The sequence below is a fragment of the Andrena cerasifolii genome, chromosome 1 (assembly GCF_050908995.1).
Source record: "Andrena cerasifolii isolate SP2316 chromosome 1, iyAndCera1_principal, whole genome shotgun sequence".
NCBI classification, from domain to species: domain Eukaryota; kingdom Metazoa; phylum Arthropoda; class Insecta; order Hymenoptera; family Andrenidae; genus Andrena; species Andrena cerasifolii.
Window position 1 is genome coordinate 9,296,607 of NC_135118.1, and position 72,089 is coordinate 9,368,695.

At 44.2% G+C, this 72,089-nt stretch overlaps 1 protein-coding gene across 1 annotated transcript; it reads left to right on the top strand.

Moving 5' to 3' along the window:
• The first annotated feature begins 27,810 nt into the window (after positions 1-27,810).
• Positions 27,811-31,918, top strand: LOC143367974 (uncharacterized). The gene is made up of 4 exons (XM_076810268.1): positions 27,811-28,082; positions 28,951-29,272; positions 29,851-29,979; positions 31,185-31,918. Exons 2-4 carry the CDS (start codon positions 28,997-28,999, stop codon positions 31,869-31,871), a joined length of 1,092 nt encoding a protein of 363 aa, XP_076666383.1. The 5' UTR covers positions 27,811-28,082; positions 28,951-28,996; the 3' UTR covers positions 31,872-31,918.
• Positions 31,919-72,089: the final 40,171 nt, after the last annotated feature.

Here is a 72,089-nt window from a genome sequence, read left to right on the forward strand (position 1 = left end):
AGGCACTGTGACGTCTCTCGCACGTTCGATATCCTCCGTGTGCACGCGCGACATCCGGTGCACGCTCGACGAGGCGTCCCGCCGACAGTATTACGTATTAAAAGCTGCAGCGAACGTGAATTTTTCACAAAGGGAAAAGTATTCGTCGCTGGGCTCGTATCTTCTATATTAAAATCTAATATGCGAGCTGGTAGACACGTAATATCTATTACGGGGTAATATCGCCCTCGAAAACCTTCCGTGAGTACTTTGTCACATTTACCGCGCATATTCGAGGGGCTGGCGGTGTATTAAAGGGACTAACGCTTGTCTCTCGCTCGGTGGGCGTAAGATTAGCAAAGTGAAGCCAGATGTTTCTTCTGAAGGCAACTGTCTGCTGGATATTTGCCGTGTTTTCTTGGAATGGAGTGAGAGTAGCCAATAATTGAGAAGCAATCAGTTCAGAATTACTCGGTAATGGAGAATCAGTCAGCAATAGGGATGTAATAATTCCAGAGGGAAGCAGTTGAAAAGTAATCAGTAACAGACGTTCATAAAGTTGCCTGTAGGGTTACTGGTACGGTAGAAATAATGACACGCTTGGCGATAAATACTATATCTACTTATTTCGAATAACATTGTGGTATCGTAGCTTGCTCTCGTGAGACTACATAACTGCCTAGGCCACGCTTGGCCCCTCCACGTCGATCTCGAATGGTTGTCCGCTAGGGCGAGTAGAGGTCGCGATTCGCGACCGTTTGTTTTGACGCGCTACGTTTCCTGGATCTTGCTGCGACGCGTCCCGCTCGCCACATCTCCAATAAAGCCGAGAATCCACCGGGAAGCTAAGCTAATGCGATGCTATGTTTTAACGTAGCTTTTGGTGGAAACGGTTTCATAAGAATGTATTGAAGCTAATTCTTTTAAAACGTAGCATGGCATAAGTAGCATAGCATCGCATAACGTAGCTTAGCTTCCAGGTGGATTCCCGGCTTAAAGAAGAGCGCTAACCCGGGGAGCCTGTGCGAAGTTCTTAGATACCCAATCACGATTCCTGTTTCCTTGAGATTATTGTATCTCGCAATCAGAAATTTATCTAGCCCGACTCTCAAGCGGACAGTTCAGAGAATTCCAGCGTAATTACGTGTGCTCCGTGCAATGAAAACGTTCGGAATCGGTGGAGACAAAGATTATAAACGACAAGTCGTGGGAGTAAAAGACTGTCGTAAAAGAGGAACAGGAAGTGCAGTGAGCGGAACCCCGCGGTGAGCGATAAAAATTTATATCGGGGTATTCGCCTCGGTCGGATAGTGAATTCAAACGGGCGTGTAATTGGCAGTATCGTAAAAAAAGGCTCGCGAATCCGGGAAGGGAGAGGGATGGGATGGCTGGTCCAAGAAGATGAAGAAAAATACGAGGAGAGCCGAAGGAAAGGAAAGGAACTCGAGGGGTTCGCCTGTCCCCATAATTTTTTATCCTGAACGCCGCTCCTCGTCTCTTCCGAACGGCGATATTGTTAATATGCAAAGGAGCTTCGGAAAAATAGGGTGGCGAGAAATAAGGAGATAACCGGGAGGAGGCGGGCCTTGCCTCTCTTCCGCAAGATTATCATGTTAGTGGAATATTACGAGCCTGCTTATGACACACTTCGATCCTAACGATTTTGTTTTCACAGTCCGCGACAAGTGTTTGCGACGATTCTCGGGAAATAATCTAAAACATCTGTCAGAAAGATCGAATAACCATCATAGGATTAAGGTCCGCAGACTCACCGCTTCACCACTTGGATAAGTGATGTAAAACAATACAAATAAGGAGAAGGCCCCAATTTCTGCTCAAGTCCCCATTTCTGCTCCTTTCGTATTTTTCTTATTAGTATAAGCGTCACGTTTGTACTATAGTTACAACAAAATAATTCTAAATTATTCGAACATTTACGCGAGTGTTGCACGAGCTTGGGGCTAATCAAAGTGCAGCATAAGCAGCGAAAAACTTTAAAATGAGAGACTCATGATTTTTCGACTGTGTTTTAGCTGGTTGTGGTTAGGAACAGGGTCACTGTTATTCGATAATTGGGCAGAGAATAGTTTTTCCAGTAAAAGTTCTTAATTAATAGCAAAAACAGATACTGTATTGTACTCTGGATGTAGGTTTTTTACTATTTTGATTATTTTAAGTAGAAAACAGGTGATTAGGTTTAGGGTCAAGTGAATCACCGCCGTGTCCGCATTTCTACTCACCACAATTTTAGCACCATAACCTCACAATTCAATATATGCTGTAACCTCTATTTCTATTCAAAGGTATTTTATTTTTTGTTTATCATTATTTTATGCTTTACTGTTGTGTTATAAAACATCTCTATAAAAGATGTAACTTATTTTAACCTGAGAAGGTAACATATTATGTGAGCAGAAATTGGGACATTCACCGTACTGCTCCATTTTCGTGTCACCCTTATAATAACATCCTTTAAAAGGTGAAATTATTAAGAACATCGATTCGTGTATTAAAATCAATCCCTCGATCCGTGGGCAGGGCATTTCAGTCTCTAACACCCGCAGTCAGTAAAATAAGCGAGTAGCTGAAAAATGTTGCGAAGTTCAGTTTCGGTAAGTCTCGACTGGGACGGTCTAAGAAAGATGTACACCTAGAGAGGCCTACAGACTGAAGCTTTTTTAGAATTATTTTTAAGGAAGGAAGTATTAACATTATTGCACCCGTATTTTTTTTATTAATTACATAACCTTTTAGGCATAATACTTCATTTTTTTATGGAATAAAATTAGTCCTATAATGCAGTTATAGAGGCTAGTTCCTAATAAGCAGATTCTACCTGAGTGCAAAAAGCAAACGCTGCTTTTGACAGTGCGGATTTTTTATTTTATACATAGTTTCTTTTTTATTGCATAAGAAAGGAAGACACTTCATGCCCAGCAATTGTTACGTGTCACTTAGAGTGCTGCCATTTCTTAACATATTCGTTAATATATTTAAGAAACTAACCCATTTGGAATCAGCTCCTGCAACTGTGCCATACGACTAATATTTTTACATACAAAAATGGAGTAGGTATTATAGCCAATGATGTGACATAATTAATAAAGAAAATTGCTGGTGCAGTAATGTCAATGCCTTTCTTAAAACAAAAAATTCTAAAAGAACGTCAGTCTTTAGGCTCCTCCGGGTGTATGTCGTCCCTTAATCAGCGACAAAGCAATGTTCCACGGCGGCAGAGGGCACGGAACAGTAGTTCAACGAATTGTTTTGATAAGTCGCGGAGACAATACGTCGTTAAGGAGCCGAGGATTTCTCGCGCGGAAGGGAGAAAGTAGACGACGAAGGTAGCTGCAGGAAGATGACTCGCGCCCTCGAAAGAGGGGTGGCAGAACGGTGCCGGCGGTGTCCGGGAGGAGGGCGGGGGGTGGGGGGGGGCGGGGGAAGACGACGAGGACTCTCCAAGTTTAGATTAAACTCACCGCGGATAAATATTCGTAATGGAGCGCCAGGGTGCCATAAATTAGCATGCTGCCCTCTCCTGTCCTTTCCCGATTCGACAATCTGTACACCGGGGCCCGTTACCGTCTACTATAAACTTCCTCTTTTCTCCGTCACCGTGCTGCCCGTCGATATACGGAGGAACTTGGCCGACGAACTTCGACGGAGACGGTCGTTTCGCTCACCAAACTTCGCGTCGACACGATAAGAAAGACTACAGAGAATATTCTGATTGCTGGCGAACCTACGATCACGGCGTTTTATCGTGCGCGATATATTTTTTTCGTCACTCGATGACAGGAAATATTGGGACTCCACTTAGGTGTTCTTTGTCATAGGCACTGGCCGGTCTTCGAGTTTTGGCAGAGGTCGAAATATGCATTCCTTACGCTGAAAGAAACATCAAAGTGCCTTACCATGTTGCGTTATGAGTATTCGTTATCGAGACACAGGCAATTGAAGTATCCGGGGCTGACTTTCGCGGGAGCTGTTTGAATATTAGCCGGCACTGTGCACTCATAAGAAAGAAATGCGAATAGACGCGCCTCTGTAAACAGTTTGTTGTTGACAATAAGGGTTTTAATATATTAAGGAGTGTCACGGAAATTCTGCATTTCTACGCCATCTCCCAGGCCCACCGATCATTGGGCAAAGACAACGGCCCGCTGACTCATGTGGAGCGTCGATCACTGCCCCTTCCATCAGGTTGCGATCGATGGAAGGGGTCCAATCTTACTTCCAGGAAATAAATGCCGATTTCCTGGAACCGCGCTTCTTGTTCGCGACACGGATACGAGTACACGCGCCTTTTGCTTACGCTACGCTTCTCTTGCTTCGCGCCTTGCTTCTCGCTGAAGATTATCCATCTGCTGGATACTCTTGCTTTCGCGCTTGCCTGCGTGCTATAGCTTTTGCTAAAATAACTGTGCCTTATAGTTGCTTGAACATTCAAACAAACATTTGTGTAAATAGTTGTTTATTTAACTGCGTGCGACCTTTGTAGATAAGTTTGACTTATAACTGTAATATTGCTTGCTTAACGTTTTTAAAATGTAACTTCCTAGCGCCTTTAAACGTCTCAAGCTTATTAGTTCGCCTGACTGCTTGCCGCTTCTTTAGCACCGCTCCGTTTGTAACAAGGAGGTTTGCAGCTCATGTATTCACTATTTCTAACCATATCTCGTGCGTTAAACTTGCATACTGATATGCTTGAGTCTTTTGTGTACAGAATATGTGACGGAAAAAAGGTAGAAAAGTGTCGTAGACCTTGCATCGTTAATATTTTTAAACTTTCCCTCTGCTGATATTTTTCCAAGGGTTATCCGAACCGTGTCTAATGCAAATAAAGTTTAAAAGCAGCAACAACTAGGATACTCAGCATGTAACGCGAAATCTGATTATATTCTCTAGTGCTTCCTGATTAAATGGAATTAATTTTCTAACTGTACATCTTCCAGCAATTGTAAATTATACAACAATGTTCTGGATTTTCAAATAACATTCTACATTTTAACAACGCAGAAATGGAGCCCTTGTTTCTTAACCTTTAGAGGGCCGGGCTGGCCACTATAGTGGCCGCATAAGCATTTGGATACTTTTCCGGCCATTTTGGTAGTATATATGCATAAATTTTAAGTAAATAAAATTTACAATTTCAATGAAAACATCTCAGCCCTCTATAGGCTAAGCCCCGCACAGTGGGGAAATTTCGCGATTTTATGGCCAAAACCACAGATATAAATTTTTGAATTCGACAAAATAAATGCAAATGTTTCGGTTTTTAATACGTAATTTATACAATTTTTAAAGTAGTGTTTTAGAAATAACCTTTTCATATAAGAATCAATTTTCAGTACATAAAATAGTTATCAATCCCATAATATCCTGCCATGATTTTCATTCCTATTTTACGTTGGATTATTTTGATTCTATAAATGCAATTATTAATTGCTAATATTGTAATTATATGCATTTTTTTAAACACGATCCAGTGTCTTGTCTTACATACGACATAACTGTGACCGAGACTGGTTCACATGTTATACATTACAAACCTTCTTATTCTTTTTTAAACGATTTTATTCAGCTTAAGATCCTCTGTTTGATTGTTTGTATTATGTATGTGTGTTTGTCATCAGAAGCGATAATCTATGCCCTGCTACACTGTAGCAGAGGCATGCTGTAACAAGGAAAAAAGTGTATAAATGTAAATAATAAAAAAATCTTTATCGTTCGTAATTTTTGTAAGTGCTGTTTTTCGGATAATTTAGTTTCTCACATATTAGAACGTAAAAGTGCCGAATTGTATATATCAAAAATAAGTTTTCAGGTTCTGACCACGAAAATGGATATAGTTCTTCAATTGACATTTGTATTAAATTTGTAAAATTCAAAAATTCCATTTCTGCAGTTCTGGCCATAAAATCGCAAACTTTCCCCACTGTGCCCCGGTGCACACTAGCGACATGCGTCATTTTGCAACCGTGCCAATGTAACGTTGCATGCCAGCAGTACATGTATGTATATGGAGAGAAATATAAAGTATATGTATATTTCGCGACTGCAAAATGACGCACGCCGCTCGTGTGCGCCCGGCCTAATAGGTTCTATCATGAAAACGGCACTTCGGATTGGTCATTTTTGGGTTAGATATCAGCCGACGGAGTACCTTAGTGGCCAACTGATTTGTTAAGACTATAATCCCAATTACCTTATGATCATTAGCGCATGCGAACGCAGAAAGGCTTATACAAGAAAAACAAAGTGATCCCTGAGAGTACCTACAGCTGTGATCAACACAAACGTAGACAAAGCGACTACGTAATTCCCACAAACACCCCCCGAAGTGTTTAACATTGTTTTGTAAATATTCTGACACACCTGCGGTAAGTCTTCTTAATATTCCTATTCGAGGCGTGAGTGGTTCCATTTGCGGGTTGCATTTTGCGCGCGTCCAAGTCCAACGAACGCACGACTTAATTACGTCACAGTGATAGGGCTCAAGGACTTTAGGATCCGCGTCACAGATCGTATGAGAAGACACTTTCGGTCGCGTCGCAGAAGGGGATGGGGAGTAAACCGACGGATTAATCCACCGACGGAATTGAGTATTATTAGGGGATACACGGGGAGGATTTGCGGCGGGTCGGGTTTGAAATCTCTTTCCGCCGTATCTCAGGAATATCTGGTAATCGTTACTTTATGTACTGGCGAGAAAACTCTTTCCCCCTCCCCCAATGCCTCTCTATCTACGAGATTAGACCAGACGTGGATTTACTTTGTTTTATTGGCCGGGTCATCCCTCCCCCACCAGCGCTCTGGCTTGAAAAGGGACTTAATTGGTGTTGCGGGATTGCTTTGATACCGCAGAAGCGGCTGGCCCGTCGAATTCCTACTCAGGATTTCCAATCCGGGACGATAGACCGCTGACCACGCGTGCGCCAACGATTCTATAAACGATATTCGCCCCTAATTGGCGTGCTTGCGATTCCAGCTTCTGCTGCTGCGGACACGTCGAGCGGAATACGTAAAATTTTCTAATATCTCCGACAACTGAACAGGCGAAACGTCGGCAGACACCGGGAAAGGGATTAAGATCAATGGAAATGCGAGGGAGGAAAGAAGGAAGAACCGGCCGTAAGGACATTTCGAATCCCAAAGGTGTCTCTTTCGATCTCAATACATCTTGGCGGTGTCTGCGACGTAATAGAGAAAAAAAAAGGCTCCTTCCTCGATGCTCACGGGGCTGCTTTCTGGATTGAAGTGGATTAATTGGTTGAACACTCACGGGGGTTGGAGCGAGACCACCCCACCTGCCCTCCCCCATTCAATTACTTGTGATCTTTGCCGCCAACCCTTCGAGACCTCCGGATATATCTCGCCGCTGTGAAAATTGGTCCCCGTGCCACCCCCTCGCGTCGAGGGAAAGGTGCACCGCCGCAGTTATCCCTTCGAATAAGAAATCCTCGCTGGGGTGGATCTTTCGGCGCGTTCTCGACGTGACTACCATATCGATCGCTATATCTTTGAACGCGAACCACCCCATCCTCCAACACAGCTTCCATTGCATTTAATACTGGAATTAATTGATACTGCAATAAAATTAATAACACGGACTTTATTACATTGGAAACAAAATAGTTTCTATCAAGTGGAAATAGCTATACAGTAAAGAAAGGTCTGTAGTGTCGTATATATTAGCAGCGTTTGGTGAAATTAATTTATCGTTCGTATACAGACTTCTTCGATTTCCTCCTCGAATCTCAAATTTCCCCGCGGCAAATCTGGGTGTGAATTTTTTTTTAATTCACATCCAGTCTTCAACTGTTAGAGAGAGTGCGATTCAACCCCCTGTTTCGTCCAACAGCCCTCGCATATACACCCAGTTCCGCTATATTTCTTAATTAAATATAGCCTAAAGTTAAAAATGAAATTAAACAGAAGCCAGTATTTTTCGTCGCCGCCTGCCCCTTCGACTAACTCCTACGGTCCTCGACAATGGCGAATAAGGCCGCACGACCGTCGTGCACCCGTTCCCCAACTCCTTACTCTTCTCGTGAACTATACATATTTCACGTCGAAATAATTAAACGCCGCTGGACCGCGAGTCGGCTCGACTCGACCCGACCTTCAGCCCCGCCTCAGTGATTATTAATTAGATCGTGCCTCACCGGCCTGAACTCTCGATTTCTCGATAAGCTGCCCATTGATACACCGCTTAGGGTGTGCTGGTAATAATGGAAATAGGTAAAGCACATAGCAACTTGATATCCAGTGTGAAAATTAGGGATGCTGTTGAGCCGGGTGGCTAAGTTTCTTTGTAGAAATTATACACATACTTGGGATGTTTAGTGCGGACGGTGCTGGGTTAAAAGCTAGCTAAGAATCTCTGTGGCGAAAAGATGAGAGTAAGAAGGACATGTACGAGGTTTTGAAAACCAAATTAGTTTATATCTCGCGCAATATCCTGTTAAAGGATTCTCATAACTCGCCGAAGGTTTCTTCAAAGACGTGGTCTGAATAGTTGAATAATACTGTTATGACCTTGTGGTTATTCTGATAACTTCGTTAGTTGCACGGGAGCAATGCTTATAATAATTGAAAAATGTTCCATTTTCATAAGAGAGGCTTTCTTTATCTGACCATCGTCTTAATAGCTTCCCCTTCAATCTGCCATGTTCGCGTGGCGCTAATTCCCGGAGATACTGTCGACTAGATGGCGATTATCAATTGCCTTGTCAATTACACCCCCGTCCAGGAGCGACGTGCACATGCCGCCGAACCCTTCTGCAACCTAACCCCGGTACCTCCCTCTCTGCGACCGAATCTCGAGCCTGGCCTGATCGCAACGAGTTATTTAATTACCACGATCTATCACCGGCTGTCGGCTTCCAGTCTATAATGCATGATCGATCGTGGCTCGACTTTCCTACGGGTGAAACCCTTTGGCGCCCCTTTGTTCAGGTGACTGAAGAACAGAATCTTGCGACTCCCGAATTTCGCAGTCGAGCATGTTCATGCTTCTACATTCTCCCGCAGAGCCAAGGTTCTTCTATTCTTTATTGAACACATCAAGCGTCTGAGTACTTGGACGCAATCAGGCTTGGGCCCACCCCTGTCCAGGCCTCGAGCATTCGAAGCTTCAGGATTTTCGAACCAACAAGTCCGAGTCCTCGGACGTAGCAAGGTTCTTCTATTCCGAATTCTGTGACCCGGGGCAGCATTGGTTAATCCACGCTGAAGCCACTCGGAGCCCTACATTTATGAATATCCAACCAATCAGCAATCTTGCATCCTCTATCGCAGCCTGGCGCGCGCGACGAAAATTAAATCCAGTGGAAGGGAAATGAAATTCCTTTATTCCGACGGATGTTGTTCGCAGATCGCTTTGCCTCCGTCTCAAAGAGACGCGGCCAGGTATTTAGACATGAAATTTTTAAACTGAGGGATGCTGGGGATGCTAGGGAGGCCAGAGAATCGATTAAGATATAAGTTTCACGAGGCAGGGAGAACGAAACGAGCTCGCTCGGCTTTTTCATCGTCATTTTTATCGGCGCGGATAAGACAGCCGGGCTAATTCGCATTCCCCTTGATGTCTGCCGGAGTTAACAGTTTTAAGGGATGAAACGAGTATAGATCGAAGGATGGGAGCATCGTTGGCGGAGGCAGGCGACGGTCGAGAGGGGTTGCAGGGTCGAGGGGAGGGCAGCGACGCGACGGGGAAAGGAGGCGAAGCAAGAAATTGATATAGCATACGAAAATGAATTGCCCCTTTGCCGAAGAATGTTCCACGGCAATCTGCCTCGTGCCTCGCTTTCTTTTTTATACTTCTTACGCTCATTTTCAATTCCCCCCCTACTACCGATCCCCCCTGGGCCCCTAGGAAGGCTTGCGGTATCGCTGTAAGGCGTCGCTCCTTCATTTTTGTGTTTTCTACTTTTTTTTGCCTCCATGGGTGACAGGATGAATATGAAGTGACTCATTACTTGGATCACCTCTGTCCAAGTCTACGAAGAAAGTTCGCTACCCCGGACCTAACAGACAGTCTTCTCGATTGCTTGTACGTCTGTCTATAGGCACGCGAAGCTGCTGCGTCGCAATTACAATTAGAATATGGCGGATGGGCGAAGATAAGGATCCGATTCAAATTTAAAACGATGCCGGCCGGGGGTTGGGGTCGAAGGAGATAAATTTCAGTGAAGGGACATGGAATCAAGGATCCGGAGAGCTTGCAGAGGCGAGTGAACGGCGCGAGATAGGGCCGTGTTCGTTCTGTTGCTTATTTGTCGCCGGAGAAACGAAACGAGCCGGGGAAATGGTGAGTCGGCTCGAGGGGGTGGGCTTGAAGTCGGGGAGGGATTCTTCGATACGGTACAAATAACACTCGCAGACGACGATTTCTCCCCCCACCCCGCTTTCCCTCATTCCTCTCTGCATTCAAGCTTGATGTGGCAACCCTCGATTCCTCCATTCAACACGGGAATCTTCCATTCGGGGTACGATGGCTCCGTAGATGCTATCGGCTGCGAAGGAACTCGATACTTCGAGAACGCTAGTTCAGACACTGGAATTACGATGCCGTTTCCTAGATAGAGCGCTTTTTCCCTGGCCCAGCACAGCCTTTAGTCTCATTGCCACGTGTCCTGAATCTGAAGTCTTCTTAACAAACTTCAACGTGACAGCGTTTGCTTTTCGAGAAATAAGGGGTGTTCGCGATTTTATATTAGGCTGTGGAGATCTCGAATTATTGACATTTCGACAAAATTGGTACACTCTTCCTAACTGTGAACCTCTTCTTATGCCAGTTTACGGTCTCAAGTCGATCTAATATCGTTAAAATGCATATTCTATTAGCTGTTGTTGAGGGAAACTATGGTATAATCTAGCCGATGGTCAGGGTTTTTCCCTGAAGCTGCGTTCGTCATCTGGCGGACACTTGGCTTTCCATAAACTCGGGACTTTTATTAAAACTCAATTGTAAAGCCTACTGAGTGTGGCTATTAGCGCAGCCAATTTGGAAAGTTAAGAGGGATTAGGACAGCAAGCAGATTTAACTGAAGAAAATTTTGGAAAACTACTGTTTGACATTTTAGCAAATTTAATCCTCGACAAAACGAGCAGAAAAATGTAAAAAACAGTTAAGAATTCACGGAGATACGGAATTTTGTCCACAAAAAGGCACTTTGGAACCACTGTGCGGTCCCCGACACGTAGAAGGGACTTAGATTTTCTCCCGCTATTTTCACCCTCAGCACTGTTCTTCACGATACGCGTACGCCAATCAGTCGTTTTCAACCCTCCTCCTGGAACCACCACTATTTCGCCGAATTCCTTGGGGAGGGAAATTTTAGTTTTCCTGCGAGCGACCACACCAGAATGTCAGAATTCAATATCACTTAATCAGAGTCACACAATTGGAGAACTCAATCACGTGTAAGCAGAATCACACGATTCAAGAACTCAGCAAAACCTTAAGAATTGTACTCTTCAATAGTATTTACAGTACATTTGTAACTATTGACAATAAATCTATTACGCGTCAATAAAATTACAATAAAAATTCAGTGAGCTCTTGTGATTTTAACCCGTCACAAGAGGGTGGCAAATTCAGATTGGTCGTTGATCATATACGACTTGATCTTCCACGCCACAGCAGCTGTCGTTAAGAGACTCGTCCGTGGACGAAGAAATTGCGGCTCTTTAACGTAGCATTTATCGAGAGAATTCGAAAACACTGCCCAGTCAGATTGGTCCACCGCGCCAAGATGCTCGAACCGCTGAGGAAAACATTCGGCTATCCGGCGCGGCGTCGAGAGGGTCCCGTACGTCCCGCTTCTGTATTGCGGAGCCACCTTTCCTCTTTGTTTCTCTGCTGACAATGGACCGACTCGATTCCATCGTGGCACGATTGTGCAGTTACAGGAGTCGCCCCGGCGTCAGCGAGAAGGGAGGGACGAGAAGTCATCGATCCTGGGGCGGGGAAAAGCGACGCGAGTCCTGGCCACGTTCTAATTGATATTTTAATGGATTGCCCTGCGAAAAAAAGAAGGAGAGAAGAAGGAGGCCCTTGAAAATCACTTCCGCCCGCAAACGGAAGACAAAGGAATTAATGGGAGAACCGCGGAGAGATTTCCTCCCCCTTCCCCGTTTCCCTTCCGTTCCACGTTTTCACGGCTATCAATAGCACCGTGGAGAATTCGGGCCCGGTCAAACGCCGCCTGTTATAATTTATTCAAATTAGCCTCGGGATTATTCATGAAAAAGTTACGACGGAGGTGAACCGACACGTTCAACGGGGGACGTCGCTCGATAATATCGCTCTATCTTTCCCCGCCCCCCCCCCCCACCCCGGCGAGATTAATACGGCTTTATTAATGCATATTTGACCGAAGTGCCGGTATTGCGTTTAGACGAGTAAGAAGTTTCCCTGGCTGGCGCGTCGCCGGGGAGCTTTATGTCTTCTCCACCTCAAACCTTGCGATACCGTTCATTAACCGAAATTTGCTATTTCCTACAAAGGAGACCACCGTCGTCCTTAAGCGCGATATCCCGGGGAATCCCGTCGAAAGTTTTACTGTAACGGCCGCGCGTAAAAAGATTCTGAACGACAGCGAGGTGAACGCGTACAACGGTGGATTTGATAATCGGATACGCGAGGGTGGCGCACGGTAGATTTTTCTACTTACCGCGGGAACGGTGCTCAGAAGCACGTCCGTAACGAACAAACGTTTCTAGAATACCTGGTACCTACGGCACTGGAAAAAATATGGGAAACCCCATCCTTGGAGTCGGGGGCGGCCCGCGAAGGATGGGGTGGGTTACGCCGGGGTAAGTACGTCGATGCACACGCGCACACGCGCACACGGACACGTACGCGAGCTCCTATCTCCCTCTCCTTCTCCCTCCCCGTGCTCGTACGCGAGCCAAGCAAGCGCAAGGGTTGAATTTTAATTATTTTCTCTTTGGTAGGTATAATATTTCAATGCTCGCCGGAGCCTGTCCGGCCAGGGCTCGCCTCTCGCTGCCATCTCTGTCAAGTAATGTTATTATAATTATACTCGTGTGTGCTCGGTCGGTCATTTCTTGTACCACCCCCTCCACACCCATCGCACCCCTTTGTCCCTGTCTTTCTCTTCTTTCACCTTTTCCACCATCGCCGCGCAACGCCCGGCTCCTCTGTCGCTGCCCTCTCTTCTCCTTTTTACCTTGCCTTTCTCGTCCCTCCGCTCTGTTCGACGCCCTCTGTGTGCCGCGTATTGTGCAATTAAAATCTCGTAATTGTCCTTTGGAATTTATCTTGGAATTGGTAGCTCGCCAGGCTTTCATCTGGACCGCCCGTGGCGCGATGCTCAGGCGACACGGGGACCATCGGTGGCATCGACGCGGCGGAGAATTATAGGCGCCTCGTGGCGAGGCAACTTTCAGCAATTCACGGTCTCGTCCTGCGGGTGCGATAGATGCGCAGCTCAGTAGTAACCACGAAGGATCCTATCGATCGCATCCAGAATCTCGATAATCAGCAACAAATCCCGGGACGGTCGTTGCAGAAAACACTCGGGCGTTTCCCGCACCCCCGTCAGATTATCAGATTGGCCGTCCAGTGAAAAGTTTCCGAAGGACACGCAATAATCCTCGCCCCGCAGCACCGCAGCGTGCCGCGACGAAGAAAGAGGCGAGGGAGAAATGGAAGAACGCGAGCAGGTACCGTCCAGCCGCTGTATTAGATTTGCTTTCTAGGACACTTTAATCAAAATGTACCTATGTAAATTTTTGAATACACATCCCTCGTCTCCCGCGATGTTTGTATAGGTCAGGCGAAGGTATTTTCCTGGCGAGCCGACGTCGACGTCGCCACCGCGTCCCCGTGAATTAAAGAATTTGCAATTCTGAAATTCAGGTGATCGCACACACACGTACGCGGGAACGCGCCCGCACACACACACACACACACAGGCCGTCCGGTTTTATCTCTTTCGTCGGAGGGGTAAGTATCGACCGAGGCCGCCTCGAGCCTGGATGCAGGGGGGCTCGTTCTTTGCACCCAGTCGCGATTCTCGATTCCCCCACCGCCTTTGTGCATGTTAATTTTTTAATACGAACGTTTAGCGGACTGCCGCCCGACGTACACTGCGCGCCTTCGTACGCTCGCGGACCATCACGGGGAGTTCTCGGGCTGGACTTCGGATTCTAAAAGGAGCTTCCTTTCAATTCCTGTCAAATACATATATTGCACTAATTGTGGCTTCTTTGACATTACTAAGATGAAGATTATGCACGCGTGTGCAGATGCGTACGCTCGGCTGTGCATATTTAACGAGGACAAACCGGAGTCTGAGTGTTACGAAAGGTAAGGGAGGATAAAATTGTTGGTAGAGTGTTTAAATGAAATAATAGTGGCAGGCGCGTGTATCAGAAATAGAGAGGTAGTAGAAGCTTTACAGGACCCTCCCGCGACTACTCTAGCATTCACAGAATCCCTTGTAACTAGTAGCATTAAATAAATTGATAGATACACAGGAAAAGTTCTGACATTTGGATACGCATGTTTCGGAAACGTGTATCCTTAAGTCGACTCTGTACAGCTACATTGTCGGTAAATCTAAGTTGCTTTAATAATTTCGATTGAAAAATAGTTTTTCTATTATATAAATGCTAAAGTTTTTCTCTATGATGTTCTGTAATTCCACAAAGGCCGATAGCGTTAAGGGGCTCTTTTGTCTCATATCCTTTATTTTTTATAACAATTTGAAGTTTGTACGGTTCGCGTTCCGATGATGAGACAGTGAGTAGGTGGGTACCACAGCGCTCGCCACATTTCGTTCATTAAAGGCCTGGTGATGAACGATTACTCTTCCGTTCGCAAAAAAAAAAATATCTGCAAAGATTTATCTCGCGGCGGTCGGGACGCCGCGCCGGCCTGAAAGAATGATACTTATCGTTCGCGTCGGGACGAAACGGAAAAATCCATATGAATCATCTGATGCAACGCGCTCACCACGCACAGCACGGTATCTCTTACGTCTGGACGAACGACAGAAGAACACAAAGCTAATGCAATTTTGCAATTACACGGAATTCGCGGTGTTCTCTGTTCACGGTGAGCCGGCGAGGGCTCAGAGGAATGCCGGCAATACCGCGAGAATATTTAAATTTCGTTTCGTTTCCGCGTCGTTATTCTTTCATCCACGGTCCGCCGGCTTCACCCCTCCCCCTCCTCCCTCTTGTTGGCGATTAATTGGTAAATCCAATCGGCGAGGACGCAAAGGACGCTGCCTTTCATACCCCTGTCGACTTCCTGGGAGGATGAATTCTGATCTACCCTCGCGTTCCAGCGCGGGAAAAATAGATATTCTTTTGGATGCTGAGTTTCTAAGTTGTCTGCTGCAAAGACATTGGGTGGCCAGACATGCTTCGTCGGAGGGGATCATTTCTAATCGATAAAATGGATATGCTGAAATATCTTCTGTCCTCGTCGCAAGATGGCCTTTGTAACCGATTCTGTTCTCGTAAGTTCTTAGGTACACTCAACTAACGATTTTTATATTTATCTGATTCGTCCTACTTGCCAATATCCCCGCGTCTGAGGAATAGGCCACGCGCGCGTTGAAACAACAGTCGTTATAGCGGTTGTATTTTTTATTGGCGTTATTAGTCCAGTCGCAGTGAACGTTACTTTACTGTGGAAATTTGCGAGAATGAAATATCTGAATATACACTGCCGTTCGTAAGTATCAGAAGACCTGCTGTATTTGCACAAAATGTGATATTTGATACAGATTGAATACTCTTCGCGGCTTTTATTTTCTGGTTGTCTGTTAGAGTTCTTCAATAAATTAACAACGTTTTTCATAATTATTCCATACAGAGCAGGTGTCCTTGTACTTACATATCAACCGCAGTGTATGTATGTGCATACATATGTGTGAGAATAAGCTACAGTGGGCGGATTTGAGTTCTCCGAGGTTTTGTTTGCATTATCGTATTCCCTATATGAAACCAATTCTGTATTTAACATTTTTTTTAACTGTATTACTTTTCTAATTATGTGGTTAAGTTATTCTGCAGTCCTGGACTTTGGAAGCTCGTTTCATCCCCTTAAGGGGTTATGTCAGGCGGCCGAAAAGAGGCGAATATTTGTGAATTTTTTTTTAACAAGTGGAAACATATATTTTTACAAAACTTTTTGCGCTTAAAAGAGCAACATTTAAAGAACATTTGGTAATTTTTTCGTAGCAAAATATTTACGTTTATAATAAAGTAACAACCCACATCCAAGAAGCCGTTTTAGAAATTTGGTTTCGCGGTGAGCACGGTCATTCGGAACCAGAGTATCTAAAATCAAAAAACAAAAAAAGTTTCGTTAGTATATTAATGTATCTTCTGATTAACGGAGGGAATTTCCGAAATATTAATTTAAAACAAAAAGGCGGTTATTTAAATCTAAATTTAAATTAATATTTCGGAAATTCCCTTCGTTAATCGGATGATACATTAATATATTAACGAAATCTTTTTCGTTATTTGATTTTAGATAATCTGGTTCTGATTGACAGTGCGCACCGCAAAACTCAATTTTTAAAAAGGCTTCTTGGATGTCAGTTTTTACTTTATTATAAACGTAAACATTTTTCTACGAAAAAATTACCAAATGTTCTTTAAATGTTGCTCTTTTAAGCGTAAAAAGTTCTGTAAAAATATATGCTTCCGCTTCTTAAAAAAAAATGCACAAATATTCGCCTTTTTTCGGCCGCCTGACTAGGTATAAACCCTTAAGGGGTTAGGTCACTTTGGACGAAGCAAAATTATAGTCACGTTCGGCATTTTTTTCGAGGGAGATAATAAAATAAATGGAAAGTTCAATATAAATCCTGTTATTTATTTCATAAATCTCCCTAAACAAAATTGTCGAAAATGACTATAACTTTGCTTCGTCCAAGGTGGCCTAACCCTTTAATGTGAATACGTGATGCTGGAAAAAGTACGTGTTGAATATTTTGGCATGCTATACCTCCATGCTTAGGTTCACGAAGTGTGTGATTAGTCACGTTCATTTCAATCATATGCAAAACCAGTGTCCACCGTTTTATCACAAGTATCCCTGGCCTAAGGCAGCACCCCTATATATAACCTTATTGAAAAATGTACAAATGCACTTCTCCTCAATTATCTTCTTTTTTCCATTCCACCTTCTACTAACCTTTAACCTATCAACACCTGAAGATATATTGAAGTAACTAAACTGCATTACAACTGTCCATCTATAGTCTACGATTATACCAGCTTACCCTGTCCGGAACACCCACTAATTTCATCCTCTCGCTCCTGCAGCCCGGTCCTCTCGTTTCTATCGGTTACATTTGATTTCTCGTGAATTAGCAGGCGCCTCGAGGAAGACGCCATAAATCCAGGCGGAAAGATTCCGTAGCCGGAGGGGACGAATCACGTCGGTCCAGCGGCAGCGAGTCGTACATTATGATTTAATGCTAACACTGTGGTAATGTCGTCAGAGAGACTTCTCTGCGTATAAATAATTCGCGTGTCCGGACGCCCAGCCCCCGCAGGATCTCCCGAGTCAGGATGGACAAGGGTGGAGAAAAGCGGAGGCGAAAAAGAGGTCGCCGGAGCGCGGCGGGGGAGGTTTTTAATGCGGCATCTCTGGGGGGGCGACGAGGATTACCAAGGCTAAAAAGGAAGTTTTTAATAATTTTTCATTTTCTCTATATTTATTATCGCGCGCTTCCTAACCGGAGGGGGGTCGCCGGAGACAATGGAGGGTCGCGCATACTGGCCTGCGTAGTCCATGGCTTTATAGGAAGCGGTAAAGGGCGAGTTCGCGATTGTCAGTTGTCGCCGGACGATTTCCAGTCGGCCCATCGGGCTCTTTCATATGAGCGGCTTGCTTTTCCCTCGATCTTATCGGCAAGAGTGCGCCGGATTTGAACGTAACCTGAGTTCAAAGGAAGTTTAGGATGACCATAGCTTGATAGGATTAAAGAAGAGCAGAAAATTGATTTGGTACGCACAGGGTGGCTTGGTGGTTTGCTGATGGGAGTAAGGATGCCAACATTTTTTCGGGAAAATATAGTACTTTACGGTGAAATGTGATGAAAAATATAGTATACATTGTGAAAAATATAATACTTTTCAGAGGAAAGTGCTAAAAAATCAAACTACATTAAAACATCTTATTTTTAAACGTATATTTTCTGTGCATTTTGCATTATTAATTAATTTACTGTCTTTAACAAATATGTCAAAGGTTTGATTGCACAGAAACTCCAAGTTAACATATGTAACGAGGTCGTTTCTTATGAAAGATAAACTGGCACCGTTTCCCTCTTCTCGCTCTGTTAAAGTTCAAATTCGCAAATTAAAGTTTCTATGTGGCCATAGAATAAAAAAATAAGTAAACTTGTGGAATTTTATTGATGTATTGGAAATATAGTATTTTTACGTACTATATCTTTTTCCAGAAACTACATTACACTAGACAAAAAATAGTACAATACTATATATTATAGTGCTGTTGGCAACCCTAAATGGGAGTGAGTTTAGTGTTTTTTCCTACTAAAACATAATAGAAAGCTAGAGCTACAAAATAATGGAAGAAGTGCACGGCTGTTTCCTTTTGACTATCTTAATATCTCGATGTAAGTCTGCAGATATCCAATCGTCGTTTTCCTTATAAGGACGAAGAGGAAATAGCAGAGAGTTATTCGGAAAAGAAACAGACGATGCTGAAAAAGAAATAGAAAACGATGGATACAAAAATGGTCGCTCCTTTAAAAGGCGACCAAATAAATCAGACATTCATACAGTTATCTCTTTTGTCATTGCTTTTATCTTACATTCCACCTATAAGTGACCCGGACAAGTACCCTGCCAATAAAAAACACCTATCTGCCAACGAACTTCGATCCCCCATTGAAATGTGTTGTCCATCAGAAAACACATTCCGAAAAACCTCTGTTCCTTTTTTTATGTACTAAACGTCCTTGCCGGTATCGCGATGGCTGCGTAGGAACTTACGTTTCCCAATTAAGGGAATCGAGAAAGAGAGTCTGCCGGATGTTCCGTTAAGGTGGGCGACGGGGCGCGAAGGAAATTTCAGCGAAGTACGCGGCGGAGGAAGAAACGGCAGAGGGGTCGAGGGTGGCGAGGGTGAAATTTGTCTGTGCTAATTTGTCGCAGAGATCGCGGAATTGAAGCGGGCGCGGTGTCTCTTCTATTGGCCCGAAGCATTCCGCTGCACGCCTTTCTTACGGCCACCCCTGCGAGCATTCTCCTCCACCCTTACGAGCTCGAGCATCCTATCGTATTTTCTACGAGTTCCATTTCGAATTAGGAACGACTCTTTGTCGATAAGAAGGAGAGGCGGGAACTACGCGAAAAGGGAAATTGGAAATTAGAGGGAGGTATCTGCTAATTAATTGATAGCAGACGATTCTCGGCACTTCGGTATCTACATCGAAATTTCTCGTCCCAATTAACATAAATTCTCTGGACACTAATAATAGATTCCTTGCCGAAAGTTTTCGTGTCAGTACTGAATTAACAACAAATGATTTTTCATTCCCGAGTAACCACACAGAAACTCTTAAATACGTTTTTCACGCGAAATTCTCATTCCAAGGTTTCCACTCTTCATCGATTCGATCGGTCAACTCAGCCCTGTAAACGGCGTTCAGGTTGCCAGTAATTAAGCACGAAAGAATCGCTCGAATCTCCGCCTCCCCTTTAATCCAATGAAACCCACCCCCTCGACGTATTAATCAGCAACACCGAGCCACGGTGTTTCATAAAGTCTCGAAGTATCGAGGCAAGGAGGCGGTACGAAAACATCAATGTCAATAATAATTCATTGATTACTTAATTCATAGTTACCATGGCGACCGTCTCTCGCTTTTCCCTCGCCTTCAAGCCGTTCTGTTTTTCTAGCTTCGACGAAGGAGAGTTACGCGCTCCTTAAGCTCGTCTCACACGAAATCCTCCGACTGGAATTCTCGATCGACCGGTCGATCGACTTGGCTGGGGGATAAATAAAAGTTTTTCTTTGCGGTAAGCGCTCTCTCTTCGTATCTGTCACATTCGAGAACGTCGCGTGGCCAGATAGGGTAGATGTACCGTTTGTGGCCATTGCACTGTTTTCGGGCATGTGCTTCATTATCTCATATTTAAATTGCTTGCAGATCATTATTATGCGGAGAATTTCACGCCATAAATATTTTGTTTAGTATACCACCAGAAATATAAGGTTACATTTAAGTATTAAATGTTTTAAGCGGTGGCCGAAGCTGGTACAATATCTTAAAGTGGCCAAAAATGGTGCATGCACCCTAAACACTTGTCTACTAGTGATTGCGAATGACTCTTTACCGAAATTAACGGGGAAGAAGTCGAAACCCACACTCAAGACATTCTGCGCCTATACAAGTCGACGTCTCCCCCATTCTCGCTCCAAGGTTTCCAATACAATGTCCGCTGACTGCCTCGAGTAATTAGCCGCGAGATATCAAGTGGTCTAGATCCGAAAGTTATCAGTAGAACGTGGTCTACTATTCGTGGAAGCCCTTGGAAAATAAATATCGCTGGAGAAAAGGGTCAACTGTCTAGACGAGAAAATCGAGGGCGTTGTGAGCGTCGCATTAGCCTTGCTTACGGGTACGCAAGCAGGCAAGGAGAAACACGAAATGAATATTCAGAAGTTATTAGTCTGTAGTGAAATGTGACGGGGCTCACCCTTCTCGAAAACCGCCCTGGCCTCCGCGCCACATCGCCCACTCTTCCGTCTCATCCCCTGGCTTCCTCGCCACCCGTCCGCCCACCCCCTTCGCCGCCTCCTCCCGCTCGTCTCACCGCCTCCTCGCACCCTCGTCGTATAGATTTTGCGATACATCCTGGCGGAAACACTTGCGAGCGAGCGAGACACGAGCTCTGCCTGCTACTACCAGTCGTCGAAGAAGGGGTTGAAGCCTCGATGAAACGGGGGAGGTTGAAATCGTGAGAGATGAGAAGCCAGGGGGGAGGGAGAGAGAGGAAGGGACCAGTCTGACGGGGATACTGGCGAAAGAACTTTATGCATAAGCTAAGAAACACCATTGACGGCCACTGAACATTCTGCACACCTCGGTTTTGTGTCAAAACTTTTGCCAAGGCACACGACAAAGACGAGTGAAGATAACGCGGCGCGTCCAAGTCAGTGGTCGATCGTGTAGGCTGTCAGGACTTCTCTAATCGCGATAACAGTTCCTGGAGACCGAAGATTCGATGCTAATTGTAAACACGATCGCAAACTTTCAATGAAGAAGCTGCGTTCTTTAACATTTGCAAGATGACGTTTGGGCAGCGGTTCGTTTCATCTCGTGATACACTGTCAGGTTGGATTTCGGTAGAGAATGACTTCACTGGCATTTCCACCGCGTACAAGAAACTGTTTCCACCCTCTGAGCTTGACTTTGTTTATGTTCACGTCGTGGGATATTATTTGTTCCAGCTGTCTCTCTCTCTCTTAGATAACTCGCCTACCATGGGAGGCTATTGGTAAAATGGATATGCTGTCAGAGACATCGATGATGGATTGAATTTGAGCATTGAGAAAATGGCAGAAAGCAACGTTCTATTATCAATAAAATATCATAGAAGATCAACGTATTGTACGAAGCGTCAGGACCTGAATTGCCTGTATCGTCGCCCTAACGTCTTAGAAATCAGGGAACGGAAAAGATGGCGCGGGAGCGGATAAAGATCAGATACAGTGTAAACACCAATACAAACGATACCATCTCGGAAACGCGTCGTATCGCGGGCGCTATTCAAATGGCATCAATTTCTACGGAATTGCTCCCTATATCTGGCCGCAACCTGGGTGCAAGGCCCTCCCTTCGCTCTCTCCACGGGCGAGCAAGGGAACCGTATTGGCAGATAGCTACGACATCGTTTTACAGCCCTTATCTGGGTAAGTTACGGACATCTATTCACAGATTCTCTCTCCTTCGGAACCGCGTGTCGTTCGCTAGCATCATCGATTTCCATGGAAATCCCCCGTACCCTTCTTCCTGCCAAAGTGCACCCTCTCGCGAAAATTCGTCTCCGTTTTCGTTTCTCGCCATTTCATCGTACGAAACGAAGTGTCCGACTCCCGTCGCGTTTGTTGTGAAATTCAAAGTGCTGTTGAGAAGGGAATAATGTAGCAGGGCGAAGAAGAGACTGAGAATATAACCTTGGAGGAAGACTGCGAAGGACGTCGAAGATCTCGCAGGGTATCGTGACACCCAGTACATCGCGGCAATTCCCTTCATCTGCTTATATTACACATACAATATCTGGGTATCGAAGTCGGTTGATCCAGGCAGGTTCCCTCCCTTGGCAGCCGACCATACATCATACTTTCTTCTTTATTAAACTCATATTTTTCAAAAAGCCTCGCTCTCTCTCTCTCTCTCTCTCTCTCTCTCTCTCTCTCGCCTCTCCGCCGCAACTCCGGAAATCAGCTCCACCGTGGGTAGGAAGGGGAAGAGCGAAAAATTCATTTGACTCTCGAGGATAAGATGAATATGAAAATTGCTCGGCTGAAAATGATTTACATTCGAACACGTCACCCTGACGATATAACCAGAGGCGGCCGTCTTCGGCCGTGAATAATTTATTCCCCGGCGAAAATGATAGGAAAATATTTCTCTAGCTCGCGGAAAAAAAAGTCATTATTCGAATGGGATATTAAAAATGAAACGGATGGTTGGTAAAAATTTTCTTAAATTTCCGGGAGAAGAGCGTTCTGGAAACGAGTTTCGTGATGAAATGTGCGTAGGTTCGTTCGAGGAAGAGGGGATTCAAGGATTTGGAGGTGTGAAGTAGTCGCAGAAGTGGGCAACAAATGACGCATACCTGGCGACATACCTAGATCGCGTTCTTTTAAGATCGCCTTGAAGTGTTTGATGGTTGATTCACGGCTGGAAGCAAAATAAGGGGGTTTCTTTAAAAGGTCGCAGGGTGATTTGTCTGTTCTCCCGCGTTCCCAAGAAGTTCGGCCACTTTCGTTCGACGCGACCCTGGAGAGATTGGCCGTTCCGTGGGCATAAAGAAGGAAACCACCCCCTTCAGCCGACGTCCCGGCCAACTCTCCAGCCACCCTCTCCCCCGGCAACCCCGTGACCCGAAACCGCGGCCGGTTATAAAGCATTCTTCCAGTTTATTAGACGGAGACTCACGGGCTTCTTTTTATATTAAGCATGTGCATTATTAATGCGCCGGTATAACCGTAAAATGCTGATGAAAAAAAGTTGCCGAGTCCCGCGGGCGTTTCTGCTTGGAAGGCTGAAAGAGGGCTGCCGCGAGATTGCCGTTTGACCGACTATGTATTCCTTCGACAGTTTCGCCTGATAACGCCTGCGCGAAATTTCTTAAGCAATTTTGCTCCTTCTTGGTATCTGTTAGCCACGCTGACTGATTGATCTGGGCGAATTGATGCCTGCTTGGTACTCGCGTAGGAGAAAGTGCGACAAAACCGGGTACGCCGGTCAGACCGGGTATCATTGTTTATCTAAGACAAGAGCTGCGATATGCACCCATGGTGTTACATTCGGGTGGACCTAACGACGGTAAGAGATCAATCGCAGCGCAAACACCGTCGTAGTTTTTCATCCAGAGAAGTTCAAAAATCTCGAGTTGAAAAGTTCCAGTGTTGCGTTGGTGAATTGCTTTTTTTATACCACTTGGATTTCAAGAATCTATTACTGTAAGTACTGCATTGTATTCTGTAGTCTTTACACAGTGTTTTTACGTTTCACCCGGCTCTTTATCGCATGTTGAAGTGTAAATATTTAATGTTTAGTAAATCACCTCATTTGGGGCAGAACCGGGTATTTGAGTATGGGGCAAAATCCGGTAGCCAGACTTTCTATGTATAGCTTAAATGTCTTATAGAAGCTGATTTCTAATGTTTAAAAAATCCAATACTAATCTTGATTATACGTATAGATCGCGGATGGGCTCGTGAGATTTGCACAAATATTGAGGAGGGCGACGAGACCTTTATTTGTGATTTTTGTGCACTAGATAAATTAAAATAAATTTATGTTCAAATTAATATTTCTTAAAATATCTTTCTTTATGGTCTGTAAAATAATAGTCATAATGGTTTTATAATTATATCATATTTTATGCGTTTTATAATAGGTACCCGATAGTACCCACACCTATAGGGTAAAACCGGGTTGCATGCTTCCGAGAAAACTTGTTTTCCTGTGAGCCAAATAGTTTTTTTTTCAAATAAGAACTCTCACTTTCTGATTCTGTAATTTTGTTGTTTAAAAATATTTATTATTAATTAAATTATTGTCCATCATTCGAAGATTTTCTAAAAGAAAAACGGCTGCTGCGGTGACCACTGCTGCTCGAATGTCGATCATTTAAAATAAAAAAATCAAAAGAATTTACTTATTATATTATATTATCTAGTATTTTAACGAAGGATATTTCGAAATATTGATTTGGAAAAAAATGGCTCATGTTTAAAGTAAAAGTTTAAAATTTTATCATAAATCGTATCTGATTTTCGTCAATTAAAAAAAAACTAAGCATCGGATAAAAAAGTCCTTCGTTCAAGTACTAGATAATATAATATAATAAGTAAATTCTTTTGAATTTTTTATTTTAGCAGAAGCCCTTTTTTTAGAGAACCTTCGAGTGATGGACAATAACTTAGTTATTGCTAAATATTTTTAAATAAAAAAATTACGATGCATGGTACTAGATGCATTCCTTTAAAGGAAAACAGATTTTTTGAGAAATGTGCTATAGCTTTTGAGTAAAAAATTTCCAAAGACCACCCTTTTTTCGGCCTCCTGACTGAGCATGACCCCTTAACGTAGGTCGTAGACGCTCGTAGCAGCCTCAAATACATTTAATAACATTCGTTTCGGAAACAGGGATTAGATCAAGTCGGATGATTCAGAAGAAATATAGGAATGAAACGAAGAGTTCGAATCTCGAAGACCCTATCTATTCCAATAATTGTATGCTTGGCTCTAATTGCAGCTTGCTAATGTACATGTCTTCCTTGTTCAATCAAAAACTACTTCTACCGTACGTTACTTTCTGTTATCAAAGGTTCAAGCATGCCCAAGGAACTCGTCGGCGCGACGACGAATATATTCGATATTTTTACCGACCAATCAAGCAAATGGTGCCTCCTCCGCGTTTACCGCTCCCACCCGACTTGTTTTGAATATTTCATCCGAAAGATCTGTATTTTTCTTCGGGTGATTGTCATTCGAAGAGGTCCGAGAAGCGACAGGGTGTGCCCCGACGGAGCGAAATCAATTATTCATCCGAATTGGTCGTGGAAAAAGTCCTAATTATCCGGGGCAAATACAAGCTTAATACGCGGGAGAGAGAAATGTACCGGTCCCCTCCTAACCCCCCCCCCACCCCCCCTATTCGACTTGCAGCGAGGTCTTCGAGCTCTCCTTCTTACCGTGAATAACCATTTGTATTTCCAATTAGCTTTGCTAATAAGAAAGACGGAGGAGGTATTGCCGTAGTTAAAAAAAATGTATAACCTCATCCAGCCACTGGGGAAATAAAGAAAAGCGCCGCTCTGCTATGACAATACACCCAGGCGGGGGTTATATCCCGGATCTGAACTACAATTAAAAATCCTCGCTTCACCCTCGCTTAACCCTGCCTCCTCCTTATGCCGTATTAACGACCGGGACCGCCGGGGGGAGGGGGCACGAAACATCCTACCAAACATCCAGGCTTTTTCTGCCAATTTTATGCTTGACCCCATCTCTGCCCTGTCCTCCTCTGCCCTCTGTCTGTCTGTCTGTCTGTCTGTTTGTCCTCTCCCTACCGTGTCTTCGTTTTTCGCTCAACGACTCGCTCCTTCGCTCCCCGTTGCGGCGATCGCTTTGTGCGATCGAGCGGCTACTTTCTTTCCGCGAACCGAACCGATTCGTTATGGCAAACGATCATTTGTAATGCGTCACTGTCCTGGTATTACAGTTTTATATCTGTGTATAATCAATGCTCGATTGAAGAAAGATTATTTAGCACGTGAATTCTGGTTACAACGGTTATGCTTATAATTTATTTAAGGTTATGTACGTATATCTGTTTGGGTTCGTGTCATTGAAAATAGATATATTTTTAAGGGAGTAAAGCAAAGTTTCGCGCAACGGGTATCGATCCTTAAGGTGTTTATGTGCTTTGAGTAGAAGCTGAATTCCTCGGTCTCGTACAGGAAAGAGAGACCCAAAAATGAGGCCCTTTTTAGCCTCTTTTTGGTCCCACGATTTTGGAACGGAATTTTGTGGCGAATTATACCTTGTGATGAGACATCAATCACACGAAATTTTCAAGTTGAGGTGACAATTAGTTTCTGAGATATGGGAGGTCAAAGAAGTGGAAATTCGTTAACGCGTCGACACATACGCTTCGATGTACGAACTTCTATGTCAGTCCGATAATTTGAACAATTATTTCGAGGAGTTTTGCTGACTGTTAACAACGAATTTGAACTTAGATTTGTAAAATTCACGAAAAAAATAAAAATCAAGAAATATTAATGTCTGTGTAGTGGGTCCTTTTTTTAATATATCGCCCACCATATTGAATCGGCCATTGTGAATTTTGAAAATCTAAGTTCAAATTCATTGTTAGCTATCAGCAAAACTCACAATGGCCGATTCAATACGGTGAACGATATTAAAAAAAAACACCCACTACACAGTCATTTATATTTCATGATTTTGATTTTTTTTTCATGAATTTTGAAAATCTAAGTTCAAATTTATTGTTAGCTGTCTGCAAAACTCTCAATCAGGGCCGGCGGAACCCATTATGGAAGTTATGCGCCGCATAAGGGCGCTAGCCTAAGGGGGCGCTAAACAACTATATCGCACACTTAATAATAAAGGAATCCAACTCCCACATAAACAAAATGTAAATGTAATTATTTTTTATTGTACCTTGTAAAGACAAAACATATTAAATAGAAAACAGGTGTAAAAATTTTCTTGCATAAGGGCGCAAACTATCCTCGCGCCGGCCCTGTTCACAATGACCGATTCAATATGGTGGACGATATTTAAAAAAAGCACCCACTACACAATCATTTATATTTCATGATTTTGATTTTTTTTTTCATGAAGTTTGAAAATCTAAGTTCAAATTCATTGTCAGCTGTCAGCAAAACCCTGGAAATAATTGTTTAAATTTTCGGACTGACGTAAAAGTCCGTTCATCGAAGGGTATAGGCTGACGCGTTAACGAATTTTCACTTCTTTGACCTGCCACATCTCAGAAACTAATTGTCACCTCAACTTGAAAATTTCGTGTGATTGATGTCTCATCACAAGGTATCATTCGCCACAAAATTCAGTTCCAAAATCGTGGGACCAAAAAGAGGCTAGTTTCTGGGTCACTCTTTATTCCTACTCTAACTTTCACTATTTCAGAACAGACTAAAACAGTGTTCACGGTAAAAAAATTTGAAACCTCGCAAAAAAAAAATTATAGAGTGGAATTTACAACTGTCGAGCTGAGCTGCACTATCAATTTTCCATGCGATATGACAAAAACCTTGTTGTCGATATTCATGTTATTGTTAAAAGTAAATTTAGAATTTTTCGCAGGAAGCATAACATTGATCGTGGAATGAAGTAAGGTAACCGGCAACCCCGACAAGATTTCTGTCCTATCCTCGCGTTTGACGGTTCAGCCTTTTATCCGCGATATGAAATGCCACGGAATTCGACGAATTACGACCAGCAATGTGGATAAGCGTTGACTTCTATCAGCTATCGGTGCTGGGTCGACAGGCACATCGGTGTTTGCAAACTTAGATTTCCGCGCGGCGACTCCGCCAGCCGCCCTTTGTTGTGGCAATCGTCAAAGTCAGCCCGAGGTCGGCCAAACAGTGTTACTTCTCAGTTACCGTCGACGCGTTGCGAAATGTGTGTCGTCTACCCAAGCCCATCACGCCGATAACGCGTTTGGCTCGCGATTCATGGTGTAAATCAAGGTGTTTTGAAGTTTTCTTACTTCCTTGAACCAGGATCCTTCATCCCCTGGTGTAGGCGGACGTACCTCGTGCAATCTGGCGGGTAAGTGCCGTTTCTTCATCCACGATTTTATACGCGAACTGTAATTTTGAATTAGAAGTATTGCGGCAATGCGAAATTAAGGATTGCAGATACACTGCTCGAAGAAATTGGAGAATCAGCCTTGTCCTTCAGCGGTGGATGTAGTGTTTCGATAGCAGAATATACCGTGTCGGAGATTCGATGAGAATATTCATGTGCATGGCGCAGAAAAATTATCTCATTCGTTCCCTCGAATCGTCCATTGGGCAGTAATATTCTAATTATTTCTGACAGTGTATGTAATTCAGCCTACTTCATTCATACAGACCACCTCGCACGTGCATCCTTCGAATTCCTTACTTATTTCATAATATTGACAACGAAGCATAAAGTAATACTTCACTCACTGTATTTTAATACTTCAGAGTAATAGTTCCCGTCATTCTTGTTTCGAATTTCAAAAGTTGTAATCTTAAAGAGTGGGGAATCTTGTGCACAGGTTGGAGCATCTAAAACTTCACACCTGAGTAACTCTTTTCTGTTCGAACTTACGTAAACATGACAGCTACGAAAATTTGTCAGTTTCGAGGGGGAAAATGTAGCGACGGGAAACTTAAGAACAATAATCTTGAAAGCAATACTCTTTATCCGCACATGATTGTAACTATTTGTATATACTGTACGGTGTCCCGTTAACAATAATAAATAATTTCCCCGCCATAATACTACCACGTGAAACCAAGTACCTAACTTTAAGTCTCTCCGTTTTTTCTTAAATTCCCCAGCTACCATAAATGAATTTGAAAAAAAAAACATGTTCCACAGCTTCGTTGTATATATTTCAAAATGGGCACTGTGCGTAACGAAATTGATCACAATAACATTATAGTGTATGGAAGTACGTTTCGGTCAGCGTTACACAGCAATTAATAAAAATGAGGGTGAAAACAGTGCCGAGGCAACGAGTAGCTCCAAGAAATAAGATCGTCGAACCAGTATCCGAAACTGGGGCCGAAAATTTGGAAAAATCCTCGAGCAACGGTGAGCAAGCAGCATCGAAGGATGCGGAGGATGCATTTGACGGGTCCGACGGAAGCGACGCGGGTAACTCGATAGCGAAACGTTCGGAGGGCTGTGACATGAACGACGAGAAAAAGAAGGAAGCATTGGATTATTCGACGAAACCGTTAGACATGTCGATGAAACGTAAGGTACGCCATGTATGTATCTAAGCCTCGGAGCTGTCGCGTGAGCCATTCACGGCCATTTACGCGCGTATTCGGGGACGTCGCGACGATGCGTTCCGCAAAATCCCCGCGAAAATGTAAACAGACAGGAGGCGGAATGTCACGCCGAACTTGTTGATTGATTTCGCTGCGGAGCTGTCAGTTGCAGTGACTTGCGCCATTAAGCTGGAAGATAGTATGATTCGTGCAAAAGGATTCTGCTTGTTCCATCTTTTTACTAAGAGAAATTATTGTAGGATTTATCTGTAATCTTTGTTTCTAATCTTTAAGCTACGGACGCCTGTTTATTCTTCTCTGTGTGTAACTCTCTGCATTGCGCTCGCGGTACCTACTTGTTGTTTTTTTTTCTCTGTATCAAAGGGCTACAGTCAATGAATTTATTGTTATTATTTATGCAAAGTTAGGATTATCGTTAAGAACGAAGTTGCAAGACTCTCGAAATAACAGTTTCAATTGTCACGAGTGCGAACACAGAATGTGCACAGCACATTGCAATCCTCGAGTCCCTCGTCTTTGGGGTTGCTAACGTCTCTTCTTTCCAGGAGGAGGTGGCGCAGAAAAACACTTCGAATCACCGTTCGATGGCTGGCCCATCGAGCTGCTCCGAGAACTCCTATTCACTGCTGGAGGAGGACCATAAGGAAACCACTTCCAGCGACTACAACAATAACGTAAATACTCTAACGCAGCTAATTAATAATGCAGTGAAATTAGGATGTCTATGGAATAATTTTCAGTAAGCTACATTTTGCTATGGACCTTTATTTCGTCGTTTTAAACAATATGTCAACAGTACCCATCGATCCGACATCCGCTAAAAAATTTAGAAGGGGTTGAAGGTAAAAAAGAAACAGTTTTTCGTGAATATCTCTTTAGTTATCAGTTTTATGACAAAAATAGTTATTATGAAATTGGTAGCTTAGGAAATTCTGTAGAAAAAATGATTATATGAGTTTTCTCGTAGGAGTGACAAATTTTGACAAGGGAAGATCACGAACCCGGAAATTCAAAAAATTATGAAACTTTCTGGATATGTAGGGGACGTCCTCCTAAATACATCACAATTTTGTTTGCTGCCCAACTTCACTCTAAGAGGGTGCGATTATTGACCCCCCAAATTTTTTTGTTTTTGTGTTATGACTCGCGTACTGTAGGAAATAGAAAGAAGTATTCAGGAAAAAGTTACTTCTTTTAATTAAGACTATCATTTGGTATGCTACAGTTCTCACAGTTCTTATAGTCCGCGAGTTATAACGCAAAATCGGAAAACAGACGGATTTTCGGGGGTCAATTTCATCCCCTTAGAGTGAATTTTGGCAGCAACAAAATTGCGTTGTACTCTAGAGGACATCCACTATATATTGACAAAGTTTCATAATTTTTAAAAATTCCGGGCTCGGGATCTTACTATATCAAAAGTGTGAGGGTTGAAACTTAGTAACTCGTGGTACATGCAAATGGTTACTCCTACGAAAAAGTTCATACAATATTTATTATACAGAATTTCCTAAGCTACAAATTTTATAATAACTATTTTTGTCGTAATATTTATATCTAATGAGATATTCGCGAAAAACAGATTTTTTTACCTTCAACCCTCTGTAAAATTTTTAGCGGATGTCGGATCGATGGGTACTTTTGACATATTGTTTAAAAGGACGGAATAAAGGCCCAGGTTAAAATTTAGCTTGCTACAAAAATTTTATTTACTATACGGGATAGTAATAAACATTGTATTAAAGGAAAACCCTGTGCTTGCTTTCATCTCCTTGTAATTAATTCGCAAAAGATACTTGACTCTCCAGCGATTTAACTGCCTAAGTAGTGCCTTTAATTCCCTCGACGTGTTGTAAATTTCTCATTGAATATTTTTCAGACATTGTCTTCAGTCACCAATTCAGCGAACTGCTGCTCTCCGGCAGGCCCTTCCAGCAGGGAGCGCTCGAAATGTCAGAAGGACGAATCGAAAGGGGCCATCCCAATGGAGGCTGTGAACCTGTGTAAAAAGGACTGTCACGAGGAGGACGCGCCGAATCCTCGCGGATGCGCCGACGATAGGCTGAAGAACACGTTTCTTTACAAGATCATGACTGACCCGACGTTCCTGGAGAGCATACAGAAGCACAAGCAGCCGAAGAGGTACGTTTGCCAATTTTGCAAGCAGGAGTTCCCGAACAGCGACGAGCTGACCGACCACATGTACGTGAAGAAGGATGAGTCGAACCAGGTGGTCTGCTGCGCGTGCAAGAAGACGTTCGCGCAGAAACGGTACCTGAGGTACCATCAGAGATGCCATTCGGAGAGGGCCAAGTTCACCTGCGACATCTGCACCAAGAAGTACAGCAGGTTGGATAACCTGACCAGGCACAACGCGTTCCACGTGAACCCGGACAAATTCTCGTGCAGCTACTGCGAGAAGACGTTCGCCAGGAAGGATCTCCTGAACAAGCACCTCAAGTGTCACGACAATAAGTATCGATTCTTCTGCGAGACGTGCCAGAAGTTCTTCAAAAGCCCGCTCACCCTGGACAATCATCAGAAGTTCTTCCACTCGGCCAAGTAGAGAATAAAAGTAATCGTACTGGCGTGTAAATAAACGTGTTCTTGTTCCGTGTTGTTCAGACTCACTGCAAGAAGGTATAAAATGATATCCATCCATCCTACACAAAACCACACGGTACAGAAAATACGCCAACTTTTTAACGAAAACAGAAAGGGCGAAGAGAAAACCCGCTGCAGCCCCCCCCCCCCCAAGTTGCTCCGCGTTCGAACCAAGGCGGATAGATTTCATTGAACCGCCGTTCAAACAAAGAACTTCAAAGGCTATTGCGCGTACGCGAGGCATTCGGCGAAAAACCGCGGGGAAACACTGCAAGAAAACTCTTTTACCCCCGCGAAACGCCTCGCGTGCTTCTCGAGAACTTTCCCTCTTTTCGCCCTCTCTACCCCCCTCTACGCCGCCTGTACGCTTCTCGCGGTTGCTCCTCTCCCTTCGGCCTTCCAGTCGAGGTCTAAAACGTAATCCGTTTCTTCCGTTTCTGCCTCTCACCCCTGGCCACTTCGCAAAAAAAAAAGAAGTAGAAAAAAGAGAGAAAAAAGGAGCGAGCACTCTCTTTGTTTCGGCTCAAAGGGTGCAGCGCCGCCGCGATAAGGAGCACTTTGAAAATCCGACGTATTACCGCGAAGCACATCCAATCGCGAAGTAGAACAGCCACGAAGGTTGACCCGCGTCTCTTTTCCTCCTCCGTTCTCGCTTTCATCACCCCCTCCTGCCTGTTTTCTTATTTTTTCTTGACAGCCCTCCCCCACCCCCCACCCCCAGCCCCTCGTCCAGTTTTCTCTGTCTTTTCCCGCTGCTCTCTCTCTCTCGCAGCCCGGTTTAATGCAATTAAGTCGAGCGTTAAAATATCGTTCTTAATTCGCCGGCGGCACCTTTTGTTTCCTCTGTGGTTCAGCTCACGTTCGTTCCTCGTCCCTGGGTCTCTCCCTTTCACTCTTTGCCACGCTTTTCGGCTCCTTTCCAAGCTGAGCCCGTTTTCCTTTTCCCAAGGAGCACACGCACGCCGCGAGATAAAGCCCCCCCCGCTCGCAGGGTTTTAATTACTTTCTTCAGTTGCTACAGCATTTCGTATTATCGAAGTGACTGTGTTCTTTGGATCCTGAGAGCCCTTTGAGGGAAGGAGGGTAGTCGAAGTAGAGCCATCGAGTGGTCCTGAACGGCCAATTAAGGTTGCGCTGGCTATACCTTCTCTGGCGCTTCTGTGCCTACCAAAATTTCAGTTACTCAGGCTTTTTGCGAAACAGGTGACCAAGCTCTTGGACTGTATTCTGGGCACTTTAGGGGCGGCAGACGATCAGATAAATATGGATTCGAAAATGTTTGCGTTCTGCGATATAAACAATCTTCGCTGCTCAAGAATTTCTTAATAATAATTACACTGATCTTCTGATTGGCAGAGCAGCAGCAATTACATGCTCAATTTAAAATTATTTTCATTCTTTTTATCGCTTCATTACAATACTCTAACTATTACCGCGTACATGCCTCAAAGACATGTTTCGACAATTCTAACAATGTCTCTAAGTAGTCTTACAACAAACAATTCTATTCGTTCTCAAGGAGTGTTTATATCTCGGAGAGGACCCGCACTAGGGTGACTATTTAAGTTGAGCAGAAAACGCTCCTTAAGTTTGGTCACCTGTCTCTGAAACTCTATCTGCACACACTCGAGGAAAATGGAGCATTTTCAACGTCCTCGTAGAACGATCCCTCGCATTAAAGATTATATTTTTTGGTTCCCAGTCTCAGTAAAATGCTTCTCTATGCGCAATCACGATTTCCCTCGTTGCCCGACTCTGATAAAGCTTTTTTCAGCAAAAATCTTGTCCCGCAACCCCGAGAGCCTCATTTTCGCTGCTTTAACAGGCAGCAACGTTCGCCGTGTTGAATTCGTCCGCCATACCAGCTTAACGAGAATGGAAACCAGTTTTGTCCTGGTCCTAACCGCAACACAGTAAACACCGTTTACTGTTCTCACGATTGTCTGTCGAAAATCTTGCACCATCTCTTCGGCCTTACAGGGTTCGCGTGGTCCCTGGAATCTACATTTGTTTGCAGGTCAGTAACTTACACTTAAGCAGCCATGCTTCTAGCAATTAAATCAAACTAAACGGTAGCAACGCTGGAGTGATTAACCCGGATCGTTTGAAGATCTCTATTCTCATGGAAATGCTACACTGACTTTACGTCGTGATCCTTACGGGTTGAACGTCTTAAAAAAATACGAAGCATTCCGGCAAATATTCCCTCCTGACACCAGGCAGAAGTGCGGAAGGAACGTCGAAGGAAAACAGAGCACGAGGCAAGGACTGCTTGAGCTTTCCGCGACGCCACTATGCTAGACTCTTGCTATGTTCAAAAGCGTCCCTTTGATCCATTTATTTCGGGCAGCCCGCGTGTAGTATCGCGTGGACTCGACCAAAAATGTAACAAAGTTTCCGCGAACGCCCTGATGCGGATGCCAGCAGGGATTTTGCGGTCCCTTTTGCTGGCCGAGCGTCGAACTCCGTTCTTCCTTTGCTGCTTTTCACCGGTGTCGTCCTTTTGACGATTACGCGTCCGCCAGGATTCTTGAATATTCATTAGGCGTTCTGCCGTTTGCTAGGTCCTCGCCGAAAAATTCTGTCGAATTTCGTGTCGCGGATCGAAAAAACTCTGTTGAGTCAAAGGTAAACGGTCTTTGCGAGAGTCGCGCGAATTCGGCAGCGAATTAACCCACGTCTCTCCCTCCTTTTCGCCCCTACTGACAAATGCTTTCGTTTCCGCCGTCAGAAGATAGCGAATTCTTTTACTTGCTCTGCAGAGATAAAAATGGAGGAAAAAACGGGGGGCATGGGAAGTACTAATGAACCTATGGACACGCACAAAGGTGGACATTTACGCGTCAGGCGCGTCCGTGATCTGCTCCTGCTCCCTAATCCCTCCCGCGGCACGCGAAATTTCAGGTATTATACTGTGGAAGAATCCCTTTGATGTCCCGTTTTACATACAATATTTACGTACCTACCATCTCGGGAGGACCTTAAACTTCTTAAAGATATTTTCAAGGCCTCGGAGTATTTTCCGCGGGGCTTGTTGCATTAAGAATTCAGGGAGAGGGGAGAGGGGCGCGGTGGCATTTACTCATTCGGATATTAACGAAAAGTTTGGAAAGTAGCATTTAGCGTAGGAGTAAACACCGAGGAATTTATCGATCCTTCCACTGTTCGCTTAATTTCAAACTGGTTGCCTCTGATGGATTAAACATTCAGTCTGATTGCAGCCGATTTTTCCAATGCTGGACCAACGCAATGTCCACGAATTGCTATTTCAATGAAGTTGCTTTGAAACGTAGTACGTAATCAGAAGTTTAAAGTTACACGGTATGTGCATAGGGGGAGTCCGGGAGACTTGACCATATGGGAGAGTTGAGCCGCTTCAAATATCTGTTTTAAATTTCGCGGTAGGCGGGCGATTGTCAAGCCGTAGCTTGTGAATTCTTTACCGTTACCATGTCATGTAACAAAAGGACGATCGGTTGTTCGCTTTAGCTGTGAGTCAGGAGAACGTGTTTCTTCGTGTTCAGAGTGAGATACAAAGTAGAAGCTCAATTAAAGTATATAAGATAATTATTGTAATGTCTAAAGTTTGCCGCTGCTTATTATAAACTAAAGCAGATTGTTGTTTTTTTCATATGTTCCCGAGTTACTAGAGTATGGTCAAATCTCCCCGCATGGTGGATTATATCTCCCAGCGCTCGGGGAGAGATGAGGCAAATCTCATTTTTTATAAAATTTAATTTAGTGCTTACATTTATTGACTTATTTAAATTATATAACCCTCAAATTATAGTCTGATAACAAGGCTTTACTGTGATATAAATATAAAATCGATGCATCCCATACCCTAGATTTTATGAACCTTCGAGTAAAAGGTGGTTCAACTCTCCCGGACTCCCCCTACATATTACCAATCGCTAGTAGCGAGTGGCTTGTCGCAGCGACATCGCGAAGGAAAGCTTCCAACCCCTTCAGCTCGCGCTACCCCGTCGCACCGGGCTGGATTTCGACGCCGTCGTTCTGGCAGCCACTTCCCGGAGCGTTTTTTTCACCACGGTGAAGCAAGCATAAAAACAAACGACGGGACCGCAGTGAAGGCGGGTGCACGCGTGCAGCGCCACCGCGCGAGTTAGGTAAACGAGCTACGAAATCGCGGGGGGTGGAAGCGAGAACTCGAGTGAAAACAACCACTCTCGATGGCAACGCGATCGACTATGTCGATGAAAGTGCTAAAAGTTGTCACCATCATTTTCTACACCCTTCTGCGTAACACTGCAACTTTAGAACGTACAGACATAGTGACGAAATTCTATTCGTTTGATTACTACCATGTAATTCTGAATTTTATTTTTCTCTCTTGGGATTAATTAGTGTGCTTTTTTAGTGCGTTGAGCTCAACTTGATTTAACATATTTCTGGAATCATTAACCGCTTCGCGCGAATGTATTCATTTTATTTCCACGGCCTTGTCTTCCCTTTCATGGTGCGCAACCGTGAATTCGTACTCCTGGGAACAAGGACTCGTTATCCTTTGAGCCACGTTCGCTCAGATTAATATTATATCAATGCCGTGTCAAAGAGGACGCCTTTTCTCACCCTTGTTTCCGTGCGCCCTGAAACGTCACCCTTTCGCGCTTTCGAAGCTCACTCGAGTGGCCGAGCAGCGAGTACCTCGTGAATAATTGATGCAGAAAACGTGGTCCACTGATGGCGACGAAAAATTTTGTTGGATTTTCTTCGATAGAGGTCAGCACGTGTCGATAGCGTCACTTTGCAGGGTACTGGAATTCGAGAAAGTGCAGGGTATATCATTGAAATTATTCTCGTACTCTACGCAAGCACTGCTATTTGCTGGACTATTAGGTAGAGTGTATGTGTATGTACATACCTACTGCGATGTTCTTTTGCGTCATATAAGTAAAGTAAATTACATAGCACAGGGGGGGGGGGTGTGTATAGGGTTCGTCGGTTTTTAAAAACTGGTTTCTTTTTAGACGTTAGTAAAATTCGAAAACCGGTGTTTAAATTTAAAAATTCGGTATTACCAATACACTAGAATTTTAATATATAAAAATGAAATAACTATTTAATTAAAAGCGTTAACATTTTGACTAGAAATCGCCTCGGACACAAGCATATTGTAGTAGTAAATTTTTCTGAAGAAAAATACTAAATGAATGACAGTATTACAGTATATACAATTTTTGTAGATTTTTTTTTTTTATTTACTTGGTTTTGTATAGATAGAGTATATTTTATTTTGTTATATTTCTGTGATTCCATAAATATTTTAAAAGAACTGTCAATTTTCAAAATAAGTATAAATATTTATTTACTATTTTCATTTCTTTGGTGTGGTGAAAATTCGAAAACCGGTTTAACTGGTTTTGGGAATACTGAAATTCGAAAATCGGTTTTTTCAAAAGTCACTTTTTGTATAAACCCTAGTTGAGTACGAAGGAGTTTCAATTTGGTTGTTACTAAATCGTTAACACCTATATAATGTCTTTTACACTTACCCCCTGTTCAAAATTTTCACTTTTTTTGGTTAAACAGAGGATGGTGCATAACTTGAAATACTCGAATGTTTGTCAATGTCGTTTTGAAATTATTGTTAGAAGATTTAGCAACAAAATAAAGAAAATGAGAATATGAAAAGTAAAGAAAATATAATACGAGAAATAAAATAATGAAGTAGTAAGATACAAGCAACTAATAAATTGAAAATAAGAATAATAATAATGTACAATAATAAAATTCGCAAAACGTGTTCCACGGAGGGGTGCGATACCAAATTGCCCAGAAAATCGTTTATTCTATCTCTCACGACTAAAAAAAAATGGGGAGGTAGGAATCGTTTAGCATTACAGTCAGCGAATCGAAGAAGCAGAAACTTGCATTCTACACAACTTAGCTCGTAGGAAGTAAGGAAAGACCGGTTCGCTTTGGGGGCAGGCAGGCGTGCGCAGCCAATAATCGCTGATAATTTATTAAGGGAGGCTCCTCTGTCGGGGATTCTGCGTTATTTAAGAAAATAAATATTTGATATCCCAAACAAAGGCTCGGCCGCAGCGAAAAGAAGAAAGTTGTGGGGGGGTGGGAAGCTGGAAATCTGTGTAAGAAGCAGCCGCGGAGGCTAAAAAGTGTCGAGGGGAGAGTCGACTGGAGGGAGAGGCTCGAGGGGCAGGGGGTGGCGACTCATTGGCCGTGAAATATGGGGTAAAAGGTTCGATAATTGATTACACAGATTTTTTATGCCGCAAGAAGCCTTAATTCGCGCCACGCCGCCCCTCGATAATTCCGCGCCAGGAGAACCGACCGAAACGAGCTTGGAATATCGAGTCGTCCGATGTAAAACGATCTCCGAACCCTCCTGGAGTGCGTCACGGTTCGTTGGACCAGCCTTACCTCGGAGAAGAAACCAAAAGAAAAATGTTTTAATTATTACCTAACGACGATCTATTATCTTTGTTGTTGGTTAGGGTCCAGGATGAATGTTCCCGCAACATCTCGATTTGTTTCAATGATCCATCAACAGCGGTTAATCCAATATCAGGTACAGATTTTTAAAATGCTATCGTTCAATTGGAGGAGGTGAAGGGATTAATAGGGGGTCTCAGAAACGCGAACGCCGCGCAGGGGGGGAGGGGGTAGATTAGAGATCGACAGGTGGACGAATAAAGGGACATTGGCCGCTGGTATTCGAAGGGTAGATCCGAGTATTTTCCGCGGGCAGCATTACGTATCGCGATATTAATTTTTATTGGTAGCTGAAGCCGACAGAGCGACCGATAGGGGAGCACGCTCGGCGGGGCCACTGTATTGATTAAAATGTGGACCGGGGGGCGAACAATACCTTGTTTCGCCGGGGAAAAAAATCATCGCCACTCTAATTTGAAAATATTGAAGCTCTGCCCGAGCGTAACGAGGAGTAAAGGAAAGAGAGGGAACGGTAGGAGGTGGCAACCAGATGCGCGAGAGGGGGGTGGTCGATTTATATACTCACTCTGCACGTACGAGCGTTCGATGGGAAAACGTCGCGTCGCCGATACCGATAGGCCTGGGCTCCTTTGTTTTTCTACTAATTAAATTGCCTCGTCGACCCTTTCACCCCCTCCCCCGCCGACCAACCCTTCGTCGCGGCGACCATCGTTTGAACTTTCCTCCTCGCCGACGATTCGAAGGGTTTCGCCATCGGTTTCGTGAGATGGACTAATTAATTACCCGTTGATCCTGCAACCCGCCAGTCAAGGAGATTTAACTCTGCGGTTTGGTTGTCGTTTCTCTCTCCCCCCTTCACCTCATAGGGTTGATCAGTCGACGGTTCTTTTTTCATGCGTGTATCGTTTCGCAAAAAAGAAGAACGTATTTCGACGTTTGTCCGCGCAAGTCTACTTCGTCTTTAAGGGGTTAGACCACCTTGGCTAGGCCAAGAAATATCGCATCTTTGGGAATTTATTTCTAAGTGACAAAAACATTTTTATCTATAAAAATGTTTCGATGAAGGTGGAGACATCTTTGAATAATATATACAATTTTTTTTTCAAATATCACAATATTCCGAAAACTTTAAATGCGTTTCCCTCGAAACCACGTTTTTCGAAATGGTATACGCTGTAATTCGGGTAAAACTCTAGGGATTTTTATACAATTTTGTACAGATGTTCTTAAATGTATTCTCTACCGTCCGACCGTCAATTTTGTCGATATTGTAATTTTTACCTGACTTAAGCGTAAATAAAGTCCATTTTCTTACACGCGAAACGAGCTTTTTGCTTCAAAGTGTAGCTACTTTGTTATTTTTCAACCAATCAAAAAAATTGACGGTCGGGCGATAGGAAATACATTTAAGAACATCTGTGCAAAATTGTATAAAAATCCACAGAGTTTTACTGAAACTATCGCATAGACGGTTTCGGAAAACGTGGTATCGAGAAAAACGCATTTAAATTTTTCGGATTGTTTTGATATTTAAAAAAAAAATTATTCAAATATGCCACCATTTTCATTGAAAAATTTTTGTCGATAAAAGTGTTTTTGTCACTTGGAAATAAATTCCCAAAGATGTGATATTTCTTGACCTAGCCAAGGTGGTGTAACCCTTTAATATTTACACTGCCGCTCTGCCTTGTATCTCTGAGAATTGTGTATTAGACACATTTAAAAAAAAAAAAATTGTAGGCGACATTAAGTACTTATCGTTGAATGTAATAAAATCTTACAAATAGAGTATTTGTATCAACACGCTCGTGTGCCAGTAATATGTGTGGCACTAAGGACCAACCCAACCGGGCCAATCAAAATTCCTGAGCACAATCTTCCAATCGGTTCAATATTGTTTAGACGGATGCGAGCGTGGAAGAAGCGTACGGGCGAAAATTGATTCGATCGTCGTGATCGCGTACATACGATCTATAAATAGCGGCACCGATGATGGAAGGCCTTAAACGAGATGATATGGCCTCTGATCGACCCAATCAATGCATCCACTAAATCATCGTCTAAACTGACGGCCGCGACACAGCCAGTTAACGCGCGCTACGCTGGAACAGCGGTGGGCGACCGGAACTGTCCACTCATCCAACGATTGCCGATGCGTGGCGTCTTCCTACGATCACGAATCGTTGCGTGCCGCTCCACGCTTCCGCGTACCTTGAATTATGAATTATCAGGCCGGTTTTCTCGGGAGGTGAAAGAATTCGAAAGCTACCCTTAAGGACGCGTGGACTGCGCCCCAATTGAACCTGCGTTTCTTCCCATTGGAAGATTCCGCCGCCGTTCGGTAATCGACGTGCCGAATATTCGGTAAGCCAACCCAAAGGATCGTCGGAAGTGGTATCCGTTTGATTCTTAGCTGGAGTGAGAGAGAAAGCAAAGAGCGGGGAATGATTTCCGCTGGCAGCGGAAGATGAGCAATCGTAAAATCCAGAACAGGCGGTCGAAGGGCGCCTAAAAGGATCCCGCGCAGCGATAGGGCCGTGGATGGCTTAATGCCACCGGTGTCGAGCAATCGGGTATCGACTTTTCCATTAGCCACAAAAGTTGTGGTCACCGCAACGACGAAATTGGCTATACCGAAAGGGGACGTTTGCGCGGCGGCGATGCCGCCGTCGTCGAACGACGAGGGTGGACACTGTCGACGAAGACACCGCGTCGACAGACAGCCCGGGGGCGACATTAATTCTCATAACATTTTACGAGGCGGTAGCCGAGCTGTGTGCGAAGTCCTGCCGACGACCAGAAGCACGGTTTAGGAGTCATAACTCCCAATCACCTTAAGACATGCAGTCGCGGCCAATTCACGCGCGCTGCAAGGGTGACCGTTCTTCCTTCAGGACATCCGCAGAGCTCCACTGTCTTACTTTCCAGATTTTCCGGCATCTCGGAGGCTTTCTTAGCCATTCCTGTGTATCATACTCAGGACGGGGTTACATTTTGGCTTCCATTCATTGAAATATTCTCTTACCGGTGCTGATAGGTGTTAATGGTGGGTGCAGCAGTGGGTGGATTTGGTAGTGAAGTCGAACGGAGGGGGAATTTATTTATGGATTGTGTGGTTCAGCTCTGTTGCTTGAACAGTGCATGTCTCTGTAGAACATCCTCTGTTTTATTGGGGCATTCTTCTCTGAATATAGAAACATTATGTTGACTTGAGCACGAACGCGAATGAGGCAAGCCGAGGCAGACTGTATAGGCCAATGAATTTGAGGATTTTCTCATCACGTCAATAAATAACGAGTTATTTAAGATGGGTGTTCGTAGTGACTCACTCTGTACATTAATTTCCTCTCAGATTCGCATTTCTCAAATGCGCAGGCAAGTATGGGGTAGTGTGTATTCTCGAAGTCTCCAAGTACCTGGCTTGTAGAGAATATCATAAATGCTGGTCTTTTATCGCACATTGAAACATTTGTTTTGAGGAACCTACATCTTTTTTCATGAACGAGGAGTCACATAATTTGAAGAAAATTGTACTGACCCCTTAAAACATCCCTTCCACTGGTAACACTATCGCTGCCGGCGGCGACTTCGATCGGAGTCGTTTCAACGAATATCATGAATTACATCAAAATTTATTCTTTACTTTACGTTATTACAAATAAAACGTATTCTCTATGGTGTTAAAAGTTTCCTCAGTTTGCCTTAAGCTTGCCTCCGCTTGCCTCGTGCGTGGCGCATAGAACGAAAAATCTCAATTTGTCCAGCCCGAGGCATTCGGGTCTGCCTTGGCTCGCCTGATCCGCGTTAGTCCTCAAGTCTAAAGCGTAAAGCAACTGTTTTTGATTGTGGCGATTTTTTCTTTCCCTTCATCTTTCCTACCTCTCCTGCCCGTTTCCTTTACTTCGCCCTGTTCGTATGTCTCTCTTTCTCCCCATTTGTTTTCTTAAGATCTATGATCAAGCGGACATGGTCCAAACGCTGGAACTTCTGCACTGCCACAGCTGTAAAACGTTTATCCAGTTGAAACACTTGTAGCACAAGTGTCAGCCAGAACTAAACGTAACTATGGAGAATAAAGAAACGCTTGCTCACCTACGAATCAAATCCGTAGCCCGCAAATGTGAACACTGCTAAGCTGTAGGTAAAACACGAGCGTTTTAAGTAATTGTAATTAACAAACTGTATTTTAAATGCGAAATACGTTTTACACTTCGAAAGAGAGGGCGCGAGATGGATACGCGAGTAACAGAATTATGATACCGCCCAAAGTCGGAGTCGAAGTGTATTGCGGGGTTCATCGGGGCCTTATTTATATGCCTGAATGGTGATTCCGTGTGCACTAGGAGTTTCTAAAAGTAATGCCTCCCTGTGCACAGGAAGTTTCTCGAAATGTTCCATCTGGCGGCTCCGGAAGTGCCTTGCTCATAATATTATCATGATTCTTCTACATTGACCAGTAGATAAGCTTACTTAGTCGAGGAGGAAACAGTTGAGGTAACACTTTTTGGGCTAACGTCAGTGCAGACCAGGGGCGTCCGGAGATCTTTTCAAGGGGGGAGGGGGCAACTTTGTAATGGTGATAAAGAAAAATACACCCCTCTTGCTTTTTTAACCCATTTTATAGTGCCAATTTAATTAACATTTTAAAACCTTTAAAAATATTCCCTTTTTTAGTATAAACTTAATAAAGATCAGTGTTGAAGAATAAGCGATTTTTTCTCAGGAAGCCAGGGAGGCAACTGCCCTCCCGCTCCGGAGGTCCATGGTGCAGGCGACGCATCCTTGTCCATAAGTAGCGGTGGCCTTCTTAACATCACGGACCTTCCTATTGTGGATGATGGCTGAGGGTGAGCGGGAAATTGAGTAGACAAGGCTTTAAACAAATACTTTAATTAAAAGAAATAGGATTTACTTGTGCAGACACGAAGTAGACCGACGATGGCGACTGATCACAGAATGCCCTTCCACCCTCTGGCCGACTCGCACTTTGTCCTCGCTTCTAGCGACCCTGTCATAAACGATCGCGTCGTCTTCGGCCGCGTATTCGGCGAGTCAAGCGTACTCGCCGAACCGACCATACGCTGACCAGGCGTAGGGAAACACCCCAGGCTCGAGCTAGTTCAGGGCCGCAGCTTACACTATCTAAAAAAACACCGTATCAATAAAGGTTGCCTTACACGAATCTACACCCTTCGAGTATTACATGGCGTCACATCATCCCACCATACCACAATCCCACCAGATAACGGTAACGACCGTCGACCTTTTCAATCCCGATATTCCGCTCACTCTGCGACACGTTCCGTTTCCACCTTCCAGAACTGTGAAATACCCATGGCCGTCGCCGACGTATAGTCGTTTAACCGCCCGCCACGGCGGGATATCGACCTCATTATTGGGACATATCACCGGCAATGAAACGTAAGTCGCCAAACGCGCAGCGTATCCCGGATGAAAAGACAGGCCACGGTAGACTGGGTGTTCATTACGGGGCCAGGCTGGCAGCTATAGGAATCCATTAATGCGTGAGACGTTGCTCGCGATGAAACCGAGCATAATGCGCCGGCACCTCGTATCTGCGAGCAGCGGCCGCCACCAGCAGTGAAAGGTGGGGGGACGGGGGGTGGGTGGAGCGGGCAGAGGTGGAAAGAGGGTTCGGTGGAACGTGCCTCGTTAAGGGAAACACAGGACACAGGGTGTAAGGGTAGCCCGAGGCAGGGGGTGTGCGTCGTCGTTAAACCGTACTGGGAATATCGCCGTTCAATTTCGTTCCTCGCTCTTCAAAAAAAAAGAAGGAAAAGAGGACAGAGAGCGAGGAAGTGGGAGCAAGGAGGAGAGGGAAACGCTCCCGCTCGGCGTATCGGCCTACAGGAGTTCTTTTTGATCTCGCTAAAGAATTCATTAAGTTTTGCGGCCGCGGTTAGGTATTAATACGAGAGGCAGGGGGGGAGGAAGGTGGAGGTGGAAAATGCGCGGCGCGTTTTACGCTCGCCGAAGCGCGAGTCGGGGCTGGCAGAAGAGGCCAGGTGGATATCTCCCTTTTCTCTCGCCATCCTTTGTCCGATGCTTTTTCCTTTGTCGCGACGGCTGCGCGATTGTCTATTGATGGCCCTTTGATATCCGTGAGCTCTCGTCACTTTACGCGGGCGGCCGCGAGCGGCGCCTCGCGTTTTCGCGCGTGATCGCTTTTTGTCACACTTCCCTCCCGCGGGATTTTCCGGGAAAGTCGCTGAATAACATAGTTAACACGCGTTCGGTTCATTTTACGTTGACGTCGCTAAGTGATTCGTGCACTTGGCACAGTGTTAGTTTGGTTTCGAAGAACCCGCGAATCTTTTATTTACTCTGAGAATTCGACCAGCAATTTTTCAACCTTCCCAACGGCCAACCAGCTTTGCAGTTGAGACACTCAAGGAGCTCCACCCACGAACCGTCCAATATCAGAACTTTCTTAAAAAAGTGGATACACCGCGCGTCTCCCTTCCCCGTTGGCGGCCGACGATGAAGGTGGAAGCGGAAAATGCCGGCTGGACGATAGAGATCGAGCTGGAGGGAAGTTTAGGTCGCCTCACGGAGTGCATTTGGCCATCAAATAACATCGGCAGCGCCTATAACCGGCTTACGTCCCGACATAAAGTCGGCTTGGGCTTCTCCTACTTCCACGCGGTCTTTCCTCGCCATCTCGAACCACTAACTCGTGATCAGACCGCCCTGGCCACGGCCGAACTACCCGTCGTATCAGGAGTTGCGGCTCTTGGGAGGCTTAAGTTCGCGATATCAGTTGATTGGGTCTGGTAAAGTATCGCTGGCGGGAAGGAGATTCGTTTCCCGCGCTTCCTGCACTTCAGGAATCCACGGAAATCAACAGATACGTGCTGCAACTTGCACCGGAAAAGGCCAATCTAAGCAGTTTGAAATCTCGTCCGGGTACCTTAGAATTGATGTGGATTCGTTTACCAACCGTTAAAATTCCTGCAAATTAGATTCTACTAACAATCTTGGGTTCCGCAGCACCCTCCAGAGCTGGATACAAAGAGATCTTGTCTTAACAGGATGATACGATTGGCCAGAAGCGGTTCAGGGGTTAATGCACCAGTTTAGGACACCTGCTTCTACCCCTGCCCGTTGCCACTTCGGCTTTTCCTGATATTTCCAATTAAACTTTCCGCGCTGTTCGACCCAACGATACTTTTCGGGATTAGCGAAGATACGTTTTGGCTGGCGGCTACCTTGCGGCCTGATACGGAGGAAAGGGCCAATAACTTGCCAATATCGGTATTACTGGCGCACTGAACGCAATATAAACGTTTATGACCCAGTGCGCGTCCATCCAGACCCCTGGTCTGTCCTACACCCTGTTCAATCCTCTGCTTTTCCATCAGTGGCTCTCAAACACCTTCAAGTTCTTCACCCTTCGACCAGGAACACTGAAAACCGTACTGAAATGTCATCTTAATTCATATCCAACTTAAAAATCGGGTCTTCGACAGAAAGCGACAAATCTAATTGTCTGCTTGCTTTATGTTCAATAACAGATCACTACTGCTTTTCCATCTAGAGGAACAATTAATTCCAAGTACTTAACACGTCCTTACAGCCCCATTGCAACCATTTCTGCCTGACGAAATCTGTGTCTTCCAACCTGCTGAGTGTTCCATTTAATCTCTAGCATAAACCATCTCCTCGTGTATACAACTGTTCCAGCCTCCTACCAAACACTTAGCCATAGATGCCATCGGAAGAATGAGAGCTGCTGGGTGGAAGGCGCTCATAAGACAGAGAACGAAAGAAGGGCAGGCATTGGTAGCCAATGTGGCAACAATACGAACCACCCCCGCCCCGTTGTTCGCCGACGATACGTAGCTTTCTATCCCGTGGCCTTTTCGCCGCTGTGTGTTGGGACGCTGGCGCTCTGTGTGTCCAGGACACTTAATGTTTCTCTATCTATAGCGGTCAGGACGAGACAGTCCGGTATATTGTTATATACGACATTGTGAAGGGCCCCGGGGCAAGGAAAGGACGAAGAGTGGAGCCACGAGAGATATCGCCGACCACCAATTACAGGCGACCAAGAGTTATTGAAAAGATCCCCCCACGGGAGAAACCCCGTGGAATCGCGCTTTCGTACAGCTAATGAACACTGATTACAGTTCACCGGGCTGCTCGTCGATGATTTGTGGCTGGATCGTGATCTGCGTCCAGCAGTTGTCTCGCGAACTTACCTTCGTTGTCAGCCACCTCTGCTCTTCTCAATCATTTTTATCGAATCTTTGTTCAGATCGATGTTCACTAGATCTCCTCTACCCCTTCCTCGAGTTTAACGAAAATTCCTAACTCTCTCTCTCTTTCGGCTAGAAATTTTCTTTCTAGGGGTAGGTTTGCAGCACCAAGTCCCTCTTTAACAATTTCCCTCCAAGCTCCATCGTCTTTAATCAGCCCACGCGACACCCCTATAATGTCTCGCCTCGCTTAAAGCCTCTGTTTCCTTGTTGGTTGTTTGGATTTCGTACTTGCACGAGCGAGTACTCTGCCTGTAGGAAGATTTCTTTGATAACGATTTTTGGTTATCACGGTGATAGGCTGATTGAGAGTTTCTTGGAAGTGTGAAACGATCTCTTTCACACTTGGACCACTATGGGAGCCTTTTGCGAATGAGAGAGTATCTTCGTTAACAAGCAAATTCTTAGATCCTTTTTATGATCCTTTGGTCCCAATAGGTACTGTGTACATGCTGCTTGTAACTCCACGATGTAGAAAAGTTTAGGAAAACTGAAGTTTAAGATCGTAGACCTGCTAAGAAGTGATTGCTATGGAAGATGAATAAGCTGTGCTGTCGAAATACGAAAGTTCTGTTAAATAAAATAGGCAACTTCTAGTGTGCCATTCCCTTTTCAGTCGATTGATTCAGAAACTTTTCCTGCGGCTAGTCCTAAACAATGGCGACTATTAGGTATTCCTGCGAAAAGTTCAGTCACCAAAAGGTCCCAACTAAAGTTGCGACTGAAAAGCTCAAGGCGTACCAAAGCGTTCGATAAGCTCACAGCAACGAGGCGCGCATTAATTATTCCCCGTAGATTACGCCAGGTCCGATCCGTAAAATTTCCACCCCAACGGAGGGGGTGACGCCATCAATTTCGTCCCTTTTCCCGCGCAATGAGCTTCTCCGGCGGGAATCACCCGAAAAGACGCCTCCGTCTCATCGAATGGTAATGTCTCCTTTTACGATCATCATATTTATAAATGTAACCCGGCTCTTGGATCCTACCCCCTCGCCCCCCTCCTCCGCCCCCGTCGAAAGGACCCTGTTAATTGGGAATACTGATGGCACGAGGAACCAGAACGGTACACGGATCGATTCTAGTAGGACGTCTCCCTCTTTCGCCTATCTGCGCGTCGTGGCCTCATCTTCCCCGCCACCCACGCAAGATCACGGTGCTGGATAAGACCCGTGGGACGCTGTCAAAGGGAGCTTATATTTATGAGACTTTCGGTAAACAAATGGATAAATCTAATATCCCCGGAAGCCGGAACGTCGAAGCTCCTTGAGAACGACGCGGACTTCAGCCTCGCGACGGAGTCTTTGGGCTTTAAGATTGATAATCTGGGGGATATCCTTCGCCAACGAATGTATAGCCAATGAAATCTGCTGGGTAGAATCTCATTGGTGAGTAGAGGAGTGTTGACTTGGGAGACGAACGCCTCCCGTAACGTATAGTTTCAAAACTTGGACTGAGCTGTGCTCAAGTCTGGATGAAAACCTTATTCGATGGCAAATATAAAAGGTCCCACGAATAAAGAAACTACCTTTATTTGTATACTCTCCAATAAAGATAACTCGGATGATCTTCATTCGACGAATAACAAATAACATTTTTTTTTTTATTCGCTATTTAAAACTTATATTTTGATAAAACTTGAACCCACCTAACGCGGATGTATCCCAACTTCAGGTTCAATTTTTGAAGATTGGAAAAGGCTATGAGATATTGTGTCATCAGACTAATACCAGAGCGGAGCGTCCCTGGGGGTTGGTTGATTTTATTGCGACTTTTAATAGATACTGAATAAAATCGTAGATATGACTCTCACATAAAATTAATAGCATGGTACCTTGTTCCACTGCTTCAAAGACAGAATGTTGGTAGCCATAGAGTTCAAAATGTGAGAGTAACCCTTTTCAAAGGCCGTGGGTTGCCAATTGTTTTCTTTTTTATTGTAATTCTAACGCGAACAATATTACTTCTATACTCTACGATGTACGTTGGGTTGCTGCGTTTAACCAGATCTCAGTGTTACTAGAATGAAGAAGGAATGCAATTGATAGGTACTTAAATAGAGGAACTAAGGGAAAAATATTCATGATGACGTAAGAATCAGATTCCCATAATCATCAAGATTCTTCTTGCGTCAAGATTATAGATGTAGGTACATAGGTAAGTACTTGCTTCATCTGTCGTTTGCTCACCATAAGGAATTGGTTGACGTATTGTAATCTGTAGCTTGATTGCACATTGTGTTATGCTTCTCTGCAATTTTTGCAATTTTTAAACAATTTCCTAGCTTGAATTCTTATCTAATTTTTATCTATTCGAGTCATGTTTCTTGTCATTATTGGTGATTTGTTGCGTAGATACATTCAACCTGCGATGCGTTTCAAACATCTATAAATTCGTTCTTTCCTTCAAATTCTGTTCTGTTGTATATAATTCTACATCCTCTTCCTCTATTCTATCAAGAAGGCTCAGAAAGAGTCTCCAGAACACTTCACAACCAAAATAGAAGACCTCTAATACCGCGGTTCCCTGTTCCGAGTTTATTTACATTTTATTCAACGATAAGAAGTTGTCTTTCTGTCTTATGTAAATATTTGAACCGACTTTGGCAAGATAATTTTCAAACAAGCGTTTGAGTCAGGCAATGTCAACCGGAAATCGACTTTTTAGGATCATGGTAGAAGAAAATGTGCACGCGACTGGCGTGATTAAGTCTATCGCATCGAGCAATTAAAACACGCGGTAACCAGTTAATAACGAGGAAGAGATAACGCGTCAGCATGCTTGTTACTACAGCGCAAAGTAGCCGTTAAATTGAGAGTTGATCGTTCATTAAGAAGCACCTCCGGCGTGTACAAGTACAACGTCGTTCAGACGACATTTCATGTTGCAGCAAAACTAATAGTATCACACCTCTTCTTCTGAGCACATATAATACTATTTCTAGCCATTTTTAAAGGTTACCTTGTTTTAAGCTTTCGTGTTCTGTAAAGGCCAGAAGAAAGGATTGTATTCCGAACAACAGTTGCCATTCCTGCTATGACGTTGCACGAGGATGAGAACAATGCTACATCTACGTAATTTCATTTCAAGGTAACAGAAACGAATTTAAGTACTGTAACTCACTCTCTTCCTCGAAGCTTCTTATTTTAATAAACACTGCAATGACGCTAAGAAACTATTTGGTCTAGGTCCCTCAGCTACAGTAACCTTAATAATTATTAACACAATAATTATACCGATGGTTATTGAAAGAAAATTGAATTCACCAGCATACCAAGACGGTGAAATTATTGTAATAGTTACACGGCTCGAATATTGCGAAGAGCGTTCGAACGGGAGTCGAACAGTAGCCTCCAAAGGCAGACCTTCGAATCACGGACGCGCTCGCCGCCGTTTCGTTCTCCAGCGCCATTAAAGGCGCCATAAAAGAAGCGGCCTGGCAGTCAACGGGTCCCGATGGCGAGAGTGCCGAGCGAAATTTGTCAGTATTAAATAAATAACCCATAAAGGTGGAACATCAATCCGCCGCGGGAGCATTAACGCCCGATATAGAAGGGAGCGTGGCAGCGGCTGTTATTTTTCATACACCAGCTTATATACGAGCCCTGTACTGCCGTGTACCACGGGGCCGAAGGATGTCTTTTCTTCACCCATTCTCTGTTCGTCTTCTTTGAGGTTTTTACGAGCCCCGGGTCGGGACAGTATCGCCGAGTTTCGCCCGTAGATCAAAAGTGACGTATCTATCACGGCAGAAGTGTTCAGAGGTCCTTCGAGCTATTGGAGGCCTGCAATCTTTTCCTTTAACTGTGCTTTCCGCTACATCGGCCCTCTCCTTCGCTGTTCTACACCTATGCATCTACGTAGAAGATTGCAGAGGGAATTTAAATCCTGAAGAATACATTAGACTCTACAGGTACTTGAGATTTAGACCAGTCGGATCTCAGCTGGTCGCTCTGGGCTCCGTTTAAATCCCTGGAAGCCTCGTATTCACCTGGAAAACCGCGAAATCTCCTTCTTCCATGGGAAATCCAGTGACTGCGCGACCGAAGGGGCCGGCAATGGTGGCCAGATCGCGGTTCAGGATGAGGAGGAATGGGGGAGAGACGCGCGTGTGCGATGAGGCGATATACAGCAGCGGCGAGAACCAAAAGCGAAATCTCTAAAGACGCGCGGTAGTGGTAGCCGCCGTCGATACAAGGGGTCGATTGTGGGCTGAAAGGCACCGCCGATCCTACAACTCGCGGCCCCGTTCGAGACGTCTTCCAACGCAACAGTGGCCGACTTGTGCTCGCGATACGATTCCGATGCCGAGATTACGCTCGGGTTTCGTGGACCCCGCGGCCTCGGCTATTAGCTTCCTCTTTGATTGGCTGCGTTTAATGGGCCGAACGACACGCGTATAAATTGCTCTGGCTGCCGACTTTGAAGATATTTCGAGACAACCGGCGGCTGGGACCTCTGTGTGCACATCCTCGCCGACTGATGCATTGGACGCACGGTTGAGTGTCGATTATTTGGAACAATATTGAGAGCGTTGCATAATCCTGCGGTGCGGCGATGGTCCTGGGGACTGGGTTGATGCCCGCGGAGCGCAGAACCGCTCTGCTCGGAGTTGCGCCTTCGTAGTAGTAGGAATTCCGTGGGAATTGTAAAGAAAGACTGTGTTCTTTGTGGTTTAGCTGTTTATCTATTTATTTGTAACAACTTATAGATGATAAAACGAAGTGTAACGGAGCTCAAATGAAACGCGTAGCCTCTACTGCGTTCCAGAACAGAATGCCGGTCTCGGGTGTTATTATTTCGCGTTCCTACGGCGATATAAACAAAAGTTTGTACATCGAGTGGATTACATATATGCTGGTTTAGCTGTTGCTGAACGAGTGTTTAACGCCTTAGCTATGATTAAATATACGTCGCGTGCAAGTATTATTAATAACAATATGATAACCTAACGCATCATACTAAACATAAGATAAACACAATTATAACGTCTTTCTACTTTTATATGTACAGTTTATATTCCTATTAGGAAAAGGGTCGAATTTAAACTCTTTGGCTATCTATCAGGGCAGACAACCTTCTAGCAGTGGCCCCAAATCCTTCATATAGTGGAAAATGCATTGTTACCAATGTGAGGTTGCGCGGTACGCAACACGAGACATTGCTTCTCGGGTACAGTGTTATCAAACATTGGAAAAGAGCTTCACTCACTCTGGGGATATTCTATTTTTCACTATCTTAGGGATGAGAGAGGAATGTCCAAAGATAATTTGGAAATTTAGTGTTGAATTTTTAGTGAGCTTTGCATTGATTAATGTACGGAGGGTTATTTGAAAATGCTATGCAAAATTCTGAGTTTCAGATTCAGGTTAGGGACAAATATGAATTTGTCCAATTCAGTTCAGATTATCTTCCTAAATCCTAAATTCATCAATTGGAGAGTTTATATTGCGATGTTGATTCTTTCTTTTCGTTGACTGAATTCACTGAATTCTTCATTGATCGATATTATTTTTTGCCTTCCGTGTCTATTTGAAGACTGAAAAAATGCGTATCTTTCATCAAATAAGTTCAAGTCGAGAATTCTACGAAGTAATTAATCCTTCCAAAGGAATATTAGAATAATTATTGCACGAATGAGCATTTCGCAAACAAATGATAGTACAAAGTATCAAATGATATTGCACCAGCGTTCACTTTCATTCATTCGATATCGGTAACGTATTGGGTAACCTAAAGAAAGCTGGAAAATCGTTTCAAAATGCGTAGAAGCAGAGCTCATCGTTTCGAGTCCACTGCCATTACGAATCCATAAACGTTGCAGCGCAATTTTTTTACTCAAAAAGGTGAACATGAGAAACACTATACTTTCTACATATATATATTTACAATGTTCTAAAATATTAATTTTCTCTCCCAACTTTTTGTCTAGCCTCAGGTTTCCTTCTGCCTCAAAATACTTTTCCTCCGCGGCTCCTTTCCTCAACGCCATTAGAAATCCGCAATCACCCCTTCCCGAATAATAAGATGAGCTCATCATCTAGGTCCACACTCCCCAATTCATTCAGCAACATGTACCTACGAATAAGACCACATTCTCCAGAAATGAATGCAGAACATTACACAGTGCTGTCGGCAACCAGCCTCCTCGTCAAGAGAAACGATAACTCAAGCAAAAAGTTCACATTCACGAGGATCTTCGATGCAGATGCCTCCCAACTAGACATATTCGATCACAGTGTAAGGCAACGTGTACTCAATTTTCTTCTCGGCGAAAGCTCCACGATCCTAGCGTATGGAGTATCGAATTCAGGGAAGACACACACTCTGTATGGGAATCCAGAGTCACCAGGCGTTATTCCCCGCAGCCTTGAGTTCGTATTCTCCACGGTGAACTCTACCCTGACCCCGTGGTACAAAGTAATGGACGACAATCAGATTGTCGCCTTGAATGAGCACGAGAAGGCCCAAGAATTGCAAAATAAAGCGAGCATACTGAACCCGGGAGTGGTAGGAAAAGAAGAGTATCTGCAAGCTAGATTATCATTAGAAAACTCCTGCCCTCAGACCCCAGGACCAGACGATCGAGAAACCTGTTGCGACGTAGCGCTGGCGTCCGTTTGCCTGTCGGTCGCGGAGATCTACAATGACAATGTTTATGATCTTCTGGTGATTCACGACGAAGAGAGGCGCCCGCTGAGAATGGCAACGCGCAGGGACGGCACGACGTACGTGAAGGGATTGAAGTTCGTGCACGTAACAACTGCCCTGGAAGCCTGTCAGCTGCTCATCTCCGCGCAGTCGAGAATGACAATGGCTTCCACCGCCTTGAATGTCAACAGTTCGAGATCCCACACATTCTTTACTATCAGACTGCTGAGATGTCAGAAGCAGGACGCTGTAGATGAGGTGCAGGTCAGTACACTGACGTTCTGCGACGTGGCTGGCTCTGGACGTTTCAAGCAGCACAAAGAGGAGGGCGTCAGGTTGGCGGAGTCGAGAAGCATCAAGAACAGCCTGCTGGTGCTTGGGAGGTGTCTAAAAAGCGTCAGGGATAGCTACTCGAACGGTGAACAGATTTCGGGACCTTTCCGCGAATCCAAGTTGACGAGGATGCTTCAAAGAGTTCTGACTGGTCGCGAGAAAGTCACCTTTATCGTGACGGTTTGCAGTGGCGGCGACTTGCTTGCAGAGATACCTGGAGTCCTGAATGTGTCAACGCTAACGAGAGGGGTTGAATCGAGACCGAAGAAACTGCAACGAGGAGTCGTTGCTGAAGCATCGCCACACCGGAGTCCAAGTGCCTCCACGATGACATCTGTCGTGCAGACTATCACCGTTGATCTTGAAGAGTATCAGAACCTCAAATTGCAGAATGAGAAACTTATTAAAGAGTTGGAAGCCCAGAAGAATGCCATGCTGATGTGCGAAGGGCAGGCAATGTCATCCATAGAGGACGACACATTTTTCAATTACAAGGGTTTACGAGAAAGGAACGTGAGGTTAATGCAAACCATAGAGACTCTGGAACGCCATCGCCTGAACCGTGAACTGGAGATTCGGCAGGAGTTAGCTAACCAGTATATGAGCGCTATCAACGAGTTGGAGGTCTCTTGGAAGAAACGCACACAGGAGACCGAAGACGAGGGACGGGATCTGTTGAAGTGGTCAGTGGGCCAGGTGGAAGCTTTTTACAAAGAGCGCATCGACAGCATCATTTACAGGAAGAAGAGGAAGAGGTCTGACGGCGGCGATTGCGCAGACGAGGCCAGATCCATCTATTATAACCTCGAAACGGAGAACTCGTTGGTCACTTCGAAAGTGGTGGTTCTAAGGGAGATGGTCCGTGGGCTGAAAACAGAGAACGAGCTGCTCAGCACGGACAGGAATAAGTGCCGTTTCGAATTGGCTTTGGCCAAAAAGGAGCTGACAGACTTCCGTAATACGATTAAAACGCGTTTCCCTGAGTTATTTTCGAACGTCCAGGATGAGAAGAATGACCCTATTCAACTGGTTGAGGAACTAAAACGCATGGTCGATGGGCAAATGAGGAACATCGAAACGCTGGAGAGAGATTTAAATGATTCGAGGGGGGACTATGTCAGGGTATCTGATAATTTAACAAGGATAGAGTCAGAATTGGAAGAAAAGAGGGTGACGCGAGAAAAAAATATAATCAGAGCCAGAAAGCTAGAGAAAGAACTGTTTGAAATGACGACTCACAAATGTCCGACTGACTATTTGCAGCTTCAGATGCAATTGCTGGTGACGGAGCTGGCAACAATACGAGAGTCTGAAATCAATGGCAAGACGGATTCCCCTCGCTCGATTCGACAGGACACCTCAGCGCGCGGCAATGACTTATTCTGCAGCGACGGGGTTGGTATCGCTGAACCGATAACGCAGGTTCACGTGGACCCTAAAACGGTGCGTTGCTCCAGTTTCGATGACAAAAAGTCATCGTTCAAATTACCTTCGAACGTGTCAGACGTCGAGGCGAATAACTGTTTCGAAAATATGGAAAGTCTCGATCGTAGTGCCCTTACATCCAGCGATGGTAGCATGAAAGAGGATTCTGGTATCGGTTCCGGCTGTAGAACTAGTCGCAGATTGGTTAGCACGATCGACAGTCTGATTATTCGGGAGACGAACGAGAAGAGCACACAAACATCTGTATCAGTAGAGCACAATGACGTCACGATATATGAACAAATGGAACAATTGAAGGCCGATTGTGACACGACTCCGAAGGAGCAACACGCGCACCAAACTCGATGTGTGGCGGAATTGTTTCGGCAAATGGACGATTCGAAAGGTGGCATCTACGCTTTGGAGAGGATCGCGGAAGCAGAAGAGTGCAAAGACAGTTTAATGCCTCGTGAGGATGAAACGACTGGTTCGGCAGAGACTAGCGTTGGACCGATAAAAAAGACAGGGGCAAGCTCGGAGGATTATGAAGAAAGGATAGATAAGTTAGTTGAAGGATCAGCTACCGAGGAGGAAAATCGATGCTCTAGGTGCGTTAGACACGCTTTAGAGGACTCAGTCTACTTTGAAAAGCAGTTGCCTATGCTCCGTGAAGTGAATCCGAAGGCGCCGCCTATCGAATGTAAAGTTGAACTTGTCTCCAGGATCCAAAGATTGGAAGATGAGCTGCTAGTAAAGAATCTGGAGCTGAACGAGATGGATGGCAGAATGGGGAAGGCGCGAAACGATCTTCTGAGGGTGCACCAGCTGCACGAGAAGATCAACAAGCTTGAAACAGTCCTCGAAAAGTGTCAGGAGGAGAGGAGCGACTATTACGAACGATTGCAAGAACACTTGCGGACGCAGTCGATGCTGGAAACGAAGGTGGAGCGCCTGTCGGCGGAAATTGAAAGGCGAGAGTGCCAGCTGATGTCTTTGGAAAAGGAAATCGACGGCGCGACAACGGCGAACGCCTTGAACAGCGAAACGGTGAAGAGTTTGAGCGAAGAAATCGTTGAATCTAATCGAATTATGTGCAATATAAACGACACATTGGTCTGCTCTGAAGAGGTACGTAGACACTTGGAAAAGTCTTCAAAGGAAGAAATCTCAATCCTACAATCACGTATAGCCGCTTTTGCGGCGTTTCTGAACGAGACTCGCGAGGAGAACAAGGACAAACACGATGAAATCGATCGTTTGAAGCTTCAATTGCTCGACAAAGTAAGAGAAATAGATTTATTCAAAAAGCACAGGGACACAATGGTAAAGAAGTACGAGCGCCTGGTGACCCAGCTGCAGATTGAAATCGACAAAAGGAAGGAGCAGTTGGTGAAATTCGAAAGGTTCTTCTTGTTGAACGTGTCGAATAAGCGTGTGGGACTGCCCTATAGAAAGCGCGGGAAATTCAAAGTGGCGAGGGGTGCAGCTTGCGTTTGGACGTCCGGAGTTTGCAGAAATGTGAATGAAGAGGCTCCTTTGCTAATCCCCGATTACTCGGTCGCCCAGCAGCTATCTGACACGCAGTCTTCTGACAAGAGTCAACGGTTTGACAGTGGTGTGTGCAAAACCGAGGAGTCCTGTCCGGTACGTCTGCCTATAAATATTATAACGCCATTCTCTCTTTCGATCGTTTGAATAATATTAACTCTTCTCTCGTGTCCTATACCCTACAGTTTTGAATGATTCAGACAGAGAGCAGTTCGAGGCTAAACGACCCGAGCTTAGATGCGCGTCAGTCCTCGAGCGACGTTTCCGACTGTTCTGAAGTGCGCTGTGCCTGCGGTATCGGTTTCAAGGAAACTCGAAAGCAGGGAAGAATGACAGGATGGATGAAAGTCCGACGAATCGACGCGAGAACGGAGCTCTTATATTAACCATATGCAGAATATTCCTTCAATCTCCAAGCTGAGATCGCAGGTGGTTGCTATTTGCAAAGAAGCATCAACACCTCCACTCAGCGCAATGGTCATCTAGTCTGTAAATAACCACTCGGCGCTTCTTCCTATTTAAGCTTCTCAGCGAGCTTTTGTACGTTCACCTTTACACGCTTCGTCATTTTTTATGGCTAACTTAGCTATGTTCGAAGGCATTGAGCCGTTGTTTTCACGCGTTTCAAAGACAGTTTCATACTCCATACTTTTCAGGGTTAAATGAATAAACAAAGAAAAAAGAGCAACAGACACCTCGGACGGTTGATTTCGTCCAACGGAAAGACACAGGACATCAAACAGTAACCGAGTTATCGGGTACGCGGTGCTATCGGCCGTATCGGCCGCTCCCCCGAGAGACACGAGATCTTGTGTAATGGCAAAACGTGGTTCCGACGTTCGTTACAATAAGCCCGCCGCCCCCGAAGAGCAGGAGAAACCTGTTTAGTTGGTTCCTCGTACAAGGGCGAGCCACGGTCGGGGGTTTTATTGGCAATATGCTATAATTTCCGACATTAGACGCCCGCTGACGCTTTCTGGCTCTCTCATTATACCCGGCTGCCTCCCCATATGCGATCTTTTCGCGGGCGCGCCTGCTCTGAATCCCGACCGTTTGCGGATTCTGATCTATATATATATATATATATATATATATATGAAATTATGACGGGGGACATCGAAAATAGGAAGTATAAGTCCTCGCTACCGCGATCGCTCAGATGGTATTACTGGGATACCTCGTAATGGGAGAGATCAGATAAATGAAAGGGAACGCGCGAATACGTTATTTCCATGCCCCTTAACGTGGGGAGAAATTAGTGACCTGATCTTTATAGCTGATCGATCGAATCGAGGGGAATATTAGCTGTGAGTAGTGGGAATTGTAGTTTTGAAACCACCATGGAGGTCGAATCAAGCAGCTTCGGCGTGACTGTGAAATATGTAGTGGTATGTTTTGAATGTTTTTAAGTATGAACTCTGGTGGTCAGTTTAAATTTAAATTTCAACCTTTAAGAGACAGTTTATCAATTTAAATGTTAGTATAATTATGGGGAAAGCCATGCGAATTTAGTAGTGTGTATTTGTTGATACACTTACCCGCAAGTGTCTTTAAGAGCCATCTTTTCTTAGTCGTTTTGTGCGGACAGACCGTGAGTAACTTCAAATTTTTGTCGACAGCGGATCGCGAGAGCCGTTCTCCGGTTTTCACCCCACCTTCCGCTGATTTCTCCAGCAAATGTACCGCGAACTTTCCTCTTTCAATTGGCAATAAGGTTTGATCGTCGCGGGAAATATCATCCAATTTCCTTTCTCTCCCCTCCGGGGCTACATTGCTACTGTCCGCCCTCTAACTACGCCATCAGCCACCCCTTTCGCGTCACTCGCTGGTTACAAAGAAACTAGAGCCTTTTCTCCCTTATTCGTTGAAACTTCGACATTGCATGGCACAACGATTACTCTGTGCCCAATCAGTTTCTCGTTCCGTGCGCCGAAAACAAATTACTGACAATCCAAATTATAGAAAATAATATCGTAATCCATTCGTTTTAAGCACCCCTTTTAGATATCGAATCTTTCGAATACCAACGTATAAATATTTCAACAGTGGAAGTGCAAAGTTCATTTGCAGTTTTCCAATTCATTTAAGGGTAAATATTGACAAAAGGGGACCCAGCCCCAATTACGTAGACCTTGACATACATATGTTGTCGGGGTTATAATTCTGAACAACTTTTTCCCATACATTATGCTATCGGTGCTCGGTTTTAGTTTCCGAGATATTCGCAGAAAACTGTGATCGGTAGTTGGTGGGGCTCGGATGGTCTGGCTTCCCATAAGGGGGAGGTGGCACCAACTTTTCCAAGGTTTACACATTTTTTATTTTATTCTCCCAAAAGTTGTGAGCCCATTTAACCGAAACCAACTATCGATCACAGTTTTCTGAGGATACAGTAGATCCTCGTTATGAGCCCGTTTCTACTACGCGTTTAAAGCCCGGCGACTATCTCCACCATTTCTTGGAATCCTTCGAACGAGAGTGGGGGAATCCGGGAACGAGAGAGAGAGAGGCTCTTTCGTTTCCTCTCGCTCGTTCTTGTGTTTTCTCATTCAATAGTGTTCACAACGCGCTACGAGCCCGCCGCTAGCCCCGTTTGTCGAGCTCATAACGAGGACTCACTCTATCTCGAAAACTAAAGCCGAGCGACGGTTACATGTATAGGGAAAAGTTGTTCAGAATGTTGACCTTGACAACATATGTCAAGGTCAACGTCATTCAGGCTGGGTCGCCTCTTGTCAATATCTGCCCATTTAAGTTTCATAAAACTGAATAAGTAACCGACAAATTTACAATTGGTATTACCACTCACACTCGCTTTACACGATGAATAATCCCCCATGTTTGCATATCTTTTTGTACTAGCAGACTTCGTTCGCACTATTTGGGAACGAATACTCAACGTAAATCGAGGGATGAGTGCATGTTGATGGAGAATCCTAGTTAATCGATATTCTTAACGGTTAACACCGCGCAATGTAATACCCTTTCTCTCGTGCGGGGGTTTTCAATAACTAAAGGCGCGCAGAACTCATAGAGCACAGTCGGGGGGAGTTGTAATTGGGGAAGAAGGGGAGAAAGCCATTCAGAGCAAAGTTTCCTCAAGACATTAGTTTATAATTCGGCAATCCCGGATCAGTATTTGTCACGATTAGTCGATCCTCCCTCCCTTCCCCTTTCTTCGTCCGAAATAACCGATCCTCGGGCAGAGGATTTCATCCCTTTCTTCACCCCTTCTTCCCAACTCCCGTGCGAGTTTTCATTAATTTCGCCGATCCTGCCGAACTATCGTCGTAGTTACGCGCCATTTCAACGCGACAATGCCCCGGCTCTCCCCGAGATTTTGACGCGAACGAACGGCCGTGGAGGAGAGTGGGGGGAGAGGGTGAAGGCTGGCAGAAAGAGAAGCTAACATATAAGGAGTTCTAACGACACCAGGGGCAGCAAGGGTAAGAAATTTCCCAGAGTTCGGGACGCGTGGATTATACGTCTCGAGCCATTTGCCTGGCAAATTAGATCAATGACGGTTCCGTTTCAAGCTTCTCCTCGGGGCTCCTGTCTCGTCAACTAGAAAAGCATGGCGCATGTTCGACGCTATGAGATTCTTTGACAAAGAATCAGTTCTACAAGTTCTCCGCCGTTTTATGGACTCTATATCGCAGAAATATTTCAGAATCCTGAATCTACGTGAATCTAGTGACTTCCAAGTGTATAAATTCTGTGAGGTGGAGCCAGAAGGGGTAGAAGGACCGGACGAAGGAGGATGAAAAACACGGAACCAATGTGCCAGCAATGGGAAAGATGCCAGTGGTTGAACAACTTCAAGACACACGGATCGTATGTACGTATTTCTCGAAAGATTTGCCTGGCTTAGGTGACAGGAGATCTTGCCTCGTTAGGAACGGCAAATCTTAACGGACGTTCACTACTTCTAATTGTAAGTCGTTCGCCAGTTCAAATATGGGTACGGCAATTCGTTGTTAGCTTCCCCACTGTAGAAATTTGTTCATAACTTTACCACCCATCGGGTCTTCCTGCGCTACCTGCGCTCGGATAACTTCCAAGCATAAGCTAGCTCGATGGTAGCGCGAAAAGAAGGGAACGGGCGAAGGAGGGGGTGGGGAAGGGTTGACCAAAAAGCCAGAGAAGCTGTGTGTAACGGGAAGGAGAGGCGCAGCGCACGAAGCGAGCGGCGAACAATAAGCAATAATAGGTAATGCAATTCAAACGTCGAGGCTGGCAATACCGCGAACCCGACGGGGTGGTTACAATGCCGGGAAATGCAAGGCAGGCATTTCCCGCGAAACGGGGCGAGGAGAAAGGAGACAATCGTACAATACGGGACGTTCTGCTGGTCTATTGCATATTTGCTTTTACGCAATTCTACTCGCTGCTCGCTGCTCGCGCGATATTACGCAATCACGATTTATCCGGCATCCTTGCTGATGAGCCAGGCTGCATTTAATCCGGTCGATTCGCTGGTATCATTCGCGCCGATGAAAACGCGGTGACAACGGTGGCGCACTCACCGATGAACGACGAAATTATCGAATTCGACACGGCAAGTTAAGTCGAACCGGGGGAGGATAAGGATGTCTGCGGACATCGTCGTTTAGGTAGAAACATGATGTTTTTAGAGGATTAAATTTGAATTTTTGGGACACGTTTTCTTCGTAGATGACTTTCCTTTTCAGGATACGAGTAGTTTAGTGCACACCTGTTATTCGAATTCTTTCACTTTACTTGACGGATATTTTGACTTCTTAAGGGGGAGACTATACTTTAAGCTGCGCTAAACCAGGTCGATTTTGGGGAATTTTTTCTAGAGAAATTATGGAGCAAATCATTGTGAACTCTTTTTATGGCTTTATATTTAACTTTTGAAGATACGAAAATAATTTTTTATGTTAAAAATATGCATTGTAGAAGTGACTATATCGGCGCATCTTGCTGCAGAGTCGCTGCCGAAGTTGCAAAACGGTGGGGGTAATTGAGAGGAAACTATTCGACCAATCGACTTGTCTTTACACATACAACTAGATAATTTCAAACTAATGTCGATGGACCTCTAGTATTATAAAAAAAATTAATTTCAATACTTCAATGTTGCATAAATAGATTTAAAAATTTCCTGCAAAATCGTACTTCTTTTCCTAAGCTCTATAATTTCGTCAATTTTCGGCTTTTTGGGGTTTTGAGGTTCATCGAGAACAATTTGGAATTATCTAATTGTATGTGTAAGGGCAAGTCGATTGGTTGAATAGTTTTCTCTAAATTACCCCCACCGTGTTGCAACTTCGGCGGCGACGCTGTAACAAGATGCGTCGATAGCGAGTTCTACAATGCTTCTACTATTTTTAACATAAAAATGTTCCTAAAAATTAAGCAGCGGGATTCTGAATATCCGTGCTTTGGAGGTCAGGTGTACATTTGATGAAACTCTTTTTAGTTATCATTGTTATCAAGTCATTAAACAACATAATGATAGCTTTATGATATTAAAGTTCATTCATTGTACGCACGATCTCGTTCACATCTTATAATTTCATTTTTCTGAATATGTAAATATAAAATAGAACATGTATTATCTGCATCTTTCTTGCTCAGATTTTACTAACAGAATATGTAATTTTATCGTAGTTTTATGCGGTTTTATTAATTTATTCTCCGGATTGATTCATTTCTCGAAATGAATTGTTCCAAAGTCTATTTTCCCTTATTAATTAATTATGGACAAACTTGCATTCCCTTTTGAATTCTCTTCATCCTTACATCTTATACAGATTTATGGTATCATCTGTTGTTTTTTTTTCTCATAAAATAGGTTTAATTTTAATTAATTTAAAATAGAAAAATGATCTAGTTAAATGCTGTGTAATATGCAATATTTACCATAAGCGTTCCAGAAGTTAACTTCAATTGAAATAACACCCTGATTTTATTGCGCTTTATAACAAAATAGAGTAGCTTGTAATCTATAGAAACAATAGAAGCGTCAACAACTGCAAAATACTACTCGCCCTCTTTGATGCGTCCCTACCTATTTCTTCTTTCGCGCACTTTATAGTGGAAAGACACGGGGGGAGACTGGATTCGTACGGTGGCGAGGAGGCGAAGAAGATGAAATCGTTTGTTCTAATATCACGGGCCGACCCCTGAACCTCGAAGATGGAACTACGTCGCGCCGGGTAGAAATTGTTCGGGTGACGTTGCAAATGGGCCGATTCTCGACGACGACTCCAGCGCCTTTGCCGCGCGGCACACGCGCCTTCGGTGCCCTCAGTGGAAAACTCGTGAGATTAATTCGAAAAGACTCGTTCAATATCCAAAGTAGTCTTTCCACTCAAACTTATCCCTCGCATTAAAAAACATACACCGCCGTAGTTCCACCACATTTGAATACAGTATGCTCGATATAACGTGGAACCTAGAATTAAAGTTGTATCCGTTATAAACCTAATCTATGGCACAATAGAAAGTTAATAGTAAAGGCTGAAAAGGAGAAGCATCACGAATGAAATATAGCAACTACAATAAACAGTAACAAAATTAAGAGATACAACAAAACAAAACGCCAAGAACAAAGTAGGATGCATATTTAAAAGGAGATAAAAAGATAAGCAGTTACCATCGATAATCTTTAGAAATGAATGCGATTGCAACAGAACATGTGAAATAATGACGGGCAAGTTGAATTCTGAAACAAATGGTGACGCGTATCTCGTACTTCTATGATATACAACTTAAAATGCATCGGGACGATGGTCTGTTCTGTGACCGTCTTCGCGCAGTCACGATTTATTCCGAAATTTATTCACCAGAAACAGAGGAATCAGAGATTCGGTCTTACTGGCCGGAAGCTACCCCCGGCACGCTCCCTCGACGCAACTTACCAACCAGTTTTATTCGTTTTTACATATGGCCCGGGCTCGCGATAAGAAAATGCCCCGTGATATTTCACGTTTTTTATACGCGTCCGCTTTTGCCTTGAGGTGTTGGCTGGCATCCCCCTACGTTCCAGGAACGTTACGCGGCCTGGCTAGCGGCTGATATGCGAAATAAGCAGCCCCGGGGCCATTAGAAGTCCGTGGCCTCGTTAACTCGATACCCGTAATCCCAAAACTCGTCGGCGAAGATGGGCCTTTTCCCTTCGATCCGGCCATTTCTTCCGGCAAAGTTGTTCCTCGGAGAGGAGTGTCCGTTTTATGGGTGGACTAGTCTAAATCCACCGCGAGAATCTCCTTAGGGACAACCTATCGCATCGCGGGGGGAGAGAGTTTCTTCGCCCTCCTTTCAGAACGGTATTGGGTCACTTGATCCGAAGAAAAGAAGTATAGATACGATGTTGCTGTTACTTTAGGACGGGAAAATTGACGGTTTGTCCACGTCTCCTTGGCGTTCTGACCGAGCGGACCCGCTGTTTTGAAAGGAATCGGATCTCGATCTCGCGAGAGGCTACAGGTCCAAATGGAAACCATGCTCGAAATTCGTACACGTGCGCGTGTAACAAGACGGCAGGCGGTTCGAGTGCCTATTGAGATGCTCGATTCTCGAGCTACCCTGAGAGAAGAGCAGCGGTTGTCGGATATTGGAGGCAACGAGGCGGGCTACTTTTAACAAGACGACTTCCCCCGCCCCTCCCTTCGCCCCGTTCTATCCACTTCGCCGGGTTCCCCAGCCCACCCCCCACCCCCCTTTCTGTTCGATACCAAACGATGCGCTCCCGTTTGTTATGGAATCCCGTGGAATTACGAGCAGCAAACCCATTGATCCTTCCCCCTAACGAGCCACCAGAGGAACCGCGAATCGTCTTTTTCGCGGTTGAAGCGAACCTCTATTGGCTCCCACCGCCATACGAACCGACACACGTCGGAGGTTTATGAGGATTTGAGACACTATTTAAATTGCGAGTTTAAGTAGTTTGCTTAATTGATAAACAGAGAGACATTTGTTTCAGGCCCTCGAAATTTCGATAAAAGAGGCAATATTTAAAATTTTTTAAGTTAGAAATGAATGAATTAAAATATTAATTAAAGCAGAAGTAATGAAAAGAACTGTAAATTTGATGTAATGTTAAAATTTATTAATGGTGAATTACATTATGAACATTACAAACATATTACATAAATCACATTACATATACATATATAAATAATACGTAATAAATGAAGTTAAATTAATTTTTAAAATTACACATAAAGTAGAAGTATAAGGAAGTAATTGAAGGTGAAAAGAAAACACATTAGAATAAAAAAGTGGATCTTGAATTTCGATTTTTTTTAACAGACCTTCGCCGATCTGAAGGTGTAGGGTCACCTGTGTGAACCGTGGCATGATTTTTGTTGCATCCTGTACAAACGAATTTCTGTTCGCAAGAAGTTTTACAGCGTACCCTCGGGTTGCCATCCCTTAGTGGGTCATCCCCCGCAAAGTGTTCGATCGATAGGGAATGAGAATCGTATGGGAAGGAAAGAAAATTCGTAAAGTAAAGCGACGATTTGTCGAAATTTATCGGGTGTGCCACACAATTAGGCAAATAAGCAGTCTAACCGGGAATAGGAGTGGTACGGGAAGGACGCACGGAAGGGTGTAACGACTAACGACAAACAATCTCTCTTTCTCCCTTCCCTGTTCGTTCGCTCGTCGAGAGCAGCGACATTTCATTTCATTTGTTCATCCCCCGGGTTCACGTTTTCTCCACCCCCTCTTCTCCGCGTCGAACAGCCCTCGCCCGGCCACGATTCGAAACACCCTCTAATTTGCTTCTACGAACGTGTCTCGCTTCTGATCCCGCTCTTCCGTACTGCCCGCGATTCTATGACTTCTATTAATCCTGATTTACGAATGGAGAAGCAACAGTCTTTTCGGAAAAAAAACGTGAGAAAACGAGGTAAGGATTTTCTTCTTCGGACCTTGAATAAGGATTTTCCTATCGCTTTAGAATTCAGAATATTTCAAGGTCATCTTTATCCTTTTCCTAAATGTCGGAGAAGGTAGGGGAGAAGGTGTAAGTATGGATCACTCTTTTTGTTTCGAGGAAAACACATATTATACAACCGACTTCAAAAAAATAAAAATGCAATAAAAAGTAAACAATAATTTTCTCCCTTATTTAATCTACGACTCTCAATTTTGTTAAGTCGGCGTCAGATTTACACAGTGTAAATGACAATAAACGTCGAAAAAAATTGAAAATCGTAGATTAAATAAGGGAAAAAAATTATTTTGTACTTTTTAGTGCATTTTTATTTTTTGAAATCGGTTTTAATTTGTTTTAAATTATTTATTTTTAACTTTTTAAAATAATATATATGTATATATATATATATATATATATATATATCGGTGCATATGCTGAGGAGTTATGCGGGGACAAACGTAAACAAAAATATATACGGTCGAATCTATAAACTTCTCCTCTTTGAAGTCGGTTAAAAAATGTAAATATTGCATAAACAAAAAGTGGAAATGGTAGCTCACAGATCTGAAATTATGTATCAATAGCTACTTAGCGTGAAAATTCAACTATTTTCAAGCTAAGCCATTTCCACAAAATTTTCTCAGAAACATGGTTTCAGAAATTGGTGTGGGAATATGGACCACCGCTGAAAAGGTAATAAACATGTAAGAAGTCGTTGCTTTTTTACAGATTGTGTATTTTCACAATAAAACAGGTTTTTTCATGATTGTAGTAATTACATGTAAAATTTCAAAATTATTTAGGCCCAAAAGAATTCAGAAATTCAAGAAACTTTGAAAATGATAAGAGAAACTGAGGAACTGATGCTATATTATACAAAGTTAATAACTAAAAGATTAGATAAAATCATGACGCTAGATATATTTATAATATAAAACCAGATCTCAAACGTGATTGTCGTTTGAAACATTGAAAGTACAACTTCTTGTTAAGTCCTAAATAAGACTCATAATATGACTGATGTTATTATTCAATCTGCCGCATACTAAGATAGTATTACTAACGCACATAGGGTATGGTGGGGCTAAAAGTCCCGTTTTTCATATAAACGCATGTGAAATGTAGTAATAACAATCTAGAGCTAAGGTGAATGTCCCCATTTCTGCTCATTTCGTATTTTTCTTATTCTAAATTATTTAAACATTTAAGCGAGTGTTGCACGGGCTTGGGGCAATACATACATCGCTATTTTTCATGAGCAGAAATACGGACATTTAGAGCATTATATCTTTAATTACAAATTACTAATAGTTAAACATCTTGAAATATATTTCTTAAATAGTTTTTCAATTGCTTGATTTATTATTAAAGAATTAATCAATTACTCTGCAAATTTTGATCGCAAACAAATTGTTTACACCTTCTTTCCGACGAGTAACCTCTTAAATGAGCAGAAATTGGGACATTCACCTTAAAGACGACATGTTTCTTTTGGTTCTCGATACATAAATTAAGGAAGGCGTCGAGTAATTCGCACGAACCACCAAAAGTGACTGGCGACTCTTCGGTCACCTCCGTTTCTACTCGCTTTTTACATAATATACTACTAAACTCAATACATTGTTTAAGGAATAGAGATTTTGAATTGGGGACTTTTTTCCCGCCGGGCTTTTAGACCCACCCTCCCTACTAATCTCGGACAGTTGGAATTAACTTCTGATACCAGCACTTCTGTTACATGAATAGCGATCGCTACCCATACCGTATGAACAGATTAGGTATACGTGCACCTAGATCCTGTTGTAAAGTACCTACCGAATCTCACAAACGAAATCTAATCCGTACAACATGTATAATGAGCTTTATTCGAAGCTTTATCTGTCTGCAACTGCTTTCCAAAGATCATGGCAGAAGGATTCAGCATCTGGCCTCCACATTTGCGGTTCATAATGCGCTTCTTGCGCTGGATGACCGGCGCGAACGCGACCATCAAACGTTCTGGACGAAAGAAAGAAACGGGAGAGGTCGAACTGGCCGAAGAAAGAGGGAGAATCGCGACGATGAGAGAAAGAAGGGGAGAGGTTACGCGGGGTGAGAGAATCTGAGCGTTTTCAGCGGCTTGTCGGCGCTTTTGTGGGCGCACACAATCGTAAGATCATGCACCGGTTTTTTCGCATGCGGTTGCGAGAAAAACTTAAATTGATGCGAGTGGCTCGCGAGACCGAGGTAGCCGCGCGCCGCGCGGCTTGCCAGCCGAAGGGAGCTGAGGATCTGCCGCGATCGGCAGAGACAGATGAAACACGAACGCGATAATTAGTCACCCGGATTCGCAGACTTTTGGGCGGGGTTCGCACGGATGTGCATCGATAATGCGATCCATCTTGTGCCCTTTTTCGCCTGTCTCACGCGAGACCGTCTCAGTGTTTTTGCCTTTGGACTCGTTCCGAAGGAGTCAACCTTTAAAATTCATCAAAGGGGAAGAATATTGGGGACCCACGTTTTGAAGGGTAAGAAAAAGCGATGGAGATTCGATGAGCCAAGTGACTCGATTACACTTGCATCGACGGTACATTTATATAGGATTCTAAGAACTGTTTAAAAATAGGGAAACCCTGTTCTATAACCTACACTATTATATAAACATTGAAGTTGCATACTTTGAAATGCGGTTTCTCAGTAAATACGAACTGTACGCACAAGTGTGTTACATCACTTTGTTCGTCTTGGCGAGAGGGAGGTTCTGACGTTTTTATTATTTTTAAATACTGATTTTTAAATAATAGTAGATCGGGACGCGACCGCCAGGCGGCGACCGGGCGAGCGCTTCTCGCTTGCAAAACAGCACCGCGGCGGGAATAAGTGGCCGAGAGCTCTCGAGTTTACAGATTGCAGATTACAGATTATGAATCAGTCACGCTAATATTTTGGGCGAAGCCGAGACGGGGGATGCTAGTCTTAATATATAAAACAGAAAGCTTATATGCTTGTGTGTTTGTCTGTCGCCTAAAAAGTTTCGAACGATAAACTCTGGGAACGCGAAATATGCATCAGCTGATTATGCTTGACTAATCCAGATGAATGTGACTATTTTCAAAAAGAAGCTTAAAAAAATTTGTTGTTATAAAGTCAGAATCTAAATTTCGAGCGAAGCCGAGTAATGCTAGTAAGACTATAATAATGAGCGTATAACGAAAGTTGAATCGACATCGCTGGAACGCTACAGGCTCCGTGATATGCAAACACTTTGGGCGGTGAGAAATATTCTAGATCCGCAGATCCTCATGTGTTGCTTGACGTCACGCGACGACGAACAAAGCGAAAAAGTTCGAAATTGTGGCTGGCCTGTGGCGATAAATCACAAGAGCCTCGGCTCGGCTCGGCAGAGTTCCGTGAAAATCTATTATTCCTCGTACGACAGTCTTAATGAGGCAAAAAGCAGCTCCAGAGTCATCGACGCAGCTGCATCTGGCCCGTTGGCGTGGGGCTCGGTGGCTTATTCAATTAGACAAGGAACTTGCATCGTCCTTACGTCGAGAAAACTGTGCACCTCACGGCGCACAGAACGATATTCTTACGGGGACATAAAAATGACATAATTCCATTAATTCCTCGCGGCATAATCGTTTTGTCACCTGTTGTACATAGGTACAGACAGTTCCGTTTAAACCGAACGACAATCTGAGTTGGCAGAAGCGTCGGGGTCCGCTGCGACTGTTCCAACAAATGTGTAGGTACGGAAATAAATTCGAAAGTCTGAACGCAGAGGATTCGCTGCAATGACGTTCGGTTCCACCGTCGACGCCACCCTCCGATGGGGCTCCAATGACGAACTACAGCCAGCAGTATCGGTAGATTTGTTTCGTGTCACTTGCCAGGTGTACGGGCCGAGAGTCGAGTGGCCCCCTGTCGTATCATCGGCAGTTTCACGTACACGCGTGCTCGCATACCGAAAAAGGATCCACGGGAATGAACGGGGGTGACACGGCTAGAACCGCGAAAAGGGAAACTGGTCGAAGCGAGACAGGGACCCCCGGATCGGCGAAAATCGAGCGAATACAGTTGCAACCCCGTTCCCTCTATATCCTTCTCCCTCTCTCTCTCTCTCTCCCCCCTCACCCTGTCCCTCCCTCTTTCGACGTATAATATAAAGTTGACACGGTCGTTGTTTACACGTTGTCGACGCGCGGACGTGGCCTGCTATCGACAGCTTCGCGCTACCGCGCGTTCTCGAAATGAGTTATTTCGTCAGTGGTGCGATGACGAACGGTAACAAAAAAAAAAAAGGGAGGTGGCGAAATATCGGGTACGGTCTCTCTCGTCGAAGGAAAATATTGTCGGTGACACCACCCCCTCTTACAGGAACGAGGGGCTGAAATGCCGTGGCGTTATTGCCCGGGGACTGGGAAACGAAACTGCGATCCGTATGGCCGACAATCGCGCTGACTGGATAATGTATCGCGCGAATTGCCACTCTGAAATGGATCCGAGCATTGTGCGCGCCGCCCGGTGTACATAATAATTGTGCCGCGTCCGCGGCGTGACGATCGGGGCGGGGTGGGGGGTGTCATTTGCGCGACATAGGCTGATTACACCACGCAGGGACGATCGCCGGCTTCGAAGCTGAGGGGACACTGACCCAAATTATTTTCGAAGACGTTCGTCCCGCGAGCACGCGAGCTGGCCTTCCTTGATGAGTTTCGTACACGCGTGTGCATAATTTCTCAGACAGATTGCTAAAAGGTCTGGTCGGGATCGGAATTAATCGTACCTCGTGACAATTACGGGATGTGCGCGCTACGTATGTATGTGTGGGAGTGCCTCGAAATGGTACGAACGCGCTGAATGCGCACTATTAGCTGCAGTGTCGAGTCAACTTTTGCTGTTCGTTTTCTCTAGGTGAACTTGTTCGGTTTAAACGCACCGAAAATTAAATATCTTCTCTAAACGAAATTAGCAAGCTTTCCGTATTGGCATTAGCGGTCGTGTCATCAAGCAAGGATGACCGAAAAGAGTAGGTCGGTTGTAGTCTGCGATACAAGGTGTCAATGAGTGCCTTTTTAAGCTGAAAAAGTAGGTACTTATTTTTTTTTATTAAAGTAATGATAATGTGTGATTTTACAAATTCAACACCTTCATGCCGCGATTTTGTTGAAGGTGAGAGTTTTAAATGCAGATCGTATGTATGATATTTTGCGGCAGGAAAAGTGTCAGGAATGATTGTGTTTATTTCATTGCATTTTATTTGCAAACGGCGAATTTATAAAGTAATAGATGCATTTCTACTCATGGGAAAATCTTACATGTAAAATGTTCTTGTAAAGCTGGATTAAGTTAGAAATATAAACACACTGTGCATTTGTCCAGAATGTGCCTTCGGCGCGCACCGATTTTTTGCTCGTTCGGAGCTGAGCGCGCGTTCGGCGCGATTCGGCGCACGTTCGGGATTGAGTGAAATTTGCGGCGTCCATTTCATGGTATTCTTCGGACGCTGAAAGCTCGCCGAATGCAACGCCGAAAGCTCGCCGACTGCGCGCCGAATGCGCGCCGAACGCGCACCGTACGCGCACTGAGATCCGACCGAGCAAAAATTCGGTGCGCGCCGAATGCACATTCGGGGCAAATGCACAGGTAAATACGGGGCTTAACTGGAAACAAGAGTACAACTTTGCACAAGTATATGATGATTTTGATGTAACCTTTCTTAAATAGTAATGTTTAATCAATCGAATTGATATTTTTTATAACTGAGAATTAATTAGTTTAAGAATTATTTAATAGAAAGTATTGATATTATTTATTTTTATATTTTTACAATTTACTTTTATATACAATTATTTTGATCTTTGAAAAAAATTATTTACTTCAATACTTGTAGACCACACTATGCACGATAATTTAATTGTGTAAGCATTTTTTAAATTAATTTATTAGATCTGGGAGGCATGAACCTTTAATGTCCGAAGGGAATAATATTGTTTTAGAAATAAATAATAATTATAAAATAGAGGCTTCGGGGGAAAATGTGCTGTACAGAATTTTTACTGTCACTGAAAGTAGATACTAAGTAAATTGATTATAGCAAAAAACTTTGTAGGCAAAAATTTGACCACGAACAAGGTAAAATGTAAATTTTAAATTAATTATTTACACACTTCCCATGTGCAACCGCAGCCAGCGACCTACTTTTTCGGATTCTGATTTTCGTAACGCAGTTTAGCCAATCCCAATATGTATTGTTCTGAGATTTCTGGACATTACCATGAGGAAGGAGGAACACCGAACCCATAGTTAAGTATATATAGGTGCACCTAGATGCCTACGGTGAGCGGCTGCCCATGACTGCCCGCTACGGTATAGTAATGAAGTGATACGGAGGGTTTTGTAGCCCTTTCAACATTGAAATCGCACCCCAGCAGCGAATCTGCAAATTATTACACCCCCATTTACCAATACCCCTTCGTCTCCCACCTCCAACAGAGTTTAAAATTGTCATTTATAATCGTCATTCATAATCGATAATAAACAGTCCGTTCGCTCCGACGGAATATGCCTCCTGCCTCCTTCCACCCCGCGCGTGTCCCTAGATATTTCC

Coding starts and splice junctions, on each gene's coding strand:
- LOC143367974 (XM_076810268.1), top strand. CDS start 28,997: ATGAGGGTGAAAACAGTGCCGAGGCAACGAGTAGCTCCAAGAAATAAG. Junction 29,273..29,850: donor ACATGTCGATGAAACGTAAG/GTACGCCATGTA, acceptor TCTTCTTTCCAG/GAGGAGGTGGCGCAGAAAAA. Junction 29,980..31,184: donor CCAGCGACTACAACAATAAC/GTAAATACTCTA, acceptor AATATTTTTCAG/ACATTGTCTTCAGTCACCAA.